The sequence below is a fragment of the Desmodus rotundus genome, chromosome 11, assembly GCF_022682495.2.
Source record: "Desmodus rotundus isolate HL8 chromosome 11, HLdesRot8A.1, whole genome shotgun sequence".
NCBI classification, from domain to species: Eukaryota; Metazoa; Chordata; class Mammalia; order Chiroptera; family Phyllostomidae; genus Desmodus; species Desmodus rotundus.
Window position 1 is genome coordinate 44,121,019 of NC_071397.1, and position 72,089 is coordinate 44,193,107.

The 72,089-nt window shown below is 37.1% G+C and overlaps 1 protein-coding gene across 1 annotated transcript; it reads left to right on the top strand.

Moving 5' to 3' along the window:
* Positions 1 to 14,746: 14,746 nt before the first annotated feature.
* Positions 14,747 to 31,112, top strand: SPACA1 (sperm acrosome associated 1). The gene is made up of 7 exons (XM_024551675.2): positions 14,747 to 15,057; positions 20,212 to 20,268; positions 24,261 to 24,362; positions 25,083 to 25,189; positions 25,798 to 25,933; positions 30,282 to 30,402; positions 30,933 to 31,112. Exons 1-7 carry the CDS (start codon positions 14,814 to 14,816, stop codon positions 31,087 to 31,089), a joined length of 924 nt encoding a protein of 307 aa, XP_024407443.1. The 5' UTR covers positions 14,747 to 14,813; the 3' UTR covers positions 31,090 to 31,112.
* The last annotated feature ends 40,977 nt before the right edge of the window (positions 31,113 to 72,089 follow it).

Consider the following 72,089-nt stretch of genomic DNA (forward strand, 5'->3'; position numbering starts at 1 on the left):
GGAACTTCCACCCTTCTCTCCAACCCCTTGCCCCCAGTTTCCCTATTATTAACATTTCACATTATTAGTGTGGTATATTTGTTATAATTAGTGAGCCAATATTGATACACTGTAATAAATTAAAGTCCATAGTCTGCATTAAGGTTTACTCTTTGTGTTGTAGATCTTGTGGGTTTTGACATGTATCCACCATTACAGTAGAGGAGAGATAATTTCCCTGCCCCATCAAATCACATGTGCTTCCTCTACTCATCTCTCCCTTCCCCTGAAACTGTCACCATTAATCTTTTCATTGTCTCCAGAATGTTATATAGTTGTGTTTTCTCCAGAATGTTAGATAGTTGGAATCATACAGCATGTATTCATTTCACATTGGCTTGTAGTCATTTAAGTTTCTTCCATGCCTTTTCATGGTTTGATTGCTCATTTCTTTTCATTGCTGTATGATATTCTGCTGTATGGATGTACAAATTTATTTGTCCATTCACCTATTTTGCTTCCTAGTTTTAGCAATTGTGAATAAAGCTGCTATAAGCATCTGTGTGCAGGCTTTTGTGTGGACTTAGATTTTTTTTTCAATTTTTAAATTATTTTATTGTTGTTCAGTTACAGTTGTCTGCATTTTCTCCCCACCCCTCTATGCCACCCCAGCCAAACCCACCTCCCTCCCCCGTTTCCACCCTCTCCCTTTGTTTTGTTCATGTGTGCTTTATAGTAGTTCCTGAAAAGCCTTCTTCCTAATATCCCTTCCCCCTTTCCCTCTGGCTATTGTTAGATTGTTCTTACCTTCAATGTCTCTGGTTATATTTTCTTTGCTTTTTTCTTCTGTTGATTATGTTCCAGTTAAAGGTGAGATCATATGGTATTTGTCCCTCACCGCCTGGCTTATTTCACTTAGCATAATGCTCTCCAGTTCCATCCATGCTGTTGCAAAGGGTATATGCTCCTTCTTTCTCTCTGCTACATAGAATTCCATTGTGTAAATGTACCATAGTTTTTTTTATCCATTCATTTGCTGATGGGCACTTATTGAATGTTTTTTCCACATCTATTGATATGATCTTGTGATTTTTGTGTTTCATTTTGTTTATGTGGTGTATTATGTTTATTGATTTGCGAATATTATACCATCCTTGCATCCCTGGGATGAATCCCACTTGATCATAGTGTATGATCTTTTTAACGTATTGCTGGATACAGTTTGCCAATATTTTCTTAAGGATTTTAACATCAATGTTCATCAGTTATATTGGCCTGAAGTTTTCTTTCTTTGGTATGTCTTTATCTGGTTTTGGGATTAGGATGATGTTGGATTTATTAAAAGAGTTTGGGGGTCTTTGGTCTTCTTGAATTTTTTGAAATAATCTGTGTAGGATGAGCATTAGCTCTCCCTTAAATGCTCTGTAGAATTCTCCTGTGAAACCATCTGGTCCAGGGCTTTTCTGTGTCAGAAGCTTTTTGATTACTGTTTCAATTTCATCAGGCATTACTGGTCTGTTCAGGCTTTCTGCTTCTTCTTCATTGAGTTTGGAAGATTATATTTTTCTAGAAATTTGTGCATTTCATCTAGGTTGTCATATTTCTTGGCATATAATTCTTCAAAGTAATTTCTTCCAATCCTGTATATTTCATTGGTATCAGTTGTAATCTCTCCTCTTTCATTTCTGATTGTGTTTATTTGGGTCCTCTCTATTTTTTTCTTGATGAGTCTGCTTAAGGGCTTGTCAATTTTATCTTTTTTTTTCTTTTTCTTTTTAAATTTTTTTTATTTTATACTTTTCTTTTCTTTTATTAAATTAAAAAAAATTTTATTCAGTTACAATTGTCTGCATTTTCTCCCCATCCCTCCACCCCACCCCAGCCAATCCCACCTCCCTCCCCCACCTCTACCCTCCCCCTTGATTTTGTCCTTGTGTCCTTTATAGTAGTTCCTGTAATCCTCTCTCCTCACTGTCCCCTCCCCACTCCCCCCTGCCCATTGTTAGATTGTTCTTAACTTCAATGTCTCTGGTTATATTTTGTTTATCTTTTCAAAGAACCAGCTCCTGGATTGTGCTTTAAGTCTCTCTGTCATTTATTTATGCTCTGATCTTGGTTATTTCCTTCCTTCTACTTGCTCTGTGTTGTCTCTGTTGTTGTTCCTCCATTTCTTGTAGGGGTAGGGTTAGGTCGTTTATTTGAAATGTTTCTATTCTTTTTAGGTAGGCTTGTATCACTATGAACTTCCCTCTCAGGACTGCCTTTGCTGTGTCCCATAGGATTTGGATTGTTGTGAGTTCATTTTCATTTGTTTCTGGAAACTTTTTGATTTCTTCCCTAATCTCATTCTTCACCTGTTCATTGTTTAATAGCATGCTATTCAATCTCCATGTTTTTTAGTGTTCTGGGGTTTTTTCCTTGAGATTTCTTTCTAGTTTCAGTCCCTTGTGGTTAGAGAAAATGCTTGATATGACTTCAATGTTCTTAAACTTGTTGAGGCTTGTTTTGTTTCCTATGATGTGGTCTATCTTTGAAAATGTTCCATGTGCATTTGAAAAGAATGTGTATTTTCCTTCTTTGGGATTTAAGGCTCTATATATGTCAGTTAAGTCAATTTCATCTAGGGCATTGTTCAATGCCACAATATCTTTGTTGATACTTTGTTTGGAAGATCTGTCCATCTTTGACAGTGGGGTGTTAAAATCCCCTAGTATAATTGTGTTGCTGTCAATATCTTTCTTGAAGTCCTCCATGATTTTCTTTATGCATTTGGGTGCTCCTATTTTGGGTGCATATACAGTTATAATGTTTATGTCTTCCTGGTGCATTTTCCCTTTGAGTATTATGAAGTGACCTTCTGGGTCTCTCTTTATGGCCCTTTTTTGATGTCTATTTTGTCTGTCTATTGCTACCCCTGCTTTTTTTCCCTGTCCATTTGCTTGGAAAATTTGTGTCCAGCCCTTCACTTTCAGTCTGTGTAGGTCTTTTGTCCTGAGGTGGGTCTCTTGTAGGCAGCATATGTGTGGGTCATGCTTTCTTATCCATTCAGCTATTGTATGTCTTTTGATTTCCTCCCTCTATCTTTTCCTTCCTTTCCTTAAAGCAGTACATTTAGTATCTCTTGCAGAGCTGGTTTGGTGGAGGTATATTCTTTTAGACTTCTTTTGTCTGGGAAACTCTTTATTTGGCCTTCTATCTTGATTGAGAGCCTTGCTGGGTAAAGTAGTCTTGGTTGCAGGCTTCTGGTTCTCATTATTTGGAATATTTTTTGTCATTGTATTCTGTCTTGGAGCATTTCCATTGAGAAGTCAGCTGCTAACCTTATCGGGGCTCCCTTGTATGTTACTTCCTGTTTTCCCCTTGCTGCCTTTAAGATTCTCTCTTTGTCTTGGAATTTTGCCATTTTAATTATGACGTGTCTTGAAGTGGGCCTCTTTGGGGTCCTCTTGATTGGGACTCTCTGTGTTTCCTCGTTTTGTGTGACTTTTTCTGTAGCAAGTAGAAGGAAGGAAGAGAGAACAAGAATTATATTAGGGAAATTTTCCATCATTACTTTTTCAAAGAGGTTTTCTATCCCTTGCTCTTCCTCTTCTCCTTTTGGTATCCCTATTATACGGATATTATTATGGTTCATGTTGTCCTGCATTTCCCTTATCTCCTCTTCATTCTTTCTGAGTCTCTTTTCCTTTTCTTGGTCATTCTCGGTGTTTTTTCTACCTTGTCCTCCAGATGGCTGTACCAATCCTCTGCTTCATCAAACCTGCTTTTGATTCCTTCTACTGTGTTCTTCAGTTCCGAAATTGTATTCTTCATTTCCTCTTGGCCCTTGTTGATAGCTTCTATTTCTTTTTTCATGTTGATATAGTTTGCAGTGAGTTCATTGTAGTTTCCCTGTAGTTTTTGGTAATTCTGTGTGAGCTCATTAAGCTTCCTTATAACCAATTCTTTGAACTCAGTATCTGATAGTTGACTTGCTCTTTTTCATTCAGCATTGTTTCTGAGATTTCCTCCTGTCCTTTCATTTGGGGATTGTTTTTTTTTTGTCTTCCCATTGGTTGTGAGACTCTTCCTGTTAGCCTCTGCTTCTTAAATTGATCTTTTCTGACCACCTGGATTTGTGGTGCAAACATCTATGGTAGAATACCTGTGAGATTCAATGGTATAGTCTCCTTGATCTCCCAAGCTTATTGATCTTGGGCTGTGGTTTATGTTGGATCTGTGTATGTCTTTGGTTTTGGGTTGTTGTTGGGTCTTTCTTTGGTGGGTCTTTCCCACGAGCTGGCTATTTCAGGGTCAGTCTGTCCCCCACCTCTTGTTTTCTGTTGTGCAGGTATTGGCAGGTTGGATTGGAACTGGTTCTTCCATATGTACAAGGTTTTGAGGCTTTTCTCTTGCTCTTGTTCATTTGTTTGTTCTGAGTAATTTCTCTATTTAGTTGTATTTCCAGATAGGTCCTGGGTTGAGTTAGTGTGACTTTGACTCCCTCCTTCTCATTCTTCTGTTCTTAGCTGTTGGTGGTTCCTTTGTTGGTGGGTTTCCTCTTCCAGGAGCTATCCTGGTATTCATGACTTCTACCTACTCTTTTTTGTGATAGACTGGAGGGGAAAGGCGAAATGGTTTAAGACAGCAGGAGTTTATTATATGATAGTTAAAGTACAAGCCCTTAGAGAAGAGATAGGAGATGGTTTGTATATGAATAGTGTTAACTCTGATAATTCACCCACCTAGCCACTCTTTAGAATGGGTGGAAAGAAGATAAGATTCTTGTTGGCTGTGGGGGAAGAATTGTGAGTTGGATCTAGAAAGCAGTGAGCTTGTGGGAGATCAGATTATGAGGTAAAGTGAGAGTAAACAGTAGAAAATAGGTTTAATGTGTAAGAGAATATAGTTAACCACACCAGTAATAAAGTTCAGGAAACAGTGAAGAGGGCTGAGATCTGGGAGGAGTTCTGTGTAGTATTTAGAAATATATGGAACAGCTATTATTTACAATAATAATGGAGCAGCAATCATATGACAGAATCTATGTGATCTGGATAACTAGAATAGGGAGTATAGGTAGGTCCTAGAGTAGTGTGCTAATGGAGCACAAATGAAGTGACAGTTAACTAACAAGACACTATGAAAGAGAGAACAAGGGGAACCCAGTCAAACAATGCAAATTAACCAGTCAAGTGAAGAAGACTAAACAGAAAGAAATACAAAAATACTAATAAAATGAGTGATGTAAGAATAATGAAAAAAATAATAATACAAATACACAATAATTTGCAAGTTCTCTGGAGTAGCAAAGGGAAATTTGTTTCACTGTCTCAGCTGTTGGGATGCCCCCTCTTTCGGTCCCACTCTGGTCTTTTCACAGTTCCAGGTTTTCTCGTCTCACTTGTGGTGATGAAAAAAAAAAAAAGATGGCAAGAAGAAGAGATATAAAGGGAGAGAAAGAAGGAGTAGAACAAGAAAGAAGGAAAGAGAGGAAGAAGGTTTTAAAAGAAAGAAAAATAATAAAATAATAATAATAAAGAATTACTTTAAAAAAGAGAGAGAGAGAGAGAGAGAGAGAGAGAGAGAGAGAAAAGAAGAAGCCTGCTGGCTTCAAACCTGCCAAGCCAGTTTTGCTGATCTTTTTGGCTGTAGCCAACTCTGAGGGCCTAGCCCAGTGCTTCTCTGTTCCCAACCAGCACATGGGCAGCCCCTGGCCAAGCTTTCCAGCAGCCCCTTTACCCACAGGTTCAGGCACTCACCCTCCTCCGGGCTATGGGTGTGGGTGGGTGCCTTCTGTAATGCATACTTTCCCCGGTGCCTTCAGTCTCAGGTCCCTCCGAGTTGTGCACTCTCCCTGCTGCCTTGGATGTGTTCCTGGAGGCCCTCTGAGGTGAGCACTCTCCCCAGTGCTTGGGATGTGGGCTCGATGCCCCCCACACTCCCGGGGGAGTGCAATGTAGCCAGGTGGAGAGGAGACTGGAGCTGTTGCTGCAGGAGAATTCCCCCAAATGCTCCAGAGTGTCTTTCTTTTTGATAAAATCCTCCTGCTCAATTCTGCCACTCCATACAAGGAAGGGCCTGTCCTCTCACACAGTCCACCTCTCCAGCTAGACCCGGGACTGTCCAGGTCAGGGACCCACACAGCCCAACTCTCAACTCTCCCTAGCCTGTGCCCACAGTCTTGGTGGGTTTTTCACTTTGTCCTTATTCCCCTCCCTGAGACTTCAATCAACCAGGTCTCTCTCAGTGTTGCTCAAGCCTTGTTTGGCAGGGGATGGAGCCATTAACCTGTTAACCCAGCTCTCTCCCAGGAGTCCTGTGTCAGACCAGGCGGGTGTGGGTCTGTGGCTGCAGTCACCCTGGTCCCCATGCTGGTCCCAGGGACCTTTTCGTCCTGAAGCAATCCCCTTACCGTCTGTTTTTTCAGTGTCCTCTATACTTTTTGGTCTCCTGTCTTCATAAACACTGGGGTACTGTTGGCTGTTTGCTTTGTTCCTCAGTAGATCAGGTAGGTGTTTCACCCATGTGCAGGGGGAAGTGGACTGCTACCACCTATCTCCGATCTGGACTTAGATTTTAAACTCATTTTTAGTTAATACCAAGAAGCTCAACTGCTCTTTGGTTGATAACATGGAAAGAGTATGTTTAGTTCTTTTGCGGGGGTTATCAAGTCTTTTATTTATTTTTTAAAATTTTTACTGAACATTTCTTTATTAGTGTGATTAACATCTTTTTAAATTGAATTTATTGTGGTGATATTGGTTAATAAAATTATATATGTTTCGGGGGTATAATTCTATAATACATCATCTGTATATTGTACTGTGTGTTCACCACCCCAAGTCAAATCTTCTTCCATCTCCATTTAACCATCTTTACCTTCTCCTACATCTCCCAACCCCTTTTCCCTCTGATAATCATCATACTGTTGTCTGTGTACAAGGTTTTTTTTTCTTAAGCTCTTCACCTTTTTCACCCAGTCCCCCAACCCCTCCCCTCTAACAGATGTCAGTGTGTTTTCTGTATCTATGAGTCTGTTTCTATTTCATTTGTTAGTTTATTTTGCCCATCAGATTTCACATATAAGTGAAATCATATGGTATTTGTCTTTCTCTGGCTGGCTTATTTTACTTAGCATATTAAATACTGTTCTAACAAACTGTCTTCCAAAGCAGCCATTCCATTTTTTATCCCCACCAGCAATGAGTCATAGTTCTTGTTGCTCTACATCTTGACCAACATCTGGTGTTTCAATGTTTTGAATTATACATATGTAGTGATATATAGTTGTTTTAATTTGCAGTTGCCTAGTGACATATAGAGAAGTATATAGTTGAGTATATTTTCATATGATTATTTGCCATCTTTATATCTTCTTTGATGAGGTGCCTATTTAGACCTTTTGCCCATTTTTAAGTCAAGTTGTTTGTTTTAGTGTTAAGTTTTAAGAGTTCTTTGTATATTTTGGATACCAGTATTTTATCAGATATGTGTATTGCAAATATTTTCTCCTGGCTTGTCTTTTCATTCTCTTAACAGTGTCTTTCACAGAGCATAAATTCTTAAATTTTAATGAAGTCCAACTTACCAATTTTTCATGGATTAGGCTTTGTTATATCTAAGAAATTATTGCTAATCCTAAAGTCACCTAGATTTTCTATGTTATTGATATCTTCTAGTTTTATACACTGTAGTTTTATAGTTTGCATTTTACATTTAAGCCTAAGATCTACATTGAAGTATTATTTTTTGACCAGTTTTTTTCCAGAACCATTTATTGAAAAGATTACCCTTTCTCCTATGTCAAAAATCAATTGGCTATATTTGTTGGGGTCTATTTCTGGGCTCTCTGCCATTCCACTGGATTATCTATCCTTTATTTTTAGTCAATATCATATTGTCTTGATTACTGTAGCTTTATATTAAATCTTGATGTCAGATAGTGTCAATCTTCTAACTTTGTTCTTCTCCTTTAGATACTGTGTTGGCTATTCTAGTTCTCTTACCTTTCCATGCAAACTTTAGATTTAATTTGTTGATATCCACAAATGGGGTTTTGATTGGATTGTGTTGAATTTAACGATTAAGTTGGAAAGAACTGACAACTTGAAAATATTGTCTTCCTATCCATGCACATGGAACATCTCTCCATATATTTAAATGTTCCTTGATTTCTTTCATCAGAATTTCATAGTTTATCTCATATAGATCTTGGATTATCTTCTTATATATATACATAAGTATTTTTTTGGTGCTAATGTAAATGATTTAAACATTTTTTATTTATTGATGAGAGAGAGAGAGAGAGAGAGAGAGAGAGAGAGAGAGAGAGATCAGTTTGTTGTTTTACTTGTTTACTCACTCATTGGTTGATTCTTGTATATGCCCTGACCTGGGACTGAACCCACAACCTTGGCATATCAGGACAATGCTCTAACCAACTGAGCTACCCAGCCAGGGAAGATTTTTAAAAAATTTCAAATTCCAATTTTTCCTTACCAGTATATGAGTAAGCAACTGACTTTTGTATATTAACCTTGTATCCTGAAACCTTGCTATAATTGCTTATCAGTTCCAGGAGTTTAAAAAATGTATTCCTTTTGAATTTTTTTTATAGACATTCATATAATCTGTGAACAACATTTTATTTCTTTACCAATCTGTATATTTTTTATTTCTTTTTCTTGTCTTGTTGCAGTAGCCAGGACTTCTGATACAATGTTGAATAGGAGTGGTGAGAGCAGACATCCTTGCCTTCTTTCTGATCTTAGGGAGAGTGCATCCAGTTTCTCACCATTAAGTATGATGTTAGCTCTAGGGTTTTTATAGATGTTCTACATCAAGTTTAGAAAGTCCTCCTTCTGTTCTTCGTATGCTCAGAGATTTTATCATAAATAGATGTTAGATTTTTAAAAATATTTTTCTGAATCTATTGATATAATCATGTGATATTTCCCTTTTAACCTGATGATATGATTATACTGATTTTTTTGCATTTTAAACTAGTGTTGCATACCTGAAATAAATCTCACTTGATCATGATGTATAATTCTTTTTATATCTGGATTCAATTCCCTGATATTTTGTTGAAAACTTTTACATCTATGTTTTTGAGAGTTATTGACTGGTCTGTAGTTTCCTTTTTTTTGTAATGTGTCTGTTTGGTTTTAGTATTAGAATAATACTGGTCTCATAGAATTAGTTAGGAAGTAATCTCTTTGCTTCTATTTTCTGGAAGAGATTGTAAAGAAAAATTTCTTCCTTAAATGTTTGGTAGAATTTACCAAGGAACTCCTTTAAGCTTGGTGCTTTCTATTTTGGCAGGTCATTAATTATTGATACAATTTCCTTTATAGATATGGGCTTGTTCAGGTAATCTATTTCTCCTTGCTTAAATTTTGGCAGATTGTCTTTCAGGAAATTGGTCCATTTCATCTAGGTTGTCAAATCTGTGGTCACAGAGTTGTTCACAATATTCCGTTATTACCCTTTTAATGTTCATAGGATCAGTAGTGATGACCCCTCTTTTCTTTCTGGTATTAGTGATTTGTATCTTCTCCTTTTTTTTCTTAGTTAACCTAGCTAGAGGTTTATTGATTTTATCAATCTTTTCAAAGCTTTTGGTTTTGTTGATTTCCTACTTTCAATTTCATTGGTTTCCATTTTAGTTTTTATTATTTATTTTCTTTTGTTTACTTTGGGTTTAATTTTTTCTTTTTCTACTTTCTTAAGGTAGAAGCTTAGATTATTAATTTTTAGATCTGTTTTCTGTTCTAATATATGCATTAAATGATATAAAATCCCTTCTATGCACCGCTGTCACTGTATCCCACAAATCTTGATAAGTTATATTTTCTTCTTCACTTAGTTCAAAACATTTCTAAGTTTCTCTTGAGATTTATTCTTTAATTCATGTGTTATTTGGAAAGCTATTGTGAAATGTTTAAATATTTTGATCACTTTCCAGCTATCTTATATTGATTTCTACTTGATTGTGGTCTGGGAACATACTTTGTATGATTTCTATTTTTTAAATATCTGTTAAGGTGTGCTTTATGGCTCAGAATGTGGTCTATCTTGGTGAATGTTCCAGACAAGCTTGAGAAGAATGTATATTCTGTTGTTAGGTGGAGTATTTCATAAATGTCAACAATTAGATAAGGCTGACTGATAGTGCTATTCAGGCCAACTGTATCTTATATTCTTCTTGCTTGATCTCTCAATTACTTGGAAAAGGGGTGTTGAGGTCTACAGCTATAGTAGTGGATTTGTGTGGATTTACCTTTTCAGTTCCAACAATTTTCGTCTCACATATTTTTACACCCTGTTGTTAGATGCATACATGTTTGGAATGGTTATGATTTCTTATATGTAAATACAGTCTACCTAGCAAGTCAAGAATAATCATCATATAAGATTAATACAAGATTTTTTTAGAAATCAAATATAAGACTATCTTTCATCTACAACCTGAAAACATTATTTACAATTTCATCAACTGTATTCTATACATAAAAAAGGAAAAGAAGAGATGCACCACTATTTCAGTTAACTGATCCTAAGTTTGGTGTGAAAAATTTCTTGTGAAAAACTTGGAAAGGATGGATAATGCCCCTATCATGTTACACAATGTTCAGACAAATTATACTGAGAGGGTAGAGATCAATACCATCATGATACTCCATCTACAAACAAAGGTATCTTTATTAAATAAAATATTAATTTAAAGTTTGGGTGAGAAGTGTACATGATTCATTTATAGTTATACTTTGGTACTCATCAGCTTCAGAGCTCATCAAACCCTGTACTTGGCACTTACTTGGGATTCTTCGCACTTGCTAGAACTGGTATGAGCCACAACGCTGCCCTGCAAGAGGAAATGCTTCATTGTTCCGTACTCATTGGTTTTGACACACCTCACGAGTTCCGAAACAAAATAAAGATGAGTCCCAAGGTAGCACTGCATTTGAAAGGTACCGTAAGTCCTCACTTAATGTTGTCAGTAGGTTCTTAGAAACTGTGACTTTAAGCAAAATGATGTATATAACAAAACCAATTTTACCATAGGCTAATTGATATAAACAAGAGTTAACTTCCTACTCCATATTTCTGGTCCAAAATGATCACCAATCTTCCAAATAAAGACCCAAAAACTACTAATATTAAACATTGAAATAAATGTGAGCTCTACATACATCTAAGAAAAATTAATAAAAACAAATTATATATATTTTCTATCCTATTCATTCCAGTTCAGTGTCACAGAGAACAAGGTGAAAACCAACCCTGGATAGGATGCCATTCCACCACAGGGCATACTCACGTGCACACACAGACACATTCATATTGAGACAATTTAGACACACCAATTAACCTGGCATGTACACCTTTGAAATGTGGAAGGAAACTGGAATACCCAGAAAAAACCCATACAGACATGGGGAGAATGTGCAAATTCCACACAGACAGTAGTCCCAGATAGGAATTGATTTTTTTTCTCATAAACATTGTAACAAAACAATATTGAATGAAACTACACTGTCCAAGGACCTCCTATACTGATAGCTGATTATCACACAGTACCTGCATAAAAGCTTGTACAACCCAGATCTACAGGAGGAAAAGACATCTCAAACTTGGGAAAGTTCTTTGCAACAGCATGGATGGAACTGGAGAGCATTATGCTAAGTGAAATAAGCCAGGCGGTGAGGGACAAATACCACATGATCTCACCTTTAACTCGAACATAATCAATAGGAAAAAAAAGCAAATAAAATATAACCAGAGACATTGAAGTTAAGAACAATCTAACAATAGCCAGGGGGGAGTGGGGTGGGGACAGTGGGAAGAGGGGATTACAGGAACTACTATAAAGGACACATGGACAAAATCAAGGGGGAGGGTGGAGGTGGGGGAGGGAGGTGGGTTCAGCTGGGGTGGAGGGATGGGGAGAAAGGGCACACAGCTGTAATTGAATAACAATAAAAATTAAAAAAAAAACTTGGGAAAGTTATCTAATGTCTAGAAATGTCTAATAATGATGTCTATTGGCCACTTCTCCCTAAACACTTGGCTCCTATAAGGAAACTATTCTACCTACTAGTCTATTAATGATAACCATTCAGAGAAGAGGTTTCACTCACTGAATCAAAGGTGGGTTTTGAGATGTAGAAAGTGTGGACTCAGAACAGCTATAAAACTTGGCTCTCATGAGACTCGCAGGGCCTTGTTTGTGAGATTTGACTTTATCCCTGAACTGTAATGCAAAGTTGGACTCAGTCCTTATTCATAGCATTCAACTGGAGATTTCTGAAGGTCTAAATTCCCTAGACTGTCATTTAAAGACTAGGAATGCAGCGAAGGAATCCGCTACATCCAATACTATTAAAACTGATATTGAGACTTTGACTTATACCAAAGATGGAATAAGAAGGGGATCGCTTTTACCCTGCCACCTCTAGAAACATCCCAACCCTGCAAAAAAAAAAAACAGTAAAAAATATGAAACAACAGTTTTCAAAACACTGAACAACCATCAGGCAATGAAGTACAGTCATCCCTGAATGATGGGGAACAAATGAGATGAGCCTACAGTTGTCCTAGTCTATTGCCTTGAGAGTTTCCAGTCTGTGGCACAGGAAGGGTAAAGTCAGGACTCTCTGAATTAAGGAAATGGAATTGACATTATATAATGACAAACAGATCAATCCACCAAGAAGATATTGCAATTCTAAATGTGTATACACCAACGAAGAGTTGAAAAATGTGTGAAGAAGGAAAAAATGATAGAACTGAAAGGACAAAGGGACAAACCAAAATCATAGTTGGAGAATCAAACATCATTCTCTTAGCATGAGAACAACCAGACAGAAGTCAGCAAAGATATAAAAGAACTCAATAGCACCATCAACCAAAAGGATATAACTGACATTTATAGAACATTCCACAAAAACAGCTGAATATAGTCTCTCTAAGTGATCATAAAAATTGCAGGGGAAACCCAAAGAGCAGGGCAAATTCTAAAGTTCTGTTTTCTATATTAACCTGGGGCACATATAGCTGAATACGGCTATGCATCTACAACTACAGTCAGGGTACCTTATTCAATCTTAGAAAATACAGCTTAGCCCCCAGAAATAGAGAAATTTGGGAGTACCATACACCCTTTATCAAGACATTAACAATGTGATACTTATTTCACAAAATGCTGATTACATTTCTGTAGAACATTATTTAATTTTCAAAGGCCTTTTCAACTCTTGTTATTAAAATAGAGAAAGAACATCTTTTGGGTACTACTCTTTTCCATACACCTTGTAAATTCTTATTGCTGTAAGAAGGCCTTTAAAAAGGAAGGCCTTTAAAAAGAAAGGCCCTTGTGGGCAGCTCCATTAAATGAGAAAATAAAGGGGTGGGAAAAGCTGAGGCTGGAATAAGACAAGAAGCTAAAGAACATCTGATAGAATGAGAGGTTATACTGTGACTATTTGAAACCACTATTCCTATGTACAAAAATCCACAGGACTCCCAACAGTTTCTATCACAAAATTACTCCATTGTGTAACAACATAGTTTTAAATCATGGCCAGAGAATGAGGGCACAACAGGGGTACAGCCACTCTGGGAAACAGTACCATTTTACATCCCCACCATCAATATATGAGCGATCCACTTCCTCAGCATCCTCACCAACATTTGGTATTGTCATTAACTTTTGTAAGCCATTTTAATAAGTGTATTATGTATTATACATACTATAAATAAACTTGAGATTTGGGGGAAAACTTTGAGTTTAGTCTTGCCACCTGGAGCCTGTGTTCAGAGTGCAAGGTGAGGGGCACATCTATTTTGGAGGAATTAGATGAATAAAACAGGAAAACAGATAAGTTGGGTTTAGAATAGGTGTGGGAGACCCTTGTTCTACAGCAACCAAGGGATATTAGAGGGCTAGTTCTTATCATGAACTCAAAAGTAAAAGAAAGAAACACAATGTAGGATCAACACAGGAGTTTTGGCCAAACAAAAAAAGAGGGGAGAAGTTCTGCTCTTAGAAACGTGCTCCTGGAAGAGAAAATTACTTTCCCCTAAGTTTAAGTCCGATTTGGTTCCAAAAGCATCAGCTCTCCAAATACAGAATGGAGAACAATCTTTTCAATAGTTGCACCCTCCTTTCTCCCTTCCTCTCTCCCAGCTCCTAATCTAGCACAAGGAAGCCCGCCGCAGAGCTGAAGGGGCTGCACAAAATCTTAAGATGTAAATACATGCTTGAGCTGCTTTAACAATAGTGTTTAGGTCAAGGATAGAAAGTGCAATCCCATATCCTCCATAAATGAAGTCTCACCTGCAGAAATGAATGCAGTGTGAGGCACCATTCTCCAGAAGGCTGTGCCAATCCATCATGATATATACGGAGTTGATTATTCTGCATAAGGAATTTGAAACCAAGTCAGTATAGAAGGAGCCACAGAAGAGGGAGTCTGGCTCGGAGAGGAGTACTCGTAGGAAGGAAGAACGTCCCTCAGCGCGCAGGGTGAGGGAGAGGAGCCCCGGCGTAGCTCGACCGGGCCTCCCTCTAAGGGACCGAGAGCTGCCGGGGGCGCCGCCAGCTCGTTGAGGACACCGGAAGTGGCTCCGTCAGAAGTGGCCACGGAGGCGCGTCGCAGGCGGTCCGCGCTATCCTCCGGCGCCGAGAACCGGGCGGTCGCGCGCGTGGCGAGCTGTGACGCCTTAGTGGTTGCTGGGGTGCGGCAAGGGGGGAGGGGGTTCGGAGACCCGCGGCTCTTCTTCGACGCGCCTCTAGTGGAGAGCGGGCGGCTGCGACTGAGCCTTGGGCGGCCGTGGGGCCGAAAACCATGAGGCCCGGGGGCGCGGGCTGCTCCGCGGGACTGCTGCTGACTGTTGGCTGGCTGTACCTGGCGGGCTTCCAGTCCGCGTGCGGGACCAATGTCACCGCCATCCAGGATTCCGGTTTGGCCCGCGCAGAGGGCGAGGGCGAGGGCGAGAACCAGTACGAGAACGAGAGCGAGGCCGAGGAGGAGGCCGAGAGTGACCCCGGCGAGCCTGAGCACATCCCCCAGCCCGAGGCGGAGGAGGATGGTGAGGGTGGGAGGATCCTTGGTGGAGACAAAGGCACCTGTTGAGGGCAAAGCCCAGCTCTTTGTTCGAGAACCGTGCGAATGATCCCTGTTAACGTTTGTAGAGCTCTTTGGCCAACAGCCCCGAATTTATACATTTTTCACACACATAACGGCCTTGACGAAAGATACGTTAATTTTCCAAGGCCACAGCAAGCTGAACAATCCCATATATAGAAGTTGCTTCAGAGGTACTGCTAGGAAGATTTTTTTAAAGTGGTAGGAGACAGGGAGTAGTCTTTCACAAACAGAAATTATTTTGACTCCCTTTGCAGTTGTTTTTCCTTCCCCACTGTTTTCTTTTTTTGAAGCTCTATACTGCTTGAGATCTTTCTTCTTTTTATATTTGCGCTTTATGTCGGAACACAATGGAATTCAGAATTTCCCTCGTTGTTACACGTCTAGATAGATCCATATGCTGACAAAACTGCCCAAAGCCCCATGTCAGCTTCTTGCAGCCCCAACCTTGAGCATCTCTGTAGCGTGATGGTGTTTTATTTGTTTGTTCGATTTCGAACCACAAAGGAATAATGGCCTTAGAAAACACCTATCAAGGGATCAAACTAGTGGCTTTGTAGGATGATAACGTGTTAACCAAGGGAGAATGAGCTTGTGCTTGGTACATAAATTTGCCTTATTCTGCTGGCTCATTAAGCAATAAAATTTGACAAGCTGTTGTACATGTTATATTGATTCATAACTCGCATGCTGGTAGGTAAAAGGTCAGTTGCAGGTTTGCAGCCATCTAGAGGAGAATGATTCCCTTCCCTCATAAATGACCCAGCTGAGATACTTTTAATATCCTTGGCAGTCTCATGTCTTCTATGCATATAGAATAGGTGCTATATTTATCAGTCTTTCTTTTATTTCCTGATGACACATAGTGACCCTCAGTGACAGAAAGAAATTGACCATCTGAGGTTAAGGGTGGGATCGAGGTTTGTTATTGCCTTGATTACATTACAGAGAGCTTGGAGAGGTCCTTGACTTCGGAAATGTGAAAAAGGAAAAGGACTAGAGAAGAGAACAACGTGTTCTAAAGCATAGTAGCAACTGCTTCACGTTTGTTTTAAAAGTAATTGAATTGACAATTTTAGTATTAAACTGGTCAAGGGATAGTTCTAGGTGTAAAATGCTAAATGGAGTTTAGGATAAACCTGGGTAATGGAGTTATGCCTTAGATTGAAATTCAGATGCTGGAAAAGTTATTTCTCAGTTTTCTCCATTTATTTTTTGATGAGCTTCAGGGAGCCCATGTACCTTCTGGAATTTTATATATACAATTTCATGCATAGCTGATTTTTCCTGGGGAAAGTAGAATCCAGAACTTTAAATAATCTGAGATGTCTAAGATCCGAATATTTCCAGGCCATTATTAGAATTTGGCAAAGTCCCTCTTAGTCCTCAGTGGACCAGTGAAAAATATTCAACACCCCTTATGATCCATTGGACATTTAGGTTATTTGTTTTTTACTTTTAAGGCATTTTACAAATAATTTCAAAAGGAAGAACAAAGGCACAGTGAAAACAACTTACTTGAAATTTAAGAATTTAAATGTAGAAACCCCCAAATTTTTAGTTCATTTTTCCTGGTTTTGAAAATGTGTGAACGAAGTATTTTGAGTACAACTAAAAGCTCATTGGTTATGCATGAATCTGAAATATATCCATCTTGTAAATACTGATTCCAGACTTCAAGTACATCTGTAATAAATTTTTCTTATCATTTCTCTTGTTCTTTTTGCACTTGCATTGTCAAAACAATACTTTTGAAAGTTATGAAGGCACATATTTTGTTGAAGAGAAGACTGCCATATTCTTTCTCCATATTTGCTAAAACATTTTCATCTTAGATTTTTAAACAATTAGAATTAGTGGTCCAATGACTTCATTTATTTCTGTATCTTCTGTTTTTTTCACTCACCTTTGTATATACACCTGCCATTGATTTGTCTGTTTACAACCTTATCAAGTAAATTTTGGTGTTTAAACAGTTTTAAAAAGGAAAGCATGCTCTCTGTATCCTTTTAGTAAAACAGCATGGTTTAGCTCATTTTCACAAAACATTTCAGGATCAAGTCCTTCCTTTTGAAAGGGCTAACTGGATAAGAATGCTATGTATACTTTTCATTCTTAGAAATATAATGTTAATTCATGGATTCTTGAGTTAGAGAATTCATCTAGGATATTCATTTAAGATATCATCTTTAATTTTGCTTATGCAGTCAATTTTGCCATCAGCATTAGCATTCAAAGTGCTGCTAGCTGTTTCTCTATGTTCATCTTCTGATTCATCCAATAATTGTGAAACATTTTTCTCTGTCAAAATTCTTCTCTTTGCCATTAAAGACTAAAGGAAATAAAAAAAATTCTAAAATATCAATTATGTTCAATGAAAGCTGAAAATAGGCTATAAGAAAGGTACCTCTAAACTTCTTTTATATTTTCCTGAAAGATGATATGATACTCTGTGCAAAGCAATAAGAAAATGAAGGATAATGTAATAACTGATTTATTTCACAATTATGTCCTCTTTCTAGGCAATTCTAACTATTCTTCCATCTTATTATTTTAGTCTTTTTTAAAAAAACATAGCTGGGAATAATTGATAAGTAATACCAAAACCATCATTATGGATGATGAAATAACAAAATGTTTCAGAATATAGGAAAAATCACTAAAATACTATAATAGTATAAATTCAAGATTTATAAATTTAGTACTAACCTATTTACTTTTATATTTATCAAAGTGACCAAAAACAGACCTACCTAATAATTGCAAGATAGGATGAGTTTTATTCTATAAAATGAGTTGTATCCTATATGAATATAACTGTACAGTATTTTCTCTTTTTCTTTGGAAGTCCTCTAAGAAATTAAAAATCATGAAATATCAACCTTAAAAATCAACTTTCAAAAAAGAAACTAAAAAAATTTAAATTGAACTTGATGGCATATACCAACAGTTAAAGTGTCCTGTCTGAAATTGAAGAGAATGTTTCAGGATCTGGCCAGAATGAAAAAGAGCAGGATCATTATCTGTATCATTGTGTGGATCCCAAGCTTTTATCAGCATAGTCTAAGACCCAGCAGATTTTTAGGGAATCCTTATTATACTCTTGATCCTTATTAAAGTCACTATTGAACTCTCATTTTCACCTGTAAAATATTTTGGGAACAGTTGACTTTTCAGCTCTACATACAGGACTTTATTTCTCTAAGGTTTCATTTTGTCAGATATGTCCAGTATTTTGCCCTGTCATTATTAGATCCATATTTATCTTATAACATATTTACTATCTTTTCTAGTTTTGCAGAGTCCACAGATTCAGTCAGCATGAAATCAGCATTATCCAGTCATTAATAAAAATGTTGACCAGGCCAGAGTCCTGTGACACATGACTCCTACCACGTTGACACCACCGATTAATTAGCATCAGTATATCTTACTGTTTAAGAAGTTACACATAAAATTTTGCTGACGTGCAGACCATATTTTTCCTTTATCCCCATAGGTATATAATGGGAAATTTTGACAAATACTACATCGAAGTCCAGACACATATAAATTCCCCTGACCAATTATTGTAGGATCCCCATCAAAAAAGAAGGTTGTGAATGACCTCAAGGACATTCAATAATCAAAGTTGAAAGGAACTTTGGAGACAATCTGATTGAATCTCATTTTTTTTTAAAGTTAGGAGAAGTTAAGTAAGTTTCCCAAAATAGCATAGATAGTGAACAGTAGAGCTGATTAATTGTTTTTTTGAATGGTTTTTGAAAAGAGGTTATATTTAAAAGTAGTCTAGTACTCATTTTCCTACCTGTGTTTTCTATGTTCAAGATTTGGCTTTTAATTTATATTTCATAATGTTCCATAAAAAGTATCCAAGCATTTCAGGTAAAAATGTCAATTCAAAATTGATCACGATGATCCAGATAATTTATTTAACAAAGTCAGTATTTAATAACATAGATACATCTAATGCTTACTATGTATTCAAGGCACTGCATTTGGTGCATGTAAGTATATAATAAAAGTGTTTATTAAAATATTACCTTGCAGTAATAAAAGTAGAAAAAAATCTTACAGTTATATGAAATCAATAAGTACAAAAAAGAGCGTGAATGAGGTTATATCTTAAGCATTTTTATAGCACTGAACAAGTTACAGAGTGCTTTCAAACACATTCTTTAATTTATTCTTACAGTGGTCAAATGAGGTAGGTTCTCCTTTTTAAATTTTACAGAAGGGTTAACTGGGCCTGACAGAGTTTGAGTAATTTACTCAAACTCAAAACAGCTAATTAATTAGTGGTAGAAGCAGCAATTTAGACTCCAATTCCAATGGATTTTCCCATGTAATGTTGTTGCCTCAGGATATAATGCCTTTTAAAAATTGTCTTCTAAAACCTCACTTAATATTTTTTCCTTTGAGGTTTTAGTACTAATTTGAGCTATAAAGTATTGGTGATATACTATAGATAGTGGAACTCATGCCAAACTTCAGAACAATGAGAAAAAAAACAGGCACCTTTTCATGTGATTTGAAAACAATGATATTTAACTACTCAAATATTTGTATATTCCTAGGTTATCCTGCTAATAAAGTGGTGAAGTAGATTCATGGGAATAATTCACCATCTTAAACTGAGAATGAGCAGAATCAATCTATAACACACAATTTTAATGAACATTTGATACAAAGACTTCTGTTTTGGACAAAAATGACACTCAAATTTTTTCGAAAATAGAGAACTGGGAAAAAATGGGCCTTAAAATTGGCTGGCTTTTTTGTGTTTTTCTGACCTTCTGTAGAACTTTAAACTTACTGTGCAATAAACTAATGAAAAAATTATTTTTGTTATATACAAGGTTTAATATAAACTTTCTCTAGAAGTTATTTCTTAATTTATTACTTTAAATGTTTAAGCTTCTTTTGATTTAAACAATAATAGATGTAATAGGAATAGTATTGTTTTTCTGATTTAATAAAGCTTTAAAAATGTCTGCTTCCCATATAACTAGTTGTATTCTCCATCCCCAAGTAAGAATCTTTCACTTAGAAAAGTTTTCATGTGATTAAATAATGTGTCTTTGCACTTTATGTTTAGTTTCAAATATGAAAGTAGTCAAAGAAGTAGAATTTGGGATGTGCACCGTTACATGTGGTAAGTAGCATAGAGCATATAAACAATATTATAATTTGGGGGGAGGAAAGGTAAAAATAATATGGCAATTTTTATTTGTAATTCGTGTACTCTCATTCATTTTTCATTGATTTCTATTTCTAATGACTGTAATTCACACACAAAACACAAGCTGATTGTTTTAGAAGGTTGGATGTATCAGTTTATAATCTCTAAGTCTTATATTAAGCCAACTCCCTATATTTTTTGGCACATGCACTGCCTTCACCAAAGTAAAACTTTATCTCTCTCACAGATGTTCAGAAGATGAAAAATCTTGTCATGCATCTCACAGATGTCTTCCCACATACTGTGTTGGCAAATCTATCAAGAAATTTGCTTATTTATAATAGTCTATACTAAATTCTACATTTCTCCAATTTATATGTCGTATCTTGGAGAAAAGAGATATTGGTTTTGTAGGGAAGATAATATTCAAGGACTATGGCTTATTTTGATCATTCCATAAAGAGAAATTGGACATAAAATCTCTTACATGGTGAAATTAAGGCAACACATATTCTATAATAGACCGGTGTTTCCCAAACTTAACTGTTCACCCTAAGTTCCTGAATGACTTGTTGAAACACACAGGTTGCTGGGCCTCCTCAGAGTTTCTAACTTAATAAGCCTTCGGAGAGGCCTAGAAATTTATATTTCTAAACACCAATGAAGCTGATGCTGCTGGTTTAGAAGACCATCTTTTCAGAACCACTAGAGAGTAGCATGCTGAGAAAATAGATTATTCACACTGAAATTACGTTTGTTTTAAATAGAATCTGCCTTGGGGAAAAAAAAGACAGTGATGGGAGGGAAAGACAAAAACCAGAGGGTGAAAAGACGTAAAATCCATGCAGATCTAGATCAGAACAATTTTTTTTTGGTCAAAAATTATACCTAAAATGTTTGAGATAGCTTTTGTGTGTGAGTGTATATAGTAAAAATATACCTAACATAAACATTTTTACCATTTTTAAATGTACAATTCAGTGACATTAAGCACATCCATCACCAGAATTTTATCATCCCCCCAAAACCTCTGCATGCATTAAACACTAACTCCTCACTTTGCCTCCCCCCAGCCCCTGACGACAACTGTTACTCTTTGTGTCTCTTGAGATAGTTTTCAGCCTATTTTTTTTACCTTAAGTTCTTAATGAATGAAAGAAAATGAGAAGAATCTATTTATTAAACCTGTAATTAATCATTTGCAATTTATATCTTTCTTCTGTTGCTTACTTGAGACTTTTTTTTAAAACAAGTAATGCTTGCTTTATTTGGTCACATTGTTTTCAATATGGAAATAATTTGGCAGAGGATATTGTGGAACTTGTGGAGGTGGGTGCTTAAGTGGGTAAGAGGGGAGACTTTTTCATAAGAGAAAGATTTTTATGACAATTCTACTAATTGATATATTCTCTTACTCTATTATTTAAAAGTGTGTTTCAGAAATTATGCATTATATATACATTCATTCAACAAATGATTTTCTGTTTGGGGGATTTTAGATTTTTTTTTGTTTTGGTCTGCAATGTTCCAGGCATTGTTATAGGTGCTGGGAATACAACAGTAAACAAAGTAGAGGAAATTATGCCTTCAAGGAGTATATATGTTAGTTGGGGCAGAGTGATAAGCAAAAGTAAAATATATAATATGTCAGATGGTGATAAGTTCTAAGAAGAAAAATAAACTAGAAAAGAACATTTTACATCTAAAATATTTTTTAAATATTTAAAAATCTTTTCAAATTATGACAACCATTTAGAGGAAAAAAATCCTTTAATGAAAAAATGTTTGGAACTCCCTAAACAATATTTTAGCAGTCAAAAAATTTCATTTTTCTGGAACACACAGGCAGATTTTTAAGTGTTACTTGGACTTAAAGAAAATCTCACACCTATACACATCATTGCAATGAACTGTATTTGGCTAAATAAATACATATGACACCTCCTTGAAAAGTTTTTTATGCATTTCAGAATAAAGGTGTGCTTCTAGAGAGGCACCTTTCATAAGTTCAAGTGGAACCATACTATAGCCCTTCTTAGGTATCTCTTTTAATCAAAAGAGACCTTTCCTCTTTTGACCTTCCATGTCCTTACTTATATGGAGTCCTCTCCCTTCCTACTCAAAATTTGGTCCAGAGACTAGCCACATACCCCGGGAGCTTATTAGAAATGCAGAATCTCAGAACCTACTGAATCAGAATGTCATGTTAGTAAGATCTCCAGGTGATTTGCATGCATGCTGAAATTTGAGAAGTGCTATTGTAACCCATCTCTAGATTTCAACTTCTTTTTGTCCTTGAGTATGGATTTTATGATTAACGTCTTATAAATCATAAACAAGGAGTTGGAAGAGGGACTTGAGTAAACAAGGAAACCAAGATGGATAATTCCTTAACCTGCGACTATACAGTCTTTTCATAGGTCATGTCCAGTTAAGAAATATCCAAACCTGTAGAGGATTTTTATGAGTTTATTTGAGCCAAACTGACAACAATTGCTGGGAAGTAAAATCTCTACAGATTGAGAAAATGCTCTGGAGAATGCCAGTTTTGCAGCTTATTTTATACATTAGAATAAAAGGAGGAGACTTAAGGAGGGTGCATGACATCCATTGATCATAGATTAAGAGGGCAGGAGAAAACAAAGTGGGGAAATCTCTGGGACTGGATAAAAAAGGCAAAATAGTGAAACACATAATTCTTTTACATTGGTGGGTATAGGATAGTTAGTAATTAGTGTTTACAATTCACAGAGATGGTATTGCAGGGGCAGGGAGAGGGGACAAGATAACAATGAGGGTTCTGTGGTCTTGTGCTCTCCTGTCTGCAGCTGTGGCTTGAGGGATCTGGAAAAGATTACTCTGACATTTTTAAGATATGTTATCTTAGATACAGAAAGATAATAGGCTCACTTAAGGTAAAGATTGACCTTTGTCAAGGAAGCTACAGGCCTAAGATGTGTCTACCCACCATGATTTGTTTTTAGTTAGAAATTTTTATGTTCAGACCATCTTATGTGGATGGTTTGTAAGGCTGATCTACAAGGCCATCTATGCAGGCTCCTCTGAGCTTGTCAGGTTTGGCATGTGGCCCCCTTTTCATCTGCAATTATTTATCCTAGTACATGTTCATCATGTTGCTGATCGAGCGTTTTATCATCTCCTTCAATTCTGGTGATGAAAGACAAACTCAGTGGAGATTTGAGATCAGTCAGTAAAGGATGATTTCTTGTTATAAAAATGTGTGGCGATTCCAAAGACAGTATCTTCTTGGAAATGGAGATTTGACCATTAATAGCTTTTCCTACTATATTTCTTACCAATCTAAATACTAAAAAACTTTATTTATGTTAAAATGTAATTTTGGAATTTCCCCCAGAAGCTTCAAGCTCCCTTTCCCCTCCTAAAACCATGGCCAAATAAATTTGGGACGTCCTGTGTACTACTGTATTTCATTAAATCTAAGACTTTATTGGCTGTAAAAAGCACAATTTATGCACATCCATAAAGGGAAATACTGCCAATTTGTGACATGCCATCAATTCTAAGATGCATTCTAATTTCAAAGATGTTAAAATGTAAAAATTTTGCACATTAGATCAATGAAAATTTGTGCACAATAACATGTTAATTTATTAGTGTATTAAAATTTTCCCCAAAATTCTGTAGTAAAAAGGTCCCTTTAATTTTATTCAATGTATCTTTTTCAAATGTATATAGTCATAGAATTCTTTTTCTAATGGTAACAACCAGAAGGGCTAGTGTTATACGTAACTCTCTTTCGAAAATGCTATTTTATGAAATAATTCAAAATGAGGGACTTAAAAATTTTTAAAGTTACCAACCTGAATTTGGGAATTTAATTTCTGAAATTAGGAGAAAAGTCTCAAAAAACTTAGATGGTAAAGAAAAAATTCTGTGGAATTCACTTTTTTTTTTCAAACATTTGCCAATTTCTTTTACCAAAGGTGTTGGTATTAGAGAAGTTATATTAACAAATGGATGCCCTGGAGGTGAATCTAAGTGTATTGTACGGGTGGAAGAATGCCGTGGACCAGTAGACTGTGGCTGTGAGTTGGACTCTATTGGAGAGAGACTGAAGGGGATAGAGTTTACTCTGGGGAAATATCCTTAACCGCAGGTTGTCATGAGTAGAATGGATACACTGAAAGGAAATCATAATAAAACTTAAAATTCCACTTATCTAGATAGTTACAGCTCTGAATAACTTTCTGTTTTTGCTTTATATTTCTCAATGATGTCTAAAATTTAATGTATATTCTCTGTGATACACTGTAACTTTATTTCACTGAATCTGTGGCCAAGACTACACTATAGGGAAATGCTTTTCACACTTTGGTCAGGACATTTTATCAGTAGATTGGTATATCCTAAAATTTAAATGATGTTCTATATCAAATTACACTACTCTGAGATTTCATTATATGTAATGGGGGTCTGTAACCAGGAAACTGGAAGCCACTAGTAGATCTCAAAGTCTCTAATAGACTTTGAGTTGTTTGCTCATACTATGTCTCTTCTCCACAACTTATTCTGCAGAAGGAGCAGATAGCTATGGTATCTCCCACCTGCTTCTTTTGGTGACTTTATCTTTGTATGCATCACTCCTCTCTCCTCTTCTACACTCAAATTCTCAATAATAAGTTTGATAGCTTCCAGCATAGAATTGACTTTAAAACTAGAGGTGGATTTTAAAAGTTGTATTGTTCATAAAGTAATCAAGAAATTTACACTGCTCAATGGTATTATGTATTTAATTTTTTTTTCAGGGGGTAAACCAATATCAGAAAGTCTTGATAGTGTCAGACTGGCATGTGTTCATACAACTCCTGCAAATCGTTTCAAATATGTTTGGAAATTTCTAAGGCCAGAGCAGGTGAGCAATGAATGTATGTAATTTGGTGCTTTCTAGTGAGTGGTAAAATATATTTCTCAGTGCTTGATGACCGTCAGAAAACTCTCACATTAAAAGCAGTTTGCAAAAATGAAGTTAAAATCATACTTTATTATTATGGAATATAATTTTTAAAATTATTTACATTTATGTTTTAGGATCAACTATTATCCGAATTTAAAAATATTCATTTTTTTATAAGGTATTTTATTTGGGAAGCAAGGTTTTCATTTGTATACATAGGAATTGTATTAATGATAACAGTCGCTAACATTAATTGAGGGCTTATTAAGTGCCATACATATACCAAATGTTTGTGTTTCTTTTAACCCACATAACTATCCTATGAGGTAATTCCGATCATTATACCCATTTTACAGATAAGTAACTGAAATGCCGAGAGTAACTTGTTCAGCGTCACACAGGCAGAAAGTGGTAGGATTGGTACTTGATGTCTCCAAAATCCATGTGCATAATTAATTACTGTTCTAGACTGAGAGACAGTGACTTTTTTTGGTTACAGGAAATAAAATGTTTCCTGATCTTAAGTTTGCATGTTGAATATTGATACTTTATTTCTTTTAAAATAGCAACCCATTATACTTGTAAATGATTCAGCGATCCTGGAAGTACACAGGCAAATTCATCCCTTGGCTTATGAGTGTGATACCTTGGATAATAATGAAATAGTAGCATCTATCAAATTCACAGTCTATACATCAAATGGTAAGTGCCCAGCAATGTTTTGGTTTGCTTATCTCAAACTTTAGAGAGCATCAGAATCACTTGGAGGGCTTCTTGAAACACAGATGGCCAGTCTTACCCACAGAATTTCTAATATGGTAGGTCTTGGGCAAGGCTGTCACAAGAATTTACAATTCTAACTAGTTCCCAGGTGCTGCTGGCAGAGACCACAGTTTGAGAACTACTGGTTTATATCACTTAGACTTTTCTGCAAGGTAGTGCTTCATTTCTTTTTCTCAAAGTGGAGTCAGACGTACCTCACTTTGAGAAATTGGTGTATTCCTGAAATATCCCTGAAAAACAGACCTCTAGCCTGAATTATATCCTTACTTTTACTTCTATCACCAAAGTGAAAATGGATACTTTGAATTCTCACAAATGCCTATAAAAATTTTGGTATAATTAAATAAAATTAAGAAGTGTTATATCAGGGCATGTCTTTAAAAATTAGTCATTTGAAGAAAATATTTTTTGATGAAACAATCATAGTCATCAATCTATGTCAGTCACAAAAGGTGATTCTTGTCCTGAACATAGTTTCACATGTTAGAAACTACTTCCCTTGAAAAATGGATCCATGTGCATGTCCTTTTAATTTAAACTGCGATGTCTTTTATATCCAAATAATTATTTCCGTTAGTTCAGACTTCTTAGCCATTTTTGTTGTTGTCGCCATCTTTGTTATTGGGAGCATGGGAGTTTGGTCACAGGAATTTTTAGAATCTAGTCAAGGCTCAGGAGGCTTTTCCTTGGAAAATGTCCACATATACAATCATGCCAAAAGTTACCTGTAATTTTAAAGGGAGTTCATGGATTTCTTGAAGGTATTTCTTAATCCCAAGGAAAGAATTTATGCTGTAGTCTTGAGATACACGTGGCATAACACCCTTTATTGAACTGTAAACAAACTAAACTGTTTTGGGGATGGTTTTAAAAAATAAACTATAATTTTCTTTGATGTGTTGTATAGTGTCTTTAAAAAAACCTCCTGATGGTAAAAGCTAATAATCTTACTCCAGTGTTGGGATATCAGGTGTTATTAAAAGGATAATTTCAATAAAGTGCTATAAAAGTCAAAAAAAAAGAATCAAACATCATCAAACTACAAAATAGACCAATGAGTCCAGTTCAAGATATAGAGTTCAGGAACCATTCTTGGTTTTTGTCCCCATAGACTGGTCTTTGTTAGGACTGCCCAGTGGTTAGCTCTTTGCATAATCAGAGGGTGACGTGCATTTGACAGCACGTGAACAGAGGGCTGGCACACAGACAACGAAATGTCAGTCCTTAAATGAGACAGAGTTGACTTCTCTGTCATGGCAGTTTAGGGCTGGTGGGGTAGCTCTTCCATCTTAGTGCATTCATTCTCTAGTTAAGTGATAAAATGTTTTCAGAACATTTTGGACCTATTAGTTTCTTTTAAAATGACAATTGGGCACACCACTGTGACAGACTCTGTGTGTGTTTAGACATCAAATGTGTTGGCTATAAATGTCCACAATATGGTGCTGGCTTGAACCAAATACAAAGTTGAAGTATTTTTAGGGTAAATGTGATTTAGTTAATGAAAATTTCCCATCCATTCCCTTATATATCAGATTTCTCACTTCTATAATAGTTGTCCTTCATAATTAGGCATTGTTTTGGAATGAATTGTGTCACCTAAAAAGATATTTTGAAGTTCTAACTCCCAGAACCTGAGAATGTGACCATATTTGGAAATAGGGTCATTGCTGATGTAATGAGTTCAGTTAAGATAGGATCTTAGATGCTAAAGTGGGACTTTAATCCAATATATCTGGTGTCTTTATAAGAAGAGGGAAATTTGGACACAGACAAAGAGGCAGAGGAGAATGCCATGTGAAGACACAAAGACATTCAAGAGAAGACAGCTGTGAGAAAACAGAGTTAGAGATGAGAGTTATGCCGCCTCCGCCTAGGAACACGTGGGCTACCAAAAGCTCGAAGAGGGAAAGAAGGGACCCTCCCACAGAATCTTTGGAGGAAACATGGCATTACCAATACCTTGTATTCAGAATTTCAGCCTCCAGAACTGTGAGATAATAAATTTTCTTTGTTTTTAAGTCAACCAGTTTGTGGTACTTTGTTATAATGGCCCTAGGAAACTAATAAAACACAAGCTTAGTTTTACTAAAAAACTTCATTTTACTAAAAAAACCTCAGCTTGTTTTTAATTAGAAAATTTCAATGGGAAATGCAGCCTTTTTTGTTATTAGATATAAAAGTAATCTAAATGACCCCTGTAAGGAGACTACTATTGAAATGAACTAAAATCTTCATACCCCTCATTCCTCACACTCTCTTGGCTAGTATTACAGGGTAGTAGATAAATGGAAAGGAATTTTGCATTACTCCTCAGGTTTTAATCCTAAAGGATATCTTTTACTTGAGCTTTAAAAAATCTCACAGCTTCTATAAACCTAAAATTATCAAAACTAAAAAGAGTTTTAAAATTCAACCATGTTGGAATATAAATATGATGTAACTTATCTGTCATACTTGGCACTATTTAGTGAGATTACTAAATTGAGTATATAACTCCAGAATTACTAAGGAAAATGGAAAATTATACTCCATGATGTTTAAATAGAAAGAAACATTTAGACAATAAGCAGTTGAGATTGCCTGTATAGGAGACTACTTCTGATGTAATGGTATTTACCAAAATTAAAATATAAAAATACATAAAACATAGCTTGCAGAAATCATTAAACCTCCTTGGATGTTGATTTACTTACCAGTATGATTCCGTAGTTGCATCTGGTCATTCCTCAGTTTAAGTCTCTTATGACTCTATGGTTTAGGGACAAGAAGAGCCATAAGAAAGCTATATAATGCACGAAGTAAGTAATACTTGATGTAAATGGGCTTTTCACCAATTTACAGTGTAGCAATGTTTATAACACATATGATAGAATGGCTTTGTCCCTTTACTTGACTTATTTATAGGAAGAGCACAATGACATGGGAGAGGATTCCTGATTTAAAAGTGGTGTGTGGATACTTGTGTAAAAAACAATGAGCTTCTACTGCTATCTTACAACATGTACAAAATCAGAGATGTGTTATAGTCCTAAATGTAAAAGCTAAATCCATAAAGCTTTAAAAAGGAAACATGGGAGAACATCTGCATGATTCAGTAGTAGGCAAGGGATTCTTGGATATCACTCAGAAAACAATCACCATAGAAGAAAACATTGATGAATTAGGCTTCACCAAAATTAAACACTTCAGTTCATTAAAAGAAATCATTAGATAAGTGAATAAGCAGCCAAAATCTGGGAGAAAAAATTATAAAACATGTACAATCATTATGAGCAGTTTAAGAAAAAATCTTGCAGTTTCTTGGAAAACTTAGCGTACCTCTACTCTGTGACCCTGCTCTTCCACTCTTAAATATTTATCCAAGAGAAGTGAAAATGTGTGTTCACAGAATGACTTCTCCAAAAATTTTCAGAGCAGTTTATTTATAATAGCCCCAAACTGGAACACAGCCACCAAAGATGTCCAGCCAAGATGTCCATCAATAAGAGAATGAATAAACAAATTGAGGGATACTACTCATTAGTAAAAAGAAAACAAACCTATTGATGCATTCGCAAATATGGGTGAATCTCTAAAACATCATACTAATTTGAAAAGCCCTACACAAAAGAATATATACTATACTCGTATGTTTCCATTCCTATGAAGTTCTGGAACGGCAGAACCAATGTATAGTGGAAAAGAAAGTCAGGATAGTTGTTGCCTCACAAAGATGGGGCAGGGACTAACTGGGAGGGGCTCAAGGGAACTTGGTCTAAGGTATAGTAATATTCTGTGTCTTCATAGGGGTTTAAGTTACATGTGTGTTTGCATTTATCAAAGCTAAACAAATGTACATTTAAGATCATGATGTAATTTATTGTTTGAAATTTTACCTCAAAAGAAAAAAATATAAGCAAATACTAAACTATAATTAATTATATGCTACTTGAAGAATTTTGCTGGGAAGTGTGCAGACATCAGTGAATTTTTCTGAATGCATAAATAATATAAGATGGGATAGAAGAATAAGTAGATGGGTAGTAAAATGTTGTTGGTAGTATTCAGTGGTGGGTACCAGAATGTTCATTGTCAAAGTCAACTTCCTGCATATCTGAAAAGGACATTTTAAATGTGCAGAGCAAGTTAATTTATAACTTTCTGTCCACTAATTCTTTCTGTATATTTCTAGGGTTGTTTTTCAGACATAAAGTTTCCATTTAGTTTTCACCCATTTACTTTTTCCCAGTAGTAATAACCATCAGGTATGTGTTTTTCCCTCCAGAGCTGCAGATGAAAAGATCAAGACGACCAGACACTGATGCAGTCCTGGTTTTTGTGCTGACCATAGGAGTTGTTATGTGCATATTTGTGATCTTTGTACTGATCTTCATAATTATAAACTGGTAGGTGAAGGGCTGAAAGTGAGTCTCACCTTGGTTGATGTCCTCCTCCCTGCCCCTCCTTTTTCAGATGAATCCAAAGCCTTGTCCACGATGCCTCTCACATGTGTCTTCAAACTAACTCCCTTCATTCCTCCTGCGACTTCCCTCAGACAGGCTACCTAATCTCTTGACTTGCCTCCCAGCCATGAGAGAGCTTCTAAATGCAGTTTTTACAGTTTTACATGGTAGTTGCTTAAAAAGTTTGTTGAATGAATATTTGTCTAGTTGCAATTACCACAACCCCCAAAGTTGGTTATTGTAGCCTACCAATATATTTATATGAGACTATTTCTAATACCTACATGAGTATTACACTGAATTACATCGAGGACTCTACTATCAGAAGGCAACTGATGTATCACACACTAAAACTAAATTGTGACTAAGGAGGCACTTCTATATTTCTAAAGAGAAAATTAAATATAAATCTATTTTTAGTTTTCATTTCATATAAGAGATTTTTTTCTGTTTGTTTGTGTTTAATCTCCCAGGGCGGCAGTAAAGTCCTTCTGGGGGACAAAAGCCTCAGCAACTAAGATGCCTTCTGAGAGGACTTCATTGAAACGCAAAGATTCAGCTTCTCTGGACCGATCACCAGCAGAAACCACTGGACATGAAGATGATGCTTTAAGTGAATGGAATGAATGATGTATATAACAAAACAAAGGAAAGTAGGGCATACAAGATTCATTATTATAAAAATAAAATATACAGTGAAATACTTTAATAATACTGCAAGTGATTTACCAGTCTGAAGTTAATACAGTATGAGAAGGAGCTGTTTTAATCACTACATCTTTGTGGTAGACTTTTCCAAAATTCTTTTAAATTTATTCTCAAAGTTTCACAAATCAGGTAATCATTTGGTAACATTTATGTAGAGGTACAAACACACAAAGTCTTCCAAACACATTTTTTGTCACTTTGATTACTTCTAAGGTGATTTGCCTGTTCTGTCCCTAAAAAGAAAAATATAATATAGAAGAAGCCTTGCATAGTAGACTTTCTCCCTGCCGGGAGCACTGGATTGAACTTGCTAAACCCAACCATACTTTAGAATCTCTGTGGTCACGACACATAAAGCATCACTTGTAACACATGAAATAATAACAATAATAACAATGATAACAAGATTTAGTGACTACTATGTGCCAAGCTTTTCTCAAAGCATTTGACATATTAGGTAATTTAATCACGATTGTATATAGGAAATATCTAAAGAAGAACCAGGGAAGAACTGGAGGTGGCTGAGTAAATGCCATGAATCTAACATACCCTGTATTTCTCACAGAAAGAGTGAATTGAGGACTTTTAAATGTGCTAAGTACAATACCTTCATTGTGTTTGGTATGTAGGAGATAACATATTAAAAGCCAGGTACTATTTCTGAACCTCATCACTGCCTTTTTATCCCGTATCATTATGTGATACAGTTATGGACAACTCTCAGACAAGATACCAAGGTATTAGACAATTTGATTGGGTAGACTTTATCAGATATTAATTTCCAAAAGTTATGAAAGTAGTACAAAATGCACTTATTTTTTAAATGAATTCTATGACAACTTCATTGCCATTATGTGATTTATCTGATGATAGCATTAACACTCATCTCTGAAGAAGACATTGTAAATAGGCATTTATACCTCCCTCTAGTAACCTAGAAATAGTGTGTGTTGTGGAATTATCTATGCTTTCTATCATATAGCATGTGTATTTGAGAGAAACAATGAAAAATTAGCTGGAAAAAGATTTTACCTGCTGTGGGAATTTACTAGAGACTTTAAGTAAGTGAGAAATTGTTTCCACAAAATATTCTAATTTTGACACTCCTCTGTACCGTCTCCCCCCACCCCCAGATAAGTGTGAAAACAAAATGAGCCTCCTATTTTTTATTCCTGATTGAGTATGGTCATGCAATTTTACCATAGGTGGTAAACATTCCTGAATAGTAATTATTGTCAATTTTTATTTTTAAAACCATGAACAGTAGTGATTTCAAACTGTATTTCAATGACCAGCAAAAATTCAGTCAGGTTAACAAGTTTTGTTGTCAGTGATGTTCAGTGAATATTTCTGTCTACTTTCCAGGCACATGGTAGGACAGTACCTCCTCAGCCCTCATGGTTGGGTGGGGCAATGTGACCAGTTCTAGCCAATGAGTTATGAGCCAACATATCATGTGACTTTCAAACTAGAACATTTCACTATGAAAACTCCAGAGCTCACCGTACACACAGACACAGGGAAAAACTCCAAGACTGAAAATCTACCTTTGTAAACAGAAGGCAGGGAAAGACCAAAGAAAGAGGCTGGTCACTCCAGTCTCATACTAGAGTTGATTAAGGGAAACTTACATACAAGGCATGTCTTGGGAACCTGCAAGACAAACATGAATCCCTGGGCAACTTATCAGGTGCCAAAGAATTATATCGGGTGAAGATGGGGATAGTTACAGGTACTAGTGTGTGAATTCTGCCAGGTACAGAAGTTACTTTTCATGCTTGACCAGGTCAGAACAACAACCTGTTCCAGGAACCAGCACACAGCGGGAGGTAGGGAAGAGGTGCTGATTTATGTCAGAAAACATCAATTACATTCAGACAGTCTCTAAGGGGGATTTATGGAAAGCAACCTCCATTATGGCCTGGGTCCAGCTTGTGGGACAGACAGTGGTCACATAATGGAACAGTCTCTCCTCCACATTCACCTTCTCTGCCAGAGCAACCAGAAATGCTTAGATCCCCATGTGAGGCCTGCATGGCACAGGATCTCTGGTCAGCCAACAATGAATATGGAGCAGGAAAGAGAAATAAACTTTGTTAATTTAGAAGTTGTTCAATACAGCAACCTTCCTAAGGCTATTCTGAATGACACATAAATGTTTTCCAAAATAGAAGTTTTCACAGTCAAGCAAGTTGAAGACTTCTTTAGTTCATGACCGCCCCTCGATGTGCTGTGCACATTGTTACTCTCCAAGAAGGTGTTACAGGTGAAATATTTCCAAAACTTCCTGGTGGTCTGTGGGATAAAATGAAAGCATGCATGAATGTGAATACTACATCAACTTAGAAATACAATTTTGAGGACTGTCTGATAGATCTGTCTACAAGGAGTCAGGTCTCAGTGAGCTAGACTTTCATAATGCATAACACACTGCAAATCAGCAATGCACCTTGACAATAGTAGAACTTTTCCTCTTAGATCTGTGGGTGTTACTGAGATCTTCTACTGGTTCAGACTCACCTTGATGGCCTTTGTTAGAATCATCCTACTCCCAAGACCAGGGGTGGTTCTCTCATAAGGACTATGACCACATTGCATATGTTAAAATAATTGATGACCCTTATATTGAAGTAGATTATAATATGCTCCAGGTTTCCATGAAATCACCTCAGGTCTCATGAAGACCCTCTGTCATTTGCCACTTATAGTCTGTGTGTTGGGGGGATCTGTCCCTGCTGTAGTCCATAAGGTCTCCACCATACACCAATTAAGATTAATGGGGCCATTCATTTCCCTCTCCAAGGAAACTAGGCCAGAAACATTTTCCAATTCCCATTTAATCCTATATTCCAGGCATCTGTTACTTTTTCTGGTCACCAAAATATCCACAGGGAAAATCTTGGAGTTGGCACCTGTATCTCCAAGGTTAAATAAAGCCAAGCAATTATATATCAAGAAGAGCCTTTCTTTTTGGACCTCAAGGCATTGGTCTGTGCATATGCGGCAGCAGGATTTGGTGAAGTGTTCAAATAGTACCTTACCAGGAGAATCCTTCATTCATCCTGTTATTCAAATAACATTCATTAAGCTATTCCTGTACTAGGCACCAGGAATACAGTTTGTGCAAAAAAGCAAAAAAGAGAGGAGGATCCCTCTTCTTTTGGAGTTTGTCATTTATCCAAGAATCAGACATTACAATTAATGACAACTGGGATGACTATACTGAAGGAAAACTGCAAGTTTCTGTGAAGTTTTAGTAGGGGAAATGACAAAGATGATTTAAGCCTGAATAAGAATTACCCTGGTTAATGGGGAGGAGGGCCCAGGCAGAAGAGCAGGTGTGGTCTCTGAGTCAGGAAGGAGCATGGCACAACCTGAGAGAAGACTGGCTGAGCTGGAGCACAGAGAAAGGGGAAAAGAATTGTGGGAAATGAGGCTGGGATGTATGCAGGAGCAGGTGGTGTGTGTATGTGTATACATATAAAACAATATAGCTAAATGACATTAGAATACATATCAAGGAAGTCAGAGTTGAAATTAGCAGTTCTGATTTTTTTGCTAAACCATATTTGCCCACACCTTCCTGGAGTTCACTTGTCATTGGCCTTTTGACAAATAATGACTGTCCATCCTTACCTTGATAGAGTAGTTTATACTTTAGTCTGGGTTCTTTTGAGTTTTACTGAAATGCAAGATTGCATTAATTAGATCTTAATTCTCTTCCATTATAGTTCCAGCTAAGAGCTAGATACAGGAGATTAAGAGTTCCCAACAATGACTGTGGTTGGTGGGCATACCTTTGAATCAGTAGCAAATGATAAGGTGGTTGATAGACACAGTAAGCTGCAGTCTTGGATACCTTCTCTACAGTCTTGGACATGACATAGAATAAAACATATACCTTTAGTCATCCTATTGAAACACATTCCAATTTCCTTAACATATACATAATATTTCAACTCAGAATAGTTTTCTTCTCAGAGTAGTTTTAATACAATCTTTATATTCTCTGTTTCTGTCTTCTTGATCTCCTTAAAATTGATGTGATTATTTCTACTTTGGTTTCACTTTAACTATATTTTAAATCACTTCTCCAGTCACTTTTTGTTATATTCTGGAGGGCAATCTTTTTGGAATTCATAAACATCACTGTTGTGATCCACCATCTATCTCAAAAAACACAGAACCCATTTATATGGTTATTTAGGGGTTGAGGTTTGTGCAATTTTATTATTTGTGATCAAGTCATTTGTATGATGAAAAACAGTTTGTCTTTGACAATTTCTTGATTCTTGTTGAAAATGAAGCTTGGATGTTGAATATCAAGGCTTTCCACCCCTACCATTTAAAGGAAATATAATGCAAAGAAAGGAACACATCTTTCTTTGATGTTCAACTTCTAAATTTTGTGAAAATACTAAGTGCTTTTAAATAAATGATTCATATTTGAATCTGTTGTTAAGAAGAGAACTTAGGAATAAACAATCAATTAAATCATGTTCTTAGAGGCATATGATAGTTTATTATTTTTGTATCTATGAGTTTATAGATATAGATCTCATTTGAAATTAATCCTTTAGGCACTGCAGTGACTTTCTCTTTAACCAGAAATAAATCTTTGTTAAGTAAAACTTGTGTGAGCAGCAAAGGTGGCAATGCAAACTGTTAGGGTTTTTTTTGTTTGTTTGTTTGTTTTTTTTAATGATGACTGTAGGATATGTACTTGGGAAAAGTTTCCATAGCTGTAGAAGAGTTACACTGAGCTACCTATGATACCCACTGAATTTCTCTTTCACCCAGGTACATTTTTTTGGTGTGCATTTTTTGTTGAGGACAATAGAAACATCACAGCTTTCTTTCTGTACATTAATCTTCTCTCATTTTTAGACAGATGTGGTTTTCTTCCCGGCATTATTGAGACAAAACTCAAGTTGCTTTTGGATGAAGTGGCTGGCTTTAAGCCCTCTCATCAAAGAGGTATTGTCAGGTTTGTATTATTTATGCAATACCCCAATGTAACACCAATAAGGACTTTACAAGGAACAGAAATCATCTGACAGTAATGAAGTCATGATCTTCCAGCATAAACAATATAAAGCCCTAGAGGTAATAGGAACAAGAAAGAGTACGGTACAAGCAACACTCTTCTATATCCTGTAGGGGAAAGCAGCACACAGTGTAGAGTTATTAAAGCAAGTGAGCTTCATAAAGGAAGTGAGTATGCTGGGATTATTTGCAACAGGAATAGGAGCTGTGTTGATGTTCACAAGTTGGGAGGTCTGTTGGAGAAGATGACGACAATGTAGGGTGTTGGTCTGAAGTTATGAAGGTATGAATCTGATACCTGCAGATGCCAGAGGAGACGACAGGGCCAGAGGAAGGTGTAGGGATGGGATGTGGCCTGAAGGCTGTAGGAAGGGTGAGGAAGACTTGTAAGCAGGTGCACAGTCATGGGGAGGCTGGAAGGTGAAGAGAAGCCAATGCAGAGTGGGAGAAACATAGTCTGAACAGCAGGAAAAGAAAATGGACTTGGCAGTAACATTTGGCAAAGATTAGATCTTGGAACTGATGAGAAACAGGCCAATGAGAAGGAGTTTGTGTAAATCAAGGCAGGATGTGATGGGTGTCTTGGCAGCAGAGAGAAATAAAAAAGAACAAATTTTAGGGGAACAAAAGAGAGTTTAAGTAAAGTTAGATAAAGAGAACATAAACCCGGGAGCCAAGTTTAATCTTTTTTTTATAGTTACCTTCCTTCTCACCTATTCCCCTGTCAATTAGCCCCTATTTTGTCAAAAATTTTCCCTTGATCTTCATTCAGTAACATTGTTTTCCTCTTTTTCGTCTACCTCTCTGTTATCCCTTTTCTTATGGCTTTAGTCTCTCTCTCAGATGCCTCTAATTATATATTTCCAATGTGAACAGATCCCCAGAGCTTTAATTTTGCATTTCTCCTCTTGCATATTTCCTCACAGATGCACTGCTATCATCTCAAGAGTGTATAATATGAAGTTTTCTTTATATGTGTGTTTTTAAAAAGTACCTCCTGTGTGTTACCAATATCCTCCAGTGATGCTGGTTCAAAGCCTCACCTCTACATATCCAAATAGACACCAAGGCCAGCAAATGTCTCCCCAGAATCTGTTCTTCCTTTCCATTCCAGCCCAGGCTCACCTTTTCTTAGCCCTTCTAGTGGGTATCTCTGCGAGCTGCCTCTGAGCATTCAATACCATTCAGACAGGTTTTCTATTAAAACTCCACTCCTATTTCCTATATGAAGGATCGCACTTTATTTAGCTTTTATTCAAGTGCACCCATAATTTGGCCCAATCCCAAATTGAACATTGTTATTCCTCGTGTATGTCTATCTGTAGTTTCAACAAAATCAACCCATCAGCTCGCCTCAGGCATGTCATGTACATCATCCACATCTTTTTTTTTAATTTTTCTTCAGGTGAAAATACTCAATTTTTCCCTTTCCCCATTCCTCATCTTTACTTCCCAGTAGTCTAAATCTTAGCCACCCCCTCAAGCCATTTCATTATGAAGCTTCCCTGTTACTACTCTACAGGTTAACCCATGATACTAAAGAGACCAAAGCATTTAATATGGAAAATAAGGTATTTATTTTTCTTTCTTATGTAATAGTCTAGAGGTAGGCAGGCAGTCTGGGATGGCTAGGACATTCTTGTCTATGAGATAATTCAGAGATCTTCTGTGTTTTTGCTCTATTCATTCACATGGTGAGAGCTTTGGGAAAGCCAAAAGGTATAGTTCCACGTTCCAGGTTACAATAAAGGCAAAAGAAAGTTAAGGATAAAGTAGCTTCCCTTGTAGGCTATGAGTTGAAGGTAGTACCTGCCATTTACCACTCACATCTCATTGGGCAGTATGACTACACCCAGCTGCAAGGGCAGTTGGGAAACGTAGTCTCTATCTGGGAGCCTGATCCCAGCTAAAATTCAGTCTCTTATTATTTAAAAGAAGAAGCGGAAATTCTAGGAAAAGGGAGGTTCAGAGAGTGTTGGGAGAAGGGAGGAGAACTCAGCACCCTGTGCTACAACTGCCAAACCCCAGATGGTTCTCTACTGCCTCTTGTCTTCTGTACTGATATATTTACAGTGATTTATGCTTCTTTATTTCTTCTTTCACATTTTTCTTACATGTCTACCTAAAGCATAAACTCCTTGAGAACTCCAGCTGCATGATAAAATCTTTGTGTCTTCTGTCTCTAGCATAATACCTGGTACATAATGGGTAAATGATGTCTGTCTGGAAAAAGTCCAGCCATTGTTAATATAATGAGAATGGTTTGTGTGGCATCAATGTAACTTAGCAGCCTAGGAGTGTGGACTGGAATGCACATGTGTGAACAATGATAACTTCACTATACTAGTCATTGGGGGTGGTAGACAGCATTGAGTGAACATGTGTACTCTGTGGCTGTTGCATTCAAAGTGACTGAGTGAGTGGAGCAACAAATCTGCATCAAATTTTGCATTAAGCTTGAACATTCTTTCCCAGAAAATATTTAGATGATTCAGAAGGCCACAGCTATGGGCAACTGGTGATTGGCAGCTTCATCACGACAATGAGTCCCCTCATGCATCATATCTTGTGCAGAGTTTTTGGTGAAACATCAAATCACCCAAGTGACTCAGCCCCCCTACAGCCCAGATTTGGTAGCCTGAAACTTCTGACTTTTCCCCCCAAACAAAAATCACCTTTGAAGGGAAGAGATTTCTGAGAGTCTATGAGATTCAGGAAATTACAATGGGGTAGTTGATGGCAACTGAGAGAACTGTGTCAGGTCCCAAGGTGCCTACTTTGAAGGGGACTGAGGCATCATTTTCCTATGTACAATGTTTTTTCTATCTTGCATCTTCTTCAATAAATGTCTGTGTTTTTCACATTACATGGCTGGATACCTTCTGGACAGACCTCATATAAAAATGATCATTCTTGAAAATTATGGTGATGATACTGCCTTTTGGAATTGAATGTGATTAAAATTTGTGGCACAAACTGAGAGAGAAGAATCTGTTCTGAATAGTACATTAAGACTTTTTGGTGGAAAGAGTGTTAAAAACTCTGAGAAGACTAAAGAGTGGATATGCTGCTCTCTCTAGAGGTGAATACTCTCATATAATGAGGCTTAAAATGGGAAATGGTGGGACTCAATATGCTATATGTGTTTCTCAATTTCCCTGCACTGATGAGGAAAGTTTTCTTACAGGCTTAGAGAGTGCAAGCATAATGCTTTCTTTTGGCAGCCATGTCCAAGCCAAGGGCTACCTTGTGAATGGCTGACTTCACAAAATAAAAGCAGCTCCTATTCTTCTTTGTACCCATCCAGTGGCAGCACCAAGGCGAGACTGGGGGGGGAGGGGCCAGGGGGCTTTGAGACCCTGGTAAACTGCACCAGTTTCACCAATTCTTTAATACAAATAATAGAAGATTCCCCAGTGCTATACAAATGTAGTGGTCCTTAACCACTCCTTCATACTAGAATCATGTCCCTAATTCCTGCTTTTAACTCTAGAGCTATTATGCCCAGATAACTAAGGTATTAGAGCCTTCCCAGATGCAATGGTTGGGAGGATAACAGGGAAAGAGAATGATATGATTGTATGGCATGTATGTAGTACACATATTAAAGCTTTTACCTGAAAGTGCTTCAGCATCACTTGGCTAGTCTTTCTTATGTCGTATGAGATGTCGTTAAGTGTAATTAACAGATCTGAAGAGTTTATGTCCAGGATCATGAATTCATTGAATTCTTATAACATCTGTGCAAGATCACTATCTGTTTCCTTTTATTTTATTATTGTAAAGATTTTCTTTATGTATTTTTAAGAGAGAGGGGAAGGGAGGAAGAAAGAGAGGGAGAGAAACATCAATGTATGGTTACTTTTTATGTGCTCCCTACTGGGGACCTGGCCTGCACCCCAGGCATGTGTCCTGACTGGTAATCTAACCAACGACCACTTGCTTCACAGGCTGGCACTCAATCCACTGAGCCAAACTGGCCAGGGCTATCTGTTTCCTTTTAAATATGAGGAAACCACAGCTTAAAAGAGGTTGAAGAACATACCCAATATTATGTGAGTGTTCAGTAATAGATTTTAACACTTTTTTTAATCTCATGTGTAGCTCCCATCGGAAACACCATCAATTTATGATAATGCTACATTTAAGATGGCAATAAGATAAACAAAAATTCTGAACAGAAATAGGAGAGATGTTTTAAAGAAGACAGACAGAATTTAATAGGTAAACCCATGTAACCCAATGAGATCATACAGTCAACTGTACTTTTAGGTTAGAAATTGAGTGAGACCTAAGAGAAGCTATATTGCAGCACTTTTGTGCATATGGATTACAAATATACCATTACTTCAGAAGGCTAAAGGTTGTAGCTCCAGATGCTACATTGCTATTGACAAATTTCAAACCAATATATGACTTTATCAGCAATCTGAAAATCTAAAATGAGCTGTGCAAGATGGTCTGGGTACAGGGCAAGGGTTGGAGGATTTCAGACAAAAGAAAGAAGGGGATTACATGTGAGAAGTCAAGGGTTCATCACCCTCTTGGTAAGGGGTGAGGTCAGGATGGGGAGCCCTACAGAGAAAGCCTAGTCTGCGTGTGAAAGAAGTCATGCACACAAAAGGAAGCGACCCCTCTATGAAGGGAATGGAACCCAAGAGCATGGGAAAATAACTTACTACAGATGGCCAAGAAACCATATACGTTATCAATAAACACTGCCACATTGAATGAAATTGGCAAAACCAAGTTTTTAAGCTCATTTCAGACAAAAGTAAAAGAAACATGACATAATTGCTTAATAATTTAAAGGCTTCTAGCAAAATGGAGAGGTCAGAGGAGGCTGCGTGACAAAAGAAGTCTTTAAGGTGACAATTTTAAACAAGTAACCATGGCTTCAAGCGATGCTAATCTCACCAAAGAGATACAACTGGAGAGAGTTCCTCTGCTGTGTCAGTGGGAGCACACAGAGCCTTCCACTGGGCGATCAGGAATGCTTAAAAGTAGGCTTCAGCTTATTAATTTATTGATATAATTCCATAATAATGTCAGAAACCTAACATTAGTCTGGTCCAAAACTCTCCCACAAAGATTTTTCTTTCAAGAGATATTCTCTCAGGATGTTGAAAGAAATACAACCATTATAATTTTGCAGGGGAAATTTGATAGGATCAACTCCTTCTTGTTTTTGTTTTGACAGTGGGGACCATAACATTTATGATAATGTCAATATTGCCCATGTCTCATCTTACAGGGTGCTGTACCTGAGACTGGACACCCCATATTTTTTGAAAACATGGTTGAGGGTAAAAACCTGAAACTTCTTTTAAAGATGGAGATATGGGTTCAACTTTAAGAGAAAATTGCCCTTGTTTGTATTAGGAGAGCATCTATTTTGGCTTTGTGGTGAAACAAAGAAGAAGCAAAAAGAAATTTTTTTAAGTGATAGAAATTGGGAAGGATGAGTTCTGTAACCCAAGCACATAGAGAAGAGTCATATCCCAGTAGAAACTGCTGTGAGTCTGGGAGTAAGAGGAAACAAGGGGGGTGGAGGGCTCGCATTGGGAGAGGAAGGGAGGTCAGGATGGCACTGGCAGTTGTGAAGAAATCCAGGAGCTGAGGAGAGACAGTAAGGGACCACAGGGGAGTAATCTACAGACCTTCAACATAGTCTAGTCTTATACCAATTTTTAAGTTTTCTATACTTTAATTCCTTTTTGCGACTCCTAAACCAGCATTACCATTTGGTTAAACATGATTTTCTGGACTTAGCTGTGTTTTGCAAAAGTGAAGGGTAGATGTGGGCCACACTTGGGAAAAGTAGGGAAAGGGGGCAGTGGAATGAGGAGACACCAGCCTTGCGGAGGGGTCAGGAGGCAATAGAGCACAGTGGGGTAGGTTTGTGGAACTTGTGAGCATTTCTGTGGGCTCTAAAAATAGTGAGGGAAACCTTATATAGGGCTGGACTCCTATGGTCAAGTGAATTAGGAGCTACAGACATCACTATCCAGGCCTTAGAAAGAAGTGTTGCCATTGAATCAGAGAGATAAGAGACAGCTGGATTAAAATTTTGACAAAAACTGCCAAAAACATTTTCCCTTTGTAAGAATTTTACACATATTAGTTCCAACCATCAATTAAATAAATATTAATAATTCTTGTTCCTTCTGACTGGTTCATACAATGCCTTGAGACAGCTCTCCTCCCGCCCTTTTCTCATCATTCTGCTCTGTCCAAACCAAGGGTCTCATTCAGGCACTGGCTGGAGCTAGGCTGTCATCTCTCTCCCTGCAGGCTGGAGAATCTTCCCCTGGAACAGGTGAGTGTCCTTTAGGCCAAGCCAGACACATGCAAGGCTGAGACCTCTGAAGCCAGATTCGTTCTTTGCCCTAACCCTTAGATTAACATAATCTCTTATCTCTCCTCTGCCATTTAAAAAAATATTCTAGGGGGCAATCAGAGATTTATATCCAGGGGAGGCAAGATGGGGAAGTGTTATAACTTCAGTGATTCAACCCCTTATTTAGTAGTCATGATTATTTGGGGGGATCTGAGGCAAACTTTGTAAAAGATAAAGCCTCCTTGGTGAGTGAACTATTGGGGATTTTATTGGCCAGATGGCATCTTCCACGTAATATTCTAGTTCAAGGGCAACTCAAGAAAGGAAAATCTTCTAAAAGAATTGTTAGCCAAAAATGTCACTGTATTTTGTATTGGCCTCTAAGCTTATCAGGCAATTTACCAACTGGGTCAAGCAGAAGAGGGCTGTCTGGTGCTATCCAGGTGAGGAGCTTTGTACTCTGTGATAATCTGGTTACATCATCACAGATGGCTTCCTCACTGTACTCTGGAGAAACTTATTACCTAAATTTTATCTAGTGAGACTAGAAATCTAGAAAACAAGAAAGTTGTTCAATATCAATTAGTCGAGAAGGCTGAAAGAAGAAGATGATGACAGGAGTTATTATGCAAATATTAGGTAATTCAATACATTTAAGGTTAAAAATCTTATGTGGGAAAGAAGGAGACCGTCTCAAAGATTTTTTTTAACAAAAATTTACTTCTTATGCTGTTGTTGGTGCTGTTGCTATCTCCTGTTCTGTTTGATAGTAGAACTCTTCTGAAACATTACTAATGTTTATCAAGGGAAATGACATGGGATTTCTCTCTAACCTGAAATAAGTGGTAGAGACATGGAAATTGTGTCTCTACCACTTATTTTGTGTGTGATCTTAGGGAATAGTTATATCATTCTCTGAGCTTATCTTTTATTATCTATAATTATATTTACCTCCCCGGTTTTGGGGGATATAGAAGAGATCCAAGCATAGAGCACCCATATTAACACAGTATAGAAATGATCCCTGAAAGCATGTCTTTAGAGCACCTATTTTAGATACAATAAATGGCAGCTGTTATTATTACCACTATAATTTTCATAACTACTACAGTACAAACCCCACACTCACACAATTAGAACAGTGGAAATATAATGTAATGAAATCTTGGAACTACATTTACCCACTAGAGCAATTTATAAGTACCAATTTTATTTGTGTGATGAAAGTTCCTAAGGAATGCCAGAATTCCCAAGACATATTTAGACATTTATATTCACAATATAATTTTCTACTACAGACAATTGTGTAAGGCAGCAGCCCCTACCATTAAGAGCTGGCCTGACACTCATAACTAGGCCATCATTTCTTCCTGCTGAACATAAACAATTTCACAGAAGACAATTTTCAGACAAAAACATGAACATTGTTCAAACCACAAAAATGACCAACCATCCACTTATTCTGTCTAATAAGAGGGATTGATGATTCTTTACCAATACCATCTTTAGCTTCGCTGTATTCTCACTTTTTAGATAAGAATTATTAGGATACCCAATCACAAAATTACTGCTGTTATTTGACAGTATTCAATACAAGAATAGCCCCACTTCCTTAAAATGTTCTCCAATTCTTGCATATACTTTATTTCTTTTGGAAATTGGTAGACACTGATCTGCTATTTATGACACTCATTGTTACTGAAGAGAAGTCTCCGCGGTCAACTTATTTTTGCCTTTTCAGAAACATTTTTGCCCTTGTGGGTAAATTTAAAATTATTTATTTTTGTTCTTGAAAATCAGTAATCTTATCAGGATATAGCTTGGTATTAATCATTCTGTCACCTTTTCTGGGTTGAGGTTTTTCTTTCAATTTGTGGATTCAATTCTATCAGTTATTCAGAAGAGTTTTCTTCTGTTGTATTAAAGAATGCTTTTCTCTATTTCATATGCTATGCTTTATTCTCCAAATATTCCATTCATCTGCATGTTAGATCTCCTTAGTTTGGTTCTTATATCTACTAACCTCTGTCAAATCACATTACTTGCTTTTCCTGTAGTCCCAGCTACCTGACATGTAACCAAATCTTGCTCTTCTAATCACAGCATCCTGAAGTGGGCCTGTTTGCACAGTGACCCTTATTTTCAGCTCTGTATTTTGCCAGAAGTCTGAGGAAGTATGTGTTATTTCTCAATGTCCTTATTTATTTTGACCCCAATTTTATAATTTTTGACAGATATTTATACTATGTGATATGGGGTTTTTGTCTTCTCTTTCTTGTTATTTTTTTGTTATTTCAGTGAAGTTTTAAAAGAAAGAACTTTCATTTTTAGCTAGAAGTATCAGAGTTGTTTGTAATAGCTGTTGTGTAGTTCTGGAACAATGATGGCTGTGTTGCCACCCTTCAAGGTCTGACAAGTTCGTGGTATTCATGCAGATGGAATAATATTCACAGAACTGTTTGGATCTCTGGCATGCCTTTATTCACGGGTGGGTGAGCCACGTACACTGCAAGCTGTGTGTCCATCTGTATGTCTTATGTCATGGCCCTTGCTCCCCAGTGTGTCACCCATTGTGGCACCTATCCCCTTGCATGTCTCCCATCATCATCACCCCAGCAGGGAGTCCCTACCTGTTTAAGTACTAGAGGGAAACAAAGCCAGCAAGATGCCAGAAATTATACAGCATAACATAATTCTGTACATGCAAGCCCAGTTCATGTTATGGGAACAGTTTATCGGACTCAGTCTCAAGGCTGAGAACACTAGTTATCAGGCCCCTCCAAAGCTATGGGATCACTGCTTCCCTTAGTTACTCAGACACCTGGGTGAGGAAGCCAGACTGCCTCCACTGACCCTACAATGATGTGTTCAGAAATGATTGTTTTCTCCTTGACCTTTGTTTCATGCCCTTACTTTGTGTAGAAGTCATGTGACTGGGAGATGACCTCCATGTCCAGGCAAGGTGTATCCCTGAGTATGAGATTGGTTCAAGATTAGGCATGTAACAGTGAGATGTGAGATGAAGTTTGCAAAGCTTCTGCGAAATATTTTTTCCATCTGAAGAGTGAACACAGGAGACAGCCTTTTTCCCCTCTGTTATTAACCTGCAGGCATGTAGGCCCAGAAATGATGTAATCGCCTTAATTTCATCTTAAGTATGAGGCTAACATATGGTATCTTCAGAGACATAAAAACATAAGGTCAAAGCAATTGGATCCACTAAATTATGCTAACTCTCAAGTTGCCACTGTATTTTAGCCAATGCCAACATATTTCATTATTGGTTAAACATGTTGAGTTTTCTGGCACTTTCAGATTAAAATTATCCTAACTAAAAAGTACTCTTATAGGTTCTTGTTCTACCTCAGTTGGGCCTGTATTGTGGGACTAGTGTTTTACCTGAGTTAAAGTTCACCTGGAAATATGCCAAAACAGTTCAGGTAATTCCAGTGGCAAAAAATGCAAAGCTCGCCTGTCCCTGTTGGATAGAAAGAGTGTCTACACAACAGGAAGTCTATACTTTGTCTGGAGAGATTCCTTGGATGCCTTGGGCCATGGCATACATACTGAAATGTCCAGTGCAACTTTTTAGTTTATTTTCATTGTAACAATTACAAGCAAAGTAATCCTAGATCAAAGGCCTCATTGGCTATATCTCTGTGATTTTTAGTTATAGCTGTAATTTTCTGCCTAAGAAAAGTAATACTTTCAGAGGCAAGGCCTTCATATTAAAATATCAAGCGACTTACTGAATATACAAGGTTGGGCAGAAGTAACACCTACTTGAGTGTGGCTACTAGGGTAATAATATGGGTATAATAATTTATAGTTTTAATTTGAACATTTCACCAAAAATGTCATATGGTATGCTTGAGTATGATATTATGTTACAGAATTGCATACTTATGATTTTGTAATAAAAGATTTTATGATAAAAAAGGGGCTGTATTTGTGCTAGACCCTGTATATATTTTTTGTTCTTCTGGAATGTTTGGTGGAACATTCTGGAATGTTTGAGGTTGTTTAATAGAGCTATTTGGGGATTGTAGAATGATTAAAGAGTTATAGAATGAACCACGTATGGCTAGAACAGAGTCTTTATTCCAGTTCGCTTCTTTCCAATATAACTAATCTTATGGGGATAATTTTGTTTAAAGTAAAATAATTTAATCTTAAATAAAGTTGATTTTTCCATGATGAAAAGGAAAAAACACTCTCTTGTAATTCCATCCCTACGTGTTTTTTATCCACTGCCTATATTTCTATATTGAATTATTAATTCTTATGTTCAATAGCCATCTAGTAAGCACTATTTGCTTATGTTGCCAGACACTAGGGGGTCAAAAGAAAGTGGGACAAAAAGACATAGGGATGATTAAGGAGATTCTCAGTCTTTGAGGAACTCCCAGTCTCTGAAGAAGCAGGCACAAAGAAGCAATTCTTCTGAAGGTACGTAAGATCAATGACCTAGTTAAAAACCCAAAGGTGAAAATGGTAACCAATTTACTAACAACTAATTTATGTTTATGTGTTAGTACTTTACTGTATTCACTGTCCCAAGAATATCCTTTTTTGTTGTTGTTTTGTCTTGTAAATAGAACTTTTTGGATAGCATGTTTTAGTTCTGAGCAATGGTGGATAGTGCAGAAGAACTTTGAAGAACAATTCTCAAGTAATATGATTCAGGGAGCCACTTCTTCTGTCCACGTATACTAAAGACTAGGCAAATACATCTGCATTTATTTATAGCAAATAGATATTTCCGTTTTGTGAGTTTGAATTACTCTTTACAATGACATTTTCAGATAAACTGAATTTTCCTATTGTAAAGCTTTTCTCAACCCTTAAATGAATTCAAAGATTACATTCATTTCTTCAGTTTATTTAAGTGCTAATCATTTAATTAAGGCAGCAATGTTGTATTCAAATACCAGGGACCTAATTAATTAGGTGTTAATTCTGCTTCAAAATGTGCCTGACTTGTATTTAAGAAGTAGCTCAGAATATCTAGTTCACATTTATGCATGTGGTTTGAAACTGTCTTTGACAGGTTAGAATGTATCTTCAAACTCTATTATCTTGAATGCAGGTGACTGTTAGGATGGAATTCACAGGGCAAGGATTATTATCTGTCTAGCTTTGAGATTATTTTTGTTTTAGAAACTAGCACAGTTTTCTCTACCATGATTAACAATGGACATTAAGCAATAGTGTTCTGGAGAGGAAATAGCATATTTCTTGGTAACATCTTATAATGGTAATTGGCATTCAGGGCAATTGATTTATCAATAAGTGATTTGTGGGAATTTTACCCTGGAGAAGCAGTTAGAGCTATCGCTCACAAGTCATAATGCCGTTTGTGTGTTTGTTTGTTTGTTTATTTGTTTGTTTGTTTTAAGATGATGATTGTATGCTATTACAGAAATGTCAATGAAAACCTACAAAAGGAATGTAGAATTAAAGCTCAGGGTAGCCCAAGCATGTTTTCGTGAAAGGCTGAATTTACGTTTTTTGTGTCTGAGCCCATGGTTCATGCAAACTTATAGACTCTCCACCAAAGGCAGGATGCCCAGGATGTTCATCTTGGTGCTATACTGCCCTATCTTATGCTCCCAGTGTCCTGTGGTTTCAGTACTACCAGGTTTTTGGTGCTTCGATGGACACACAGCTGACTATCAGAACTTTATGAGCTCTATGCCTTTGTTTCAGAAAATCCCCATTCTCTTGTTTCTACCTGGCTAAATTATACTGGGATAACGTGGCAGTCTCCTTAGAGAAGGCTACTGTGATCCACCTCATCAAAATGAACTATTCTCTTTGTGTCCCCTGTAGTACTTTTGCCAATGTTGCTACATGCATGGTTTTATAAGAAACCCCTCTTCATTATCTGCAAATCTTTGGCTGAACGCATCATCCACTGAACCATGCCCTGCCTTCTAGACAGTGCCCCTATAAAACATTTCTTTCAGATAAAAGGATAAGCTTTATCTCTTCTAATGAGTTGGTATGTTTCATTACTCCAAGTATTATATTCCCATTTTTGCCTTTACTGCCAGGAAACTTAAAGCAAAGCTTTATATTCCTTCTCAGTAATGGTAGGGGTTTCAATATCTACTTTGCTCCTCATAATCTATTCATTCTTTATTTCTATTTTCATTGTGTTAGATTTTTTGTATTGATCATGTTTGTGAACAAACTCAAATTATTTCTATAAATAAGGCATAAACAAAGACAAGGACAAGGTGTTGCTCTAGAGTGATAATTGGAGAAGGTATGTATGAGCATGGGTACAAGAATCAGGTCCAAGTGAATAGCCTCCCCTGGACTGAACTGAACTTAGCCCACTAATGAAGTGTTGTGCACCTAGGAAAAAAAATATCTCTCAAATAATTTTCTTTACAAAACCATTCTCTTAATTTGTTTTTGGATAAAAGCTAAATAGGAGGTGATTTTAATGAAGGTATTGCTAAAGCAAGTTGAGTGAAAGAACATGAATCTATGACCTTAGGCCAAAAAGGGAAAAAGAGACCTAATATGGAAAACTCTCAGCCGAGTGATTTGATAAAGTGAGTCCACGTTGAAGTACCCCTGGATGAATCCTTACTCTGTGGGGAGAGAGGCTTATGCTACAACATTCTTCTTGCCTTAAATCCAGCAGCAGGTGCTGAGTCACATGGGTGTCATAGGGTTAGGGTGGGTTGGAGAGAGGTAGAACTCCATGAGTTCCATGCTGGAGAGTGGAAACAAAGGTAAAAGAAATAAGACTGGGATTGGATATACAGACTCCATGCTCATGTTTCCCTTGCCAACTTTTCTACTGACCAGTATTTACTTGCAATCCAGTCTAGTTCTCTTAGTCTGTCCCTGCATCACCATTTTTAGCAGAAGATAATTCTGAGGTTGAAGGAAACCAAGAGCAAGTGGGCCCTAGGGACCAAGTATTTCCAAACTGTCCTCATGAAGCCTCAGATACACTGGCAACTCACACTACCTCCTTCTGGCCACTATCACCTCATCCCTACCAGCCACCTCTAAACCCCCTGTCAGGAGAAGTTTTGGAGGGGAGAGATTTAGATCTAGGGATTCGTTTTCTTTTTCAGGACTGTGGTGTCAAAGAAAGGTAGATGGGAAAATGGGAAGCAGGAAAAGGAGAGGCAAGTCTGATTTCTAGTAATGCTTTAAGATTAGGCATGAACTCATAGTAATCTAACTTTCTCAGCCAAGATAATGTCAAAAGAAGCATCCTTAAAGCAGGGGACTCCCCGGCCAGGAAGGTTGCTTTCTCTGTATGGAACTATCCTTCCCCTACCACCACCGCTGAGAGGAACTGCCAGCTTCATCACTCCTCAATTTCTGTTCCAAGTTCTTGTCTCTAAAGTGGACTCCAACACTCATCATATGCTCATTTCTAATCCAGGAAGGCTGCTCCCACCGGATATGCTGCCAAAAAAGGTGATTGTTTCAACCCGAGCTTCTTTTTTTTTCTTTTTTTTTTTCAACCCGAGCTTCTGATGGAGATGGTGATGATTGTTCCCTGAAGGGTTCCATTTTTCCTTGTCTACCTGTCCTCTGCCTGTGTGTCAACTTACCTCTACCACTAGCCCTACTCTCTTGATGTCCCTGTAAGTGACCTTTTCCTGGACAGCTGCTGGGTTTCTCATCAAGGAACAAGCAAGATATTTTCATCTGCGACAGAGGGTACCTGGAAATCTCTTCTTTTCTTTTCTTACCTTTTCCTTTCACAATATCCATGAATATTTAAATGAATTATTTCCAAAATCAACCAAGTTAGAAAACCCCTATAAAGCATTTATTATCTCAATAGTGATGCATAGTTCACACATCAACTTTTGTCATGAACAACCATGTATTTTTAAAGTTTCTTTCAATAGCTGAAATTATAAATATTTCCAAATTAAATTTTATTGGGTTGGCTAAAAAGTTCACTTAGTTTTTCTGTATGATGGCTCTAGTAGCCTTTAATTGTCTTAATTTCATTCAAAACAAATTATTAGATTGTATTGTGGCAGCTGTTATATCAGCATGCATTTAAAAAATCATCAAAATTGGTAGTTTTTGTGCAGTCATTTTAATATTGAAGATGGAAAAAGATACACAACATTTTCAGCATACTATGTTTTACTATGTCAAGAAAGATAAAAACACAACTGAAATGAAAATAAAAAAGACTTGTGCAGTGTATGGAGAAGGTGATGTGATTATTGACTGTGTCAAAAATGGTTTGTGAGGTTTCTTGGCATTATTGACATTTTGGCCAAATCTTTGCTGTGGGACTGTCTTATACACTGGAAGATATTTAGCAGCACCCCTGGCCTTTACCCACTAGAAGCCAATAGCAAGAGATAGCTGACATACTCAAAATATCCAAATCAATAAATTGATCAGTGAAAATGAAAAATGTGTCTTATTTTATGGGAAAAAATTGAATAGACTTTTTGGCCACCCAATACATGTGGTTATTTTCTTAAATTAGCTTTCATGTTCAGTTTGTATAAAACAAAACAGTAGTGTCTTAAAAATGTACCATCTACTTAATTGAATACCCAGAAGACAACCTTCTCTTTTTTTTCCTACTAAAGTCAGCCAAAGCAAGGAACTTAAGGTGAGAGACTAGATATGGGAATCAAGTCCTAATTACATAAGAGGTAGATTGGAAATCACCTTCAAGTTTAATATTATTGACAACTCTTTGCTATCTACCCTGGCGTTTTTTTCTGGATTGAATTTGACATTTTAGCCCCACATGAGTGCAAATAGTAGCAATGAGGCATCTATGTAGTGATGCTCAAAAATATCACTGTGGCTTGGTCTGAAAAGCAAAATATAGATACAGGAGAAAGAAGCACTAAATTTATATTTATTCTTTGAACCATGGTGCATTTCAGTGAAGTCTTTAGATTGAGTCTCAGGGTCATCCTCCATTGGTCTATTTGTTTTTCTCTAAGACTATCTAGGAAGTATTATAATAGATTTTAATGATGAGAAACTACTCCAGTTTAACAAATTGACATCAGTGGAGTTTTCTCTGGATAGTAAATATAACTGGAATGTAAAAAGACGTAAGAGGAAGAAAAGAAATAAACATCTAATCCTTAAGTATATATTTGTAGTCAGTCTGACAATATGACAGATGATTAGACAAGCTTGATTTCTTTCCTAATGTTGAAAACATTCTCCCCCCAACCACTAGTATGATTTTCTTTCTCATATAAAGTTTTCCACCATTATAGCATATAACTAATTGTATGGTTAAATACAACTATAATTAAATACACAGGAGGACATTTTGATAGACTCAAAATCTCTGTCTTCAACTTGTTATACTGAATGAACATGATGAGTCATTTTTGCAAACACTCTAGTTTCATAAACATGAGATTCATTTACTATATATTCAGTTTTGACAGAGATCCTTTGGATCCTAAAGCAATACCTTTAGCCCACACCATGTCACTGACAGGATACATTCATGGCAAACTATGGCAGATAGAAGAATATCAGGAATTTGGGAAATAAGGACTGTATATCTGTTTTCACTTATTAGAGTAGGTTTGAAATATTTTATTTTGTTAAAGAAATAACTCCTTAGTTCCCCTTTTTATAATCATCTGTAATTGAACTGCCAATCTTCTGGGGTTGTTTAATCCCATGCAAAAATAAGGCATAGTCTGGTCATGTGCGTATCTGACATTGAGTTGGAATGGAAAGAGGGAGTCAGATGGGTAGGAAGGGAGAACAAAACTTGCCTACTATAGTGGGGATGTCCGTATTCACTACTACTGGTTCTATACATCACTCCTAATAATGTCTCATTAGTGAAAAACACGCATATAAAGTCATTGACTTGATGTAAGGATGGAGTCTACATATTCTGCAGAATATACAAATAACCAGTAAAAAGTACTTTCTCCAATTCTAGGATGTTCATCAATTAGTTTTCTTAGAAAATATTAGGAATATTTATTAAATGAATATATGGATTACAAGCTATATCCTTATTTTAAAAATGTTAAAATGTGAAAAAAAAGGTTTTTTTGGAATCCAAAAATATATTACCAATTCAGTGCCTGGCATAGCACTGAATGATGTGGGGATATAAGAAATATAAAATCTACTTGAGTAAATAAAACATACACAGTGAATCAATTAGAAAAACAAAGACTCATCTAGATACTATGCCAAAAAATATCAGTCATACAGGTTGCCTCATTGAAACTCTGTGATTAATGAAGAAAATGAAAAGAATTTGAGGAGTGACTAGAGAAACAAGAGATAAGAGAAGATGTTTACATTTGAAAAGGTAAATTAAGAAAAACAAACCCACTGAAGTATCTTCAATTTATCTGTCTACATATTTCTTGACTTTCACATTTGGAGCCCTTTTGACCTCACTTCAGAGAAAACATCTCCCACTTATTTGGGGAGAAAGATTTAGTTCCTCAGAGTCACATGGCAAATCTAATGAGACATCCTGTGAAATAATTTTGGTCTCCAAAATAAGATTAAAAGCAAATATGTTGAATAATAGAAAAACCCTCATTATTCTCTTTCTCTCTTTGTGAAAACAAATTAATTTTCAGGACTTTCTGATGGTTCATAATAAGTATACATCTACATATGTTCTCTTGGGATTAGGCCATCTGGGAAACTTGAGTATGTTCTTGGGATACTGTATCTCAGCTATAGACTGAAGTATTTCTGTTTCTCTATAACCTACATTTTAAAGCTATAATTGTTAAACTATTCAGCATATTGCCTAATGGTTTTGAAAATACACTTGGCATGGCAGCCAGGTGGCTGAGTGAGGCTGAGAACAATAATGCTGCCAAATTAACTCTATTTAAACTTTAAAAAAAGGCAGTGAAATTTCAGTGTTTAGTATCAGAAGAACTTTTGAATTCTAGTTAAGTCTAATAGCATCAGATGAACTGTCAGAACCTCTGGAGGCAGGGTCTGGGCTTTGGTATACGTAGAGAGCGGCCTAGATGACTCTAAAGTGCAGCCAAGATAGAGAATCACTGATCTAGCTCCATATTCTTCCCTGTGCATGAATTCCTGTTATAACATCCCTGATAATCGTTCATTTGCTATTGTTGTATTTTTTTAGTTAGCTTTATGAATGTGAAATTTACACATAATAAAAGGTACCAATTATTAATATATTGTTTGATGAGTTTTGACAAATAAATGCAGTTATGTACCCATTGCCCAAATCATGAGACAGGCTATTTTTATAATCCCCAAAATTTCTCTAGTGTTCCTTTTACAGTGAGTCTCCTACAGTCTCTCATGGTTCTTAGAACCACTGCTCTACTTTCCATAGAAATAACCTGTGAAACCACAGGAGCCAGAACTTTTCTTTGTGGGAAGGTTATTAACTATGAATTCAAAGCATTTAAATAATTATAGAGCTATTCAAGTCCAATAGATCTTTTTAAATGAACTTAGGTAGTTTTTGTCTTTCAAGGAATTTGTTAATTTCATTTAAGATTTTTAATTTAGGAACACAAGATGTTTTTATAATATTTCCTTATTGTTATTTTAATGTGTGCATAATCTTTAGTGAATGGTCCTTCAAAGGTTAGCAATTTTATGGACCTTTTCAAAGGCCCATCTTTTGGTTTCACTAATTTTTTTTCTATATTACCTTTCAGTTTTTTATTTCACTCATAGTTTTTTTTCTCTTATATTTATTATTTTCTTTTTTCAGTGTGCTCCGGATTTAATTTGTTCTTTTTATCTAATTTAGGAGGAAATTTATTTTATTAATTTCGGTCTTTTTTCTTTTCTTTTTATTTATTTATTTTCTGTATATTTTATTGATTATGCTATTACAGTTGTCCCATTTCACTCCATTCCATCCTGCACACCCCATCCCTCCTACCTTCCCCCCTATAGTTCATGTCCATGGGTCATACTTATAAGTTCTTTGGTTTCTACATTTCCTACACTATTCTTACCCTCCCCCTGTCTATTTTCCACCTATCATCTATGTTACTTATTCTCTGTACCTTCTCCCCCTCTCCCCCTCCCACTCCCCTATTGACAACCCTCCATGTGAGCTCCATTTCTGTGGTTCTGTTCCTGTTCTAGTTGTTTGCTTAGTTTGCTTTTGGTTTTGTTTTGGGTGTGGTTGTTAATAACTGAGTTTGCTGTCATTTTTACTGCTCATACTTTTTATATTCTTTTTCTTAGATAAATCCCTTTAATATTTCATATAATAAGGGCTTGGTGATGATGAACTCCTTTAACTTGACTTTATCTGAGAAGCACTTTATCTGTCCTTCCATTCTAAATGATAGCTTTGCTGGATAGACTAATCTTGGATGTAGGTCCTTGCCTTTCATGACCTTGAATACTTCTTTCCAGCCCCTTCTTGCCTGTAAGGTCTATTTTGAGAAATCAGCTGACAGTCTTATGGGAACCCCTTTGTAGGTAACTGTGTCCTTTTCTCTTGCTGCTTCTAAGATTCTCTCCTTCTGTTGAAACTTGGGTAATGTAATTATGATGTGCCTTGATGTGTTCCTCCTTGGGTCCCACTTCTTTGGGACTCTCTGAGCTTCCTGGACTTCCCGGAAGTCTATTTCCTTTGCCAGATTAGGGAAGTTCTCCTTCATGATTTGTTCAAATAAGTTTTCAACTTCTTGGTCTTCCTCTTCTCCTTCTGGTACCCCTATAATTCGGATGTTGGAACGTTTGAAGATGTCCTGGAGGTTCCTAAGCCTCTCCTCATTTTTTTGAATTCTTGATTCTTCATTCTTTTCTGGTTGGATGTTTCTTCCTTCCTTCTGGTCCACAGCATTGATTTGAGTTCCAGTTTCCTTCCCATCACTATTGGTTCCCTGTACATTTTCCTTTGTTTCTCTTAGCATAGCCTTCATTTTTTCATCTAATTTGTGACCAAATTCAACCAATTCTGTGAGCTTCCTGATTAGCAGTGTTTTGAACTGTGCATCTAATAGGTTGGCTATGTCTTTGCCGCTTAGTTGTGTTTTTTCTGGAGCTTTGATTTGTTCTTTCATTCCGGCCATTTTGTTTGTTTGTTTGTTTTAGCGTGCCTGTTATGTAAAGGGGCGTAGCCTTAGGTGTTCACCAGGGCATGGTAACACTGGTCGCTGTGCTGTTACACTGTGTGTGGGGGAGGGGCCGAGAGGGAGCAATGGTGCTTGCTCTACTCTCTGCTGGTTCTCTCTTCAGTCACTCCCTCAGCTACCCTCAATCAAATTGGGCCCTTCTGGTGCTGCTTCCCAAGTGGGTGGGTTTGTGTATGTTCTGGAACCCTGTGGGCCTCTCCAACGAACTCTCCTGTGAGGCTAGGAATTTCTCCTGCTGCCGCCTCAACCCCCACAGGTGTTTTCAATCAGTGGTTTGAGGCTTTCTTTCCCTGCACTGGAAGTCTGGGTTGCATGGTCTGTCACCTGGTCCACCAGCTGCTCCCTCGTCGGCCAGCTACAACTTTGCCCACCCCACTCCACAATCTGCCACCTTGCTGGGTCTGCCAGCTGCCACCTTGCCTAGAGTCCTCTCCACTAGGCTGCCCATATCCTCCCCTCCTACCGGTCAGGATGAATGTTTCTTCTTTAACTCCTTGGTTGTTGGACTTCCATACAGTTCGATTTTCTGTCAGTTCTGGTTGTTTTTGGTTTATAAATTGTTGTTTTCCTTCTTTTGGTTGTGGGGGGAGGCACAGTGTGTCTACCTACACCTCCATCTTGGCTGGAAGTCTTCCTTTTCTAATATGAACTTTTAGAGCTATACATTTTTCTAAGCACTGTTTTAGCTACATCCCATACATTTTGATGTTGAAATTTTTCTTATTTTCAGTTAGTCAAAAAGTATTTCTTAATTTCTCTTATGATTCTTCTTTGATTTAAGGCTTATTTAGAAATGTGTTCCATATTTTGGGGTATTTTAATTTTTTATTTTTGATTTCTAGTTTAATTACATTATGGTCAGAACACATACCTACTGATCCACTATGACTGCAATACAATACTTTTAAGATTATTGAGACTTGCTGTATCCCCCAGAATGTTCTATCTCAGTGACTGTTCCATATACACTTGAAAAAATATGGGTCCTTCTGTTGTTAGGTTGAAGAGAAATCCTTATGAAAATATTGACAAATCAAATCCAGACATATATAAAAAGAATAACATATCACAGAAGGTGAGGTTCATCCAAGGAAAACAAAGTTGCTTTAACATTTAAAAACCAGTTGATAGGTCACATTGGGTGATGGAACTGGTAAGTCTCTATTTTCAAATGACTTTCTCTCTGCTCTATCAATTACTTAGAGGAGTGTTGAAACATTCAATATTATTTGTATATTTTTCTTTTTATTCTGTTCTATAGGTTTTGGCTCATGTATTTTGAAGCCCAATTATTAGGTGCATACACAATTAGGATTATTATATTCTCTTGATGAATTAACCCCTCTATCATTATGAAATGTCTTTATCTGTTATACTCCTTTGTTTGAAATATAATTTATGTGGTATCAATATAGCCATTCCTACTTTCCTTTGATTAGTGTTCTTATTTTATGTCTTTTCTATCCTTTAAGATTGATTCTTTCAGTTGATTTTTCACAGAAATTTATTAATTTATTTTTTTATTTGTTACTTTAGGATTTACAATATACATCTTTAACATATCATAATCTATTTAAATTATGTTCTGGCACTTCTCATGTACTGTAAGAACCTTATAACAGTATACTTTCATGTCCACTCCTCATCCTTTATGTTTCTGTTGTCATATATTTTACCTCTATATGTTATAAACTTGAAAAGGCATTGTTATTCTTTTTACTTTAAGCAATTAATTATCTATTAAAGAGATATGTGCATGGAAAAAGTCTCTTATATTTACCCACATAGTTACCATTCTTCTGTGTAGATCAATCTTGTATCATTGTCCTTCTGCCCAAAGAACTTCCTTTGTAAAGATAAATCTTTTGTAATGCAAATTTGGCTCTAATAAGTTTTCTCAGATTTTGTCTGAAAGTCTTTATTTTGCCTTCACTTTTGAAATATATTTTCTGATATAAAGTATGCATTTGACAGGTTTTTTCTGTCAAATGCATACTTTATGATGATGTTTTTACATCAAATATGTTGCTCCATTATCTCCTAGTTTTTTTTAATTTATTTTTTATTGTTATTCAATTAAAGTTGTATGCCTTTTCTCCCCATCCCTCCCCCCACCCCAGCTGAACCCACCTCCCTCCCCCACCGCCACCATCGCCCCCGATTTTGTCCATGTGTCCTTTATAATAGTTCCTGCAATCCCCTCTTCCCACTGTCCCCACCTCACTCCCCCCCGGCCACTGCTAGACAGTTCCCCCCCTCAATGTCTCTGGTGGTATTTTGTTTGCTTTTTTCTTTTGTTGATTAGGTTCCAGTTAAAGGTGAGATCATATGGTATTTGTCCCTCACCGCCTGGCTTATTTCACTTAGCATAATGCTCTCCAGTTTCATCCATGCTGTTGCAAAGGGTATAAGCTCCTTCTTTCTCTCTGCTGCGTAAAATTCCATTGTGTAAATATACCATAGTTTTTGGATCCACTCGTTTGCTGATGGGCACTTCGGTTGCTTCCAGTACTTGGCTATTGTCAGTTGTGCGGCTATGAACATTAGAGTGCACAGGCTCTTTTGGATTGGTGTTTCAGGGCTCTTAGGGTATAATCCCAGCAGTGGAATTGCTGGGTTAAAGGGCAGTTCCATTTTTAGTTTTCTGAGGAAATTCCATATTGTTTTCCACAGTGGCCTCACCAGTCTGCATTCCCACCAACAGTGCACTAGGGTTCCCTTTTCTCCGCATCCTCTCCAACATTTGTTTGTGGATTTGTTTATGTTGGCCACTCTGACTGGTGTGAGATGGTACCTCATTGTGGTTTTAATTTGCATCTCTCTGATGGCTAGTGATGCTGAGCATCTTTTCATATGTCTCTGGGCCCTCTGTATGTCTTCCTTGGAGAAGTGTCTGTTCAAGTCCTTTGCCCATTTTTTAATTGGGTTGTTTGCTTTCCTGGAGTGCAGTCGTGTGAGTTCTTTCTATATTTTGGAGATCAGGCCCTTGCCTGAGGTATCATTGGCAAATATGTTTTCCCATACTGTTGGTTCTCTTTGTAATTTGGTGCTATTTTCTTTAGCCTTGCAGAAGCTTTTTATTTTGATGAGGTCCCATTTGTTTATTCTTTCCTTTATGTCCCTTGCTTTAGGCGACATGTCTGTGAGGATGTTGCTGCATGGAATGTCTGAGATTTTCATGGCAATGTTTTCCTCGAGGACTTTTATGGTGTTACAACTTATATTTAAGTCTTTTATCCATCTTGAATTTATTTTTGTGTGTGGCGGAGTTGGTGATCAAGTTTCATTTTTTTTCACGTAGCTGTCCAGATCTCCCAACACCATCTGTTGAAGAGGCTGTTTTTGCTCCATTTTATGCTCCTGCCTCCTTTGTCAAATATTAATTGACCGTAAAGACTTGAGTTTCTTTCTGGGCTCTCTGTTCTGTTCCATTGGTCTATGTGCCTATTTTTATGCCAGTACCAGGCTGTTTGGATTACAGTGGCCTTGTAATACAGTTTGATATCAGGTATTGTGATCCCTCCTGCTTTGTTCTTCTTCCTCAAAATTGCTGCAGCTATTCGGGGTCGTTTATGGTTCCATATAAATTTCTGAAATGTTCGTTCTATATCTGTGAAATATGTCATGGGTACTTTAACAGGGATTGCATTGAATCTATAAATTGCTTTGGGTAATATGGCCATTTTGATGATGTTAATTCTTCCAATCCATGAGCATGGTACATGCTTCCATTTCTTTGTGTCTTCCTTAATTTCTTTCTTCAATGTTGTGTAGTTTTCCGAGTACAGGTCTCTTACCTCCTTGGTTAGGTTTATTCCTAGGTATTTTATTTTTCTTGTTGCTATATCAAATGGGATTTTTTTTCTGATTTCTGTTTCTGCAGTTTCGTTGTTGGTATACAGGAATGCCTTTGATTTCTGAGTATTGACTTTGTATCCAGCTGTTTTGCCCAATTCATTTATGAGGTCGAGTAGTTTTTTGGTGGAGTCTATAGGATTTTCCATGTACACTATCATGTCATCTGCAAACAGTGACAGTTTCATTTCCTCCTTTCCAATTTGGATGCCTTTTATTTCTTTTTCTTGTCTGATTGCTGTGGCTAGGACTTCCAGTACTATGTTGAATAGGAGTGGTGAGAGAGGGCATCCTTGTCTTGTTCCTGATCTTAGTGGGAAAGCTCTAAGTTTTTGTCCATTGAGTATGATGTTGGCTGTAGGTATCTCATATATGGCCTTTATTATGTTGAGGAATGCTCCCTTTATTCCCACTTTATTGAGTGTTTTTATCAGAAATGGGTGCTGTACCTTATCAAATGCTTTTTCTGCATCTATTGATATGATCATGTGATTTTTGTCTTTGCTGTTGTTGATGTGATGTATTGTGTTTATTGATTTGCGAATATTGTACCATCCTTGCATCCCTGGGATGAATCCCACTTGGTCATGGTGGATGATCTTTTTATTGTATTGCTGGATGTGGTTTCCCAATATTTTTTTGAGGATTTTAGCGTCTATGTTCATCAGAGATATTGGCCTGAAGTTTTCTTTCTTCGTTGTGTCTTTGTCTGGTTTTGGGATTAGGATGATGCTGGCTTCATAAAAAGAGTTTGGGAGTCTTCCATTAGTTTGGATTTTTTCGAATAGTCTGTGGAGGATAGGGGTTAGCTCTTCCTTAAATGCTTTGTAGAATTCTCCTGTAAAACCATCTGGTCCAGGGCTTTTGTGTGTTGGGAGTTTTTTGATGACTACTTCAATTTCATCTGCTGTTATTGGTTTCTTCAGGTTTTCTGCTTCTTCTTCATTCAGTTTTGGAAGATTATATTTTTCTAGAAATGTGTGCATTTCACTTAGGGTTTCAAATTTCTTGGCATAGAGTTCTTTGTAGTAATTTCCTACAATCCTTTGTATTTCTGTGGTATCAGTTGTAATCTCTCCTCTTTCATTTCTAATTGTGTTTATTTGGATCCTCTCTCTTTTCTTCTTGATGAGCCTACTTAAAGGCTTGTCGATTTTGTTTATCTTTTCAAAGAACCAGCTCCTGGATTCATTGATCCTTAGAATTGTGCTTTTAGTCTCTATGTCATTTAGTTCTGCTCTGATCTTGGTTATTTCCTTCCTTCTGCTTGCTCTGGGCTGTCTTTGTTGTTGTTCCTCCAGTTCTTGTAGGCGTAGGGTTAGGTTGTTTGTTTGAAGTGTTTCTGTCTTCTTAAGGTAGGCCTGTATTGCTATGAACTTCCCTCTCAGGACTGCCTTTGCTGTGTCCCATAGGTTTTGGGTTGTTGTGAGTTCATTTTCATTTGTTTCCAGAAAGCTTTTGATTTCTTCCCCAATCTCGTTCTTGACCCATTCATTGTTTAATAGCATGCTATTCAGTCTCCATGATTTTGATTGTTTTGGGTTTTGTCCGTTGGGGTTGGTTTCTAGTTGCAGCCCCTTGTGGTCAGAGAAAATGCTTGATATGATTTCAATTTTCTTGAATTTGTTGAGGCTTGCTTTGTGTCCTATCATGTGGTCTATCTTTGAGAAAGTTCCATGGACACTTGAAAAGAATGTGTATTTTGCTTGTTTGGGATGAAAAGCTCTCTATATATCAGTTAAGTCCATTTCCTCTAGGGTATTGTTAAGTGACACAATATCTTTGTTGATATTTTGTCTGGAAGACCTGTCCATTTTTGATAGTGGGGTGTTAAAGTCCCCTAATATAATTGTGTTGCTGTCAATATCTTTCTTGAAGTCTTCCAAGATTTTCTTAATGTATTTGGGTGCTCCTACGTTGGGTGCATATATATTTACAATGTTTATGTCTTCTTGGTGGATTCTTCCTTTGAGTATTATGAAGTGATCTTCTGGGTCTCTCTTTATGGCCCTTCTTTGGAAGTCTATTTTGTCTGATATGATTATTGCTACCCCTGCTTTTTTTTCCTGTCCGTTTGCTTGGAAGATTTGTTTCCAGCCCTTCACTTTCAGTCTGTGTAAGTCTTTTGTCCTGAGATGGGTCTCTTGTAGGAAGCATATGTGTGGGTCATGTTTTCTTATCCATTCAGCTGTTCTATGTCTTTTGATTGGAGCATTTAATCCATTTACGTTTAAGTTTATTATTGATAGGTAGTTATTCATTGCCATTTTTTCCTACCTGTGTTCCTCTGTCTTTCTCTTTTCTTTCCTTTCCTTAAAGCAGTCCCTTTAGCATCTCTTGCAGAGCTGGTTTGGTTGAAGTGTATTCTTTTAGACTTCTTTTTTCTGAGAAACTCTTTATTTGGCCTTCTATCTTGATTGAGAGCCTTGCTGGGTAAAGTAGTCTTGGTTGCAGGCCTCTGTTTCTCATTACTTGGAATATTTTTTGCCATTCTCTCTGGCTTGGATCGTTTCCATTGAGAAGTCAGTTGCTAACCTTATTGGGGCTCCCTTGTATGTTACTTCCTTTTTCTCCCTTGCTGCTTTTAAGATCCTCTCTTTGTTTTGGAAATTTGCCATTTTAATTATGATGTGTCTTGCAGTCGGTCTCTTTGGGTTCCTCTTGCTTGGGACTCTCTGTGTTTCCTGGATTTGGGTGACTTTTTCTCTCCTCAGATTAGGGAAATTTTCCATCATTACTTTTTCAAACAGGTTTTCTATCCCTTGCTCTTCTTCTTCCTCTTCTGGTATTCCTATTATACCGATATTGTTACGTTTCATGTTGTCCTGCATTTCCCTTATTGCCTCTTCATTCTTTCTGAGCCTCTTTTCCTTTTCTTGCTCTTTCTGGGTGTTTTTTTCTACTTTGTCCTCCAGCTCACTGATCCGATCTTCTGCTTCATCAAGTCTGGTTTTCATTCCTTCTACTGTGTTCTTCAATTCAGAAATTGTATTCTTCATTTCCTCTTCACCCTTGTTGATAGTTTCTATTTCCTTTTTCATGTTGATATAGTTTGCAGTGAGTTCATTGTAGTTTCCCTGTAGTTTCTGGTAGTTCTCTTTGAGCTCAGAGAGCTCAGTGAGCTTCCTGATAACCATTGCTTTGAACTCAGTATCTGATAGTTGACTTGCCTCTTTTTCAGTTAGCATTCTTTCTGAGACTTCCTCCTTTCCTTTCATTTGGGAATTGTTTCTTTGTCTTCCCATTGTTTGTGAGACTCTTCTTGTTAGCCTCTGCTTCTTAAGTTGCTCTATTCTGACTCCCTGGGTGCATGGTATGAACTTCTATGGTAGAATGTCAATGGGATTCGGTGGTGCTGTCTCCTTAATCTCCTGTGCTCACTGGTCTTGAGCTGACATTTATGGGTTTAACATGGTCTAACTCTAGTCTTTTCAGCACTCCAGGTTTTGTTGTCTCACCTGTGGGAAAAAGAGAAAGGGGGGAAGAAAGAAAAAAAAAAGAAGGGAAGGAGGGAAAAGGAAATAGAAAAGGAGGAAAGGAAGGAAGGAGGGAAGAAGGAATAAAGAAAGATCGTAGGCAAGATAAGAAGGAATTTTAACAAAAATTAAAACATAGAAATAGATAAAAGAAGGCAGGAAGAAGACATAAAAAAGGTAAAGGATGGGAGGAAGAAGGAATTAAAAAAAGAAAAAGAAAGGAAGAAGGAATTCAGGGGGCAAGGAGGAAAGGAAAAAAAAAAATTCTTCTGCTGGCTTTAAACCGGTCAGGTTAGTTCTGCTGGTTGTCCTGTCTGTGTAACGGGAGGGGGTGGTTGGAAGGATTGGTTTCACTTTTCTCCCTTCCTGGGCCACACTCTTCGCTGTTGTTCAGCCTGCAGTCTCCTCTAGCCCTGCAGCTCCCCTCTGCTGGGTGTTCTGCCTTTGTCCTAGAGAGCTAGTAGACCCTGCAGGGCTCTGTGCGCAGGTGTTAGGTAGGCGTTGTAGGTGTGGTCCCTGGCAGGCAATCAGGCCGTTGATCAGCCAATCCAGCAGCTTTGTGCTTGGGAGGCCTATCCAGCCACCCTGGGCTTGTGTCTCTCAGGTGGCCTGGGCCGCCCTTGGACTGAATCACGTGGCACTTGGTCTGAGGTTTTGGGCCTGTGGGTGGAGCAGCTAGCCTGTGCTCCAGATGCTCTCCCACCTGAGGTTTCAGGTGTGGGCGCCCCTCCGGGGTTTCATGTGTGGGCCCCCAGCTCGCTAATCTGCGTGCGTGCAACCGGGCCTCAGGTGAGCGCCGGGGCTCCGGGGCTGCTTATCACGTGTGCTGGCAGTCCAGGGGCGGAGGGAGGAGGGGCGTCAGGGGCTGCAGCTGCTGCCAAGAGTTCTCTAACTAGCCCCTGAGTGCCTCTATTTTCTTTTTCTTTTTGAGAAATTCTTCCTATTCAAGCCCCCCTGGTCCAAACAAGCACCTGGCTGCTCACAGCTCAGCCTGGCCCTCTCCCAAGACTCATGCAGCAGCCCCTGCGCCTGGGCTGGCGCTTCTGCCGCCCTTGTACCATGTGGGTCCTGGGTCCCAGGGACCTTATTGTCCTTAAGCACTCTTCTTACCGTCAGATCTTTCAATGTCCTCTATCTTTGGTCTCTGATCTTCATATATGCTGGAATACTGTTGGCTGTTCGCTCTGCTCCTCAGATCAACTAGGTATTTCCCTGGCGTTGAGGGGAAGTGGACTCCGCTCACACCTATGTTGCCACCATCTTCCCCCATTATCTCCTAGTTTAATTAGCTACTGACAAGACATCTGTTGTCTTTCTTAACTGTGTTCTTCTGTACATAACATGTCTTTTTGATCTGTTTGAACTTTAAACTTTTTCTTTAGTACTTGTGTTTGGCAATTTGATTAAATTGTGACTTACTGTGGTTTTCCCTATATTTCTTCTGCTTCAGGTTTATTGCCATTTGATCTTTAGGTTTAATGTTTTCAAGATATTTGAAAAATCTTCAGCCATTGTTGCTTAAAATATATTTTATCCATATTCTATCCTTCTCCCCTTTTTTGGCTCTAATTACTCTCAATTTATATTGAACTACTTGATACTGTCCTACAAGTCATTTATTTTTTTTTTTTCTGTGTGTTTTATGTTGGATAGTTTCTATTGTTATGTTTTTAGCTTCACTGAGCTTGTCTTGGGAAGGGCCTAATCTAGTGTTTATCTTATCAAGTATATTTTAAAAAATTTCAGATACTGTATTTTTCATTCCTATAATTTACATTTTTTGTTTGTTTTTTATCCTCACCCAAAGATATGTTTATCATTGTCATTATTATTATTGATTTTAAAGAGAGAAGAAGGGAAAGGGGAGAGAGAGAGAGAAACATTGATGTTAGAGAAACATGAATCAATTGCTTCCTGTATGCACCCAGATTGGGGATCAAACTGCAACCTAGGTATGTGCCCTAAGTGGGGATTGAACCTGCAACCTTTAGTTGTATGAGATGCTGCTCTAAAGAATTGAGCCACCTGGCCAGAGCTGTTTTTGTTTTTTCAATCTTCCATTTAACCAAATTCAATCTTTCCTGGTAAAACCTACAGAACACTCCAAATCATGAGACTTATTAAAAACCTATAGAACCTAGTCTAGATAAATATATACATTCGTTCATCAATTAGGTCTAAATATCAGAAACTTTATACTATTATGAGTCAGAAACAGGTAAAAACCCTCTTTTTTATGGAATTTTCTTACTCTTTTTAAAAGGATTTTATTTATTTATTTTTAGAGAAGGGGGAAAGGAGGGAGAAAGAGAGGGAGAGAAACATCAATGTGTGATTGCTTCTGGTGTGCCCCCTACTGAAGCCCTGGCCCACAACCCAGGCATGTGCCCTAGACTGGAAATCAAACTCATGACCCTTTGGTTCGAAGGCCAGCACTCAATCCACTGAGCCACACAAGCCAGGGCTAAAAACACTTCAAAGTTTTGAAGATAATTAGCATGTGCGATCAAAAGCTTTCTTGCCTCCAGGTTAAAAAATTATCTCCTCCTTATGGGTCCTTTTTTTACAGATTCTTCAGCTTCTTTTTTTAGGCATTCTTCTAAGTATTCTTTCAGATTAATAACTATCAATTTAAAATGAAGCCTTAGCATTGAATGCAGTGCTACAGAGTCCATTCTGATTGTTTCCAAGCAGAGTAGGATTGTCTTTTTCCATATACCAGACTTTAGTTACATGTAAATGTAATTTAGGATTACATTGGTTTTTCTTCCTTCTTTCTTTCCTTTCATTTCCTTCTGTGTCCTTTCCTTTCCTTTTTCCTTCCTTCATTTCTTTTTTTTTTTTTGCAATCTTCTCATATGAATCATATACTGCACTCAAACTAAAACACTTTACCCTTTTTTACACATTCAGTTATTTAGTAATTTCTCTTGTGTTTTTGAAGTTTAATTCCTATTAAATTTAATCTTCTTTAATGAGCCCTATCATTTCTGTTTCTGTCAGAACCAATTTGATCTCCAAGAAATTCAGCTAAGATTGCTTTCTATTACTTGTGATCCCTCAGACATCAAATACCCATAACAACCCAGCAAACCAGCATGTTGTCTCAGTATCTATTAATCTGTAAAATCCCTGAGATCAGAGACTGTGCACTCATCCCCAGTGCTTATGGCTGTGCCAGACACATAGTATGTTGTTTATTTATAAACCTTGAAATCTGAATTATTCAGGGCAGAAGAAAATATCATTCAGAGCAGTTAAATATATATCTTTATATCTGTTTGCTTATCTTGGTCTGTAATTTCCTCATATCAATGTTAATTTTGCCCTTTCCCATGATTGCCATTTCTTCTTGACAGAGAAAACAGAAGCAAAATAAGATTTGAAACATTTTACTTGCTTTCTGTCACTCAGGATTTTTCATGCCATTCATCCAAATCAGTGAAACAATGTTTTACTTTATCTTCTTGCTCCAAGTACAACTTTAAAAAGTTTTTTTCGTTGTCATGAGCGATATCTGCAAGACTCAACTCATTCTAGTATTTTGCCTTCTTCATATTTGTCGTAGGTTAAAATGGCTGTAAATTGTTTGTCAGTACCACCAAAAAGTGAGATTTCCTTCTCAAATCCCTTGAAAGTGGGCTAGACTTGTGACTGTTTGGATCATAGGGTCCCCATGGTGATGATAGACTGCAACTCTGGAGATGCCTTGGGTCCCTGAAAATATTATGGTGCAGATTCATGTGCCCCCAATCCTTTGGACCTTTAGTTTAGAGTGTAACACACTTCTATTTTGTTAAAGCCACTGTTACATGGAGCTGAACTTAACATAATGGGTACAATAGCTTTGTTAATCAACATTCTATCAAGAGTGTCAATTTCTAAGTAAATTTCTTTGAATATCATTGTTGTTTTTTTTATTTTGTTTGTTATTTAAGCATTGAAAAGGACATAGAGGTGAGCTGCAGAAATAACTTAGACAAAAACCTGGAAAGTATGCCTATGTAACACAGGACTTTAAATCTACTGAAAAGTTGTCAGGGTTTCCTAATTTTCTTATGAGAGAATTATGATTTTTGTGTTCATTTTCTTTTAACTTTTCTCTGGAAACCACTAAATCTTATGTAGAACACTGGACCCAATAGCATGGAAATTCAGTGTTACATTTTCCTGAAATTATTTTTTATGTGTTAGCTTTGTAATATGAGGAAGGAGAACATATATTTTCTGTAGTATTCATACTATTGAGGCTCCTGCAAGGCACATAATAAAACTGAATTATGTTCAAATGTCTGATATAGAGTCACTAAAAATATTGTCAGTAAGATGGCTTATGTATTTTCCTTTATATATCTTCTTATAATGCTCAATAATTTTTGTTTATGACTTATTTGTCATTTGTAGGAATCTTTTACAAAAGTCGTCATATGCATTTGAATATTTTTATATGACTTTTGGTATCGTTTTCCCCTCTAGAATTGTGAACATTGTCAATAGTTACATATAAGGAAGTCATCATAATAAGTTGATTAAAAACTATATTTCCTTGAGAGAGGAATTACATTTGTCTAAGAATTTTCTTAATCTCATATAAAGTCATACATTTTTAAAGCACCAAGCAACAATAGTGATCATCTAGTCTAATCTCTGTTAACATACATATCAATAAATGGAAACAGTATATTTTCCTCCAGCAAAATAAAATGTATAGTAAAGAATAAATGAAAATCATGTCCTAACCAAAATTATGCATTGTCAATAAAAATATATCTATGTAATTTTGAATTTATTCATAATCTTAAAGAAAACCTCAATAGAATGAAACAAAGTTTTGAAAAGTAAGATCATAAATACTTTGGGTTGTTTCTGGCAAATACTAAATAATCAGATCCTGGCTCATGATTAATATGTTAAAATGTACTGCAGTAATGTTAATGCTATGGCAAAAACAAGCTTAGATCATTTTCTTGGTTATTATTCATTATGCTTTTAAAAATAAGCTTCACATCAAAAATAAGTGATATGCTAAAAGGTACTGTGGAAGTACATATAGGCAACTATGTTTGAAGTGAGGTGAAATAAAACCCGTTCTGCAGATTTATCCTATTAGATATAAATGATAACTGTCAAATTAACAGAAATATAAAAAGTAAAGAAAGTTTAAGCTCTGACCACCTTTTCCTTTTCCCATTAAAATTTTTCCCTTTATGAGCACTGCCTTCAGAATTATAGGATTACATTTTGGCAACTTTTCCAAACAAGAGGTTGAACCTGAAGGCTGTAAGGTTAAAAAAATTAGTTTACTCTTTTCCCTTCACTTTTTTTGAGGCCACAAACAATTTTGACTCAATTTCTTTCTGTGCTTCTGCTTAATTTCTACCATCCTTCACCTCCTGCTTCCCCATCACCATCTGCTGGGGCTTCCTCTGGTCCAATTGCATAAACCCTATCCTGGTTGCTCCAAAATAGTGTTATCCTGACCCTTATGTTTTTGTGATCTGCTAGGGACAGTGCTTATAGCTTACTTAAGAATCTATGTTGTGAGTCAAGGCACAGTTTAGTTCATTACATAAATAAAAGTTTAAATTTTAATTTCTACCTCTTCTATTCCTTTTTCTCCTAAACGTATTTTCCTCTTCTAAGAATTTAGGTCTTCAGTGTCTTCTTACTGTATAGAACTCTCTTTCTATTCAAACAGGGACAGGTATCAATGTACTTACATCTTGACCATCTCATTTACATCAATGCTCACATAGTTCTGCACACTAAACCCTTTATCCATGGGGAAAAAAATTGGCTTTGGTTAAAGAAATTCTGCCTCCTGGAAAAGTGCTTAGGTGTCTTTTCAAGCCAATCAGTCCTGCAAGTTGGAGCATTTTAGAGGGACTGAGGACTCCAGTCAGCTCCCAGTCTCTTTATTTTGTTATTTTTCTTATTGCTTTTACCCTATGCTCAGTTTGACATCCCAGTAGCCATAGTACCATGCCCAACCTCACTGGACCTCCTAGTTTTCATTGTGCCACTTGAGGTCAACTTCTCACCACAATCCTCCCATCTCGCATGTGAGATAACCTTTCATCTATTGCACTGTGCTGCCTGGAACACCTCACTTCATGTCATCTAGCCCCCAATCTCCCTGTAGGACTTAACGTAGAGGGCTGTAGAATCTGTCAGGTTGTGGATAAGGTGAGGAGCAGTTCTGGAGGAAGGGAAGCATAGGGACCTTGTATCTGACCAATGTCAATGGTGGTGGTGGTGGTGGGATGATGAAAGGAGAATGATTATTGATAATAATTGTTGATAATTATGATCATTATACTGAAAAACAGCATACATAATGTTGGGAACCATCCCATATCTAGGCAGGATAACTTAAAGCATGTGATGAGAAAAGAAAACACTATGGTAGTATAAGAATACAACAGAAGTCAGTCATCTGGAGCCCTTAAGAATGACTAATAAAAACTACTTAGTGAGCACTTGCTAATGTGGCAGATATTTTGCTACCTTTAGGATAGAGCAATGATGGTTAACTATGTCTGCCTGTCTCTCTAATGTGCTGATAGTGATAATAAAAGTAATGATCATTGTTGAATTTACTGAACTTGTATTATGGCATTGGGTTCAATATTGTGCGTTATCTTATTTAATCATAACAGCAGAACACTCACCTGCCAGTACAGCAGATGTTATTGTTATCTCCTCTTTGCAAATGAGGAAACTGAGGCTTAGAGATACTGAATAAATTATCTAATGTTATACAGCTAGTAAATAGTTGGCCAGACTTGAAGCTAAGGTCTATTCGATTGCAAAGCCCATTCTACACTGCTTCCAGATATTACAAGGTAATATGTAAAACAGCAGGCTCCAGGTGAGTTATTCTGGTGTAGTGACCTGATGAAAATGGTGGGGGGTGAAATGAGATGTGTGGTTAGAAAACTTGGTCTAAGACCAGGTACTGCATTTAAGACAAACCTAAAATCTAAACTTCCTGGCAATGAAGTAAAAAATGAGTCATAACAAGTACCCTACTTTGAAGAAATTTATAGATTAAGGGAAAGATAGCTATGTAACCAAACAATTTCAATATAGAGTGATAAGGCAAGTACTGGTGTTTTGGGAACATGGAATAGGAGGTCATTGGCCATCCTGGAGGAGTCAGGAAGCTTTTCAGGAACATGTGATTCCTGAGTTGAATTATTAATGACCAACTGAATGTTCCAGGCAAAGAATGGAGAGGAGGACATTCCAAGCAGAAAAGCCCAAGTGAGAAAGTCTGGTTATAAGACTGTGGCTTTTTCTAGAAACATGGCAGAAGCAAGGTATGAGAGGAGGATGAGGAGGTAGATAGGAAACAGTTTATAAAGAGCTTTTTATATAATCCAACAAGTTTAAATTTTACTCTATAGACACTTAAAGAGCCATTGGAAGGTCACAAGGAAGTGAAAAATCAGTTTTCTGCTTTACAAAGCTGTTTTGGAAATAGTATGGAAATGGATCAAAGAGAATGAAACCATAAAAACCTGGTTAGAAGTCTTTTGTAGGAATCTAGGTGAGACGTGATAAGCCTAACCCCAGGAAACAGAAAATGGTAGAGAAAGAGGTGGATGTGAGACATATGAGTAGCAAAGAAGCAAAACTTAGAAACCATATTGGTTGTGGGGGTGAGAGTGTGGAAGGTGTTGAGGATGTTTCTGCCTTGGGTAATTGGAGATACCATTCACTGAATCAAAAGGAGCATTAGATCCAGGAGAGTGGTAGGATTAACAGTGAGTTTGATTTGCATGTGTTGTGCTTGAGGTGCTTGTGACACAACCAGGTAAAGCTGTGCCATAGGCCCAGGAGAAAGAACTGGGCCCAAGGCACACATTTGAGGGTCATTGATGTGCAGGTGGTAGTTGAAGTCGTGTGAGCTACTCATGGTGAATCCAAACTATCCTTTGTACAGGCAATATTGGACCACATGATGAGCAATATTGCCAAAAATTGTTTCACAGATGATATAAAATCATTAATCACTCTTGTATTCCTATATTCACCTTTGTTTCTTTTGTTTTCTTTTTTTCTTTTAAATTTATTTTTATTGTATTTTTTCCATTACCATTTATCCCCTTTATACCTCTCCCCCCACCCCCCCAGCAATCACCACACTGTTGTTCATGTCCATGAGTCCTTTTTCCTTTTTGTTCAATCCCTCCACCCAACCCCCTTCCCCCAGAGCTGTCAGCCTGCTCTCTATCTGAGTCTGTCTCTATTTTGCTTGTTAGTTTCATTTGTTCATTTTAATAAAAGGTGACAGCAAAATGTTAAATCATAGTTATGTGAAGATATTTCTTCTTAGAACTAAAATAATGTAATTTAGATATGTAGTTTTCTAGTCATCTAAAAGTATGAATAATTAGAATCACCGCAAGTACTTCCAGAAAATTCCAAGTTGTTCTTATTCAGTTAGCCTGGAGGAAGGTCCCAAGATTGTTATATATCTATATCTGTATCTATATGTATAATCTATATAGATATATAGATATAGATGTATAGGTTATATATAGATATATAGATTATATATATAGATATTTTCCACCAAATGTAACATTACCATGCATCTAGAAATAAATGATAGGCATGATGTCTCTAGATAATTCCTCCTGAATACCAGTTGTCTCAGATAGCTTTTGGAGAAGAGTTCTAAAGCAAACAATACAAGACTAGGTGAGTCATACATTTTGGGATCTAAGCACCCTGTTAGTAAAGATGATATTTTTGTATAAAAATTAAATTTAGCCAGATAGGAAGTGTCCTTCTTCTGCATAGAAGTTCTGGAGTGCCGAGAGAGGGACCAAGACATTTCTTAAGAAGCAGCTTTAGGGAGAACCAAGATGGCGGCGTAGGTAGACACATTGCGCCTCCTCGCACAACCAGAACTGACAGAGAATCGAACAGCAAGGGGGACCAACACCAAGAAAATAGAAAATAACCATTCATCCAGACTGGTAGGAGGGGCGGAGACGGGCACCGGGGTGGAGAGGACTCGCGTGGCTGTGGCGGGACTGAGACTGGCGGAGTGTGGGACAAATGGCGCAGGCAGTCTGA

Excerpts from the sequence above, each read along its gene's own strand:
- SPACA1 (XM_024551675.2), top strand. The coding sequence starts at position 14,814 with ATGAGGCCCGGGGGCGCGGGCTGCTCCGCGGGACTGCTGCTGACTGTT. Across the intron at positions 20,269-24,260 it reads GATGTGCACCGTTACATGTG|GTGTTGGTATTAGAGAAGTT; the intron begins GTAAGTAGCATA and ends CTTTTACCAAAG. Across the intron at positions 30,403-30,932 it reads ATCTTCATAATTATAAACTG|GGCGGCAGTAAAGTCCTTCT; the intron begins GTAGGTGAAGGG and ends TTAATCTCCCAG.